Source organism: Armigeres subalbatus, chromosome 3, assembly GCF_024139115.2.
Source record: "Armigeres subalbatus isolate Guangzhou_Male chromosome 3, GZ_Asu_2, whole genome shotgun sequence".
In the NCBI taxonomy this organism is placed as follows: Eukaryota; Metazoa; Arthropoda; class Insecta; order Diptera; family Culicidae; genus Armigeres; species Armigeres subalbatus.
Window position 1 is genome coordinate 99,307,600 of NC_085141.1, and position 60,309 is coordinate 99,367,908.

Here is a 60,309-nt window from a genome sequence, read left to right on the forward strand (position 1 = left end):
CCGGCTTTCCATTCGTGGCGCACACTTCACAAGATTTTACCCAGTTCTCTGCATCTTTGGGCATTCCTGGCCACCAAACACGCTCTCTAAGGATGCACTTGAGCTTTGCTGACATCGGATGCCCTTTATGAGCAATTTCAAGGGTTTTCTGTTGTAGTGATTCGGGGATCACTACACACCCTTGTTTGACAAGAATTCCATCCTTGACGTAAAGCATATTGGCAATTATTTCGAACCGCCTTAGTTGTCTGGGCCAATCTCCAGATTCTAGTGCCTCTATCACCTGAGACAGTATGGAATCCCGAGAAGTCGCAAGCTTGATTTCTTCCTCCGTCAGAAACCCAGTTGTCACAGCTTCTAATTTGGCAATTTCCCACGGGCTCTCTGTATCATCAAAAGCTTCGTCTTCTCCGACGTAAAGACGGGAAGATGGGTCAGCGATGTTGAATTTTCCTTGCACATATTCTACTGTGTAATTGTATGGGCTGAGCCTCAGTGCCCAACCATCAGCTCTTGTAAGAGCTCGTTTCGAAGTTTCTCTAGAGCGGTTAAGAATGAAGGCAACCCCTTTCGAATCAGTTCGTAGAGTGAATTGGCGCCCTAGTAAATAGTAGGAAAAATATTCCACTCCCCAAACTGCACTCAACGCCTCCCGTTGATTTTGTGCGTATCGTTTTTCTGTGGGTGTTAACGCTTTAGAGGCAAAACTAATCACGCGTGGCGTTCTGCGGGTATTTTCTTGGACGAGGACAGCCCCTAGGGCGTTTGGGGATGCGTCTGTATAGAGTATGGTTTTATCCGTTTCAGAGAAGTAACCTAAGGCTATGGTGCAATTAGCAATCTGTTGTTTGGTGGCCTCAAAAGCAATTGATTGGCGTGGGCCCCAGCTCCAAGTGTTCTTTGTTGCAACTTCCCATAATGGACTTGTTAGTTCTGCGAAATGGCCAATGTATGGGGACACGTATGAAGCAAGACCCAAAAAGCTTCGAAGCTCCGAAGAGGTTGTAGGTTGGCGGAATTTTTGGATATGCCTAACTTTTGCTTCGTCAATGTGGAAACCTTCTTCGTCAAGTTCATGGCCCAAAAATCTTACCCGGACCTTATCAAATTCACACTTTCCAGTGTTTAAAGTTAGATTGTTCGCTCGCAGAACCTGAAGGACTTTGGCCACTATTCTCCGTAGGTCTTCTATATTCATGGCAAAAATCAGGATATCGTCTATGTAGACGATAACATTGTCTATGTCTTTAAGAATGCGTTTCATCTCCCTTTGAAAAATTTCTGGAGCGCAATTGACTCCAAACATGAGTCTAGTGAAGCGATACATGCCATTTTCAGTCAGAAATGTAGTTAAGTCTCTAGATTCTTTGGCCAATTCCAAATGGTGGAATGCACTTTTAAGATCTAGTTTTGTGAAGTATCTAGCTCCATGTAGCTTAACCTTCATCTCGTGAATCAGTGGAAGCTGGAAGAATTCCCGCTTTATAGCTTTATTGGGGGCGCGCATATTAACGACAAGTCGAAAATCATCCTTTCCTTTAGGAACGGCCGACATGCCACTTATCCACTCTGGTGCGGAAGTAACCTTCTCTATGATTCCTATTTTCTCCATCTCTAATAACCTTAGCTTTGCAGCTTCCTTGTATGCGGCGGGAATATTATAATATGCGCTTCTCTCTGGTGGGACGGTTGGGTCAATGCTAAACTTAACTTTTACACCCGGCATCTTCGGGAAGATTTGAAAATCTTGAGAAATTTCGGAATTATTTATCGAAACTCCGACCTTTAAAATACCCAAGTCACTTGAAGTTATTCTTCCAAGCAACGATCGTCGACCCTGTGGGACTACTAAGAATTCCGCGAGAGCTGGTGGTTTTTTAGTGTCCATTACTTCTAGGTTTGCGTTGAACGCGCATGTAATCTCCAAAGCTTTTTCCGATGCATATGCTCGCAAAATTGATGTTTTTGGTAGTGGAACTTCATTAATCTTCACCAAACCTTGCCTGGAATCCCTTAACAACTGGTCCCAATCCTTTCCTCCGATAACATTTGCATCAGCCCCCGAATCAACGAGGAATTCTATTGGAGTAGATGAATCCAGTCTGCATTTTATGAGCACGTCCTTTAGGGATAGAGCGTTCACGTGCTGTGAATAATTATATGAGAATGTTACTTGGAATAATTTCCAAATAATAATCAAATAAGACAAGACAGTTCTCGTAACAATATTCTTGTTTAGTCAATACAATCTATAGTATGTATTGTAATCACCAAAGTGGCAGCCTAGAGTGTAGAACGTAGCACAGTCATAATATCTGGAGCAAATCGTTTTGATATTTCAGTACATAAATTCTTGGATTTAACACCAAAACACGTGCGCTTTTGTTTTGTAACATGTAACGAAAATCATAGTTCGCGGAAAGAAGACCAGACCAACAAACGCCAGCTCATAAAATATTACAATATTCAAGAGATGGTGTGTCCTACCAAATGACAGGGATATAATACATCTTCTTCTTCTTCTTCTTCTTCTTATTGGCATTGCATCTCCACACTGGGACAGAGCCGCCTCGCAGCTTAGTGTTCATTAAGCACTTCCACAGTTATTAGCTGCGAGGTTTCTAAGCCAACTTACCATTTTTGCATTCGTATATCATGAGGCTAACACGATGATACTTTTATGCCCAGGGAAGTCGAGACAATTTCCAATCCGAAAATTTCCTAGACCGGCAACGGGAGTCGAACCCAGCCACCCTCAGCATGGTCTTGCTTTGTAGCCGCGCGTCTTACCGCACAGCTAAGGAGGGATATAATACATATTTGTTTAAAAAATGTCGATTTAAATTACTTTATATCATGAACGCATGGGTATGCAAACAACTATATTTTGTGTTGTCGGTTGGACCCGTAATAAAAAAAACGAACAAGAGCAAGCTAGGTGGATGAAATATTTACTTTCCTTTGCAAAATACCACTTCGGGAAGTGATCTTAAATGGGTAGCTATTTTAAAAACACAACGAACCCGTTTAAATGATACTGTATTATTCAATCTAATAGATTTTTGTAACTGGCGAATAAAAGTGCTAATGATTATCTAGGATTATTGGCATTTTCTTTTTGCCTTGCGTAGCGCGGGTTAGTGTTGGACATTTTCCTTCGAACTATTGCATCATGACATCATATGAGGGATTTTTTTGTTACTCGTATTCAAATGGTGAGTGAAGTTTTATGAGGGCAATGCCTACAGTTTTTTTTCCCGTGCAATCGTCTTTAGATCAAGTTTTCTACAGTTTTGATTAACTTGATTGATTTATAACTTTTAGGAAGTGGATCTTGCAGCGCATACACCGTGATTGATCCCAAGTGATAATAAGCTGGGCATCAAAACATAGTCTTGTATTTGACTTTAGCAGGATTGAAGAATGTAAGTAAATCAAAACTGCAATTTAATTAGGTATTTCAATAAAGTTTTAATTGTAAGACATTAATTTTTTTCAGTATATTTTTGAAACAGTGGAAGATTTAACCAAATAGCGAAAGTTTAAAATCAGGGAAATGGACTTCATTTTGTAAGGATATGTTAAATGAAATTATAAAGTTTTTTTTTTTTTTAATATACATCATACCTGGGTATTACCGATTTCGGGTTTCGGAATATGATGCTCGTCCATCACGTTGGCCTCCTTCATTCGGCACGTTGCAACAAAGTGTCCGCGAACACCGCAACGGTGACAGTTCTGGTTCTTTGCTGGGCATTCCTCTCCTCTATGTGCTGGGCGATCACACCTAGAACACCTCCCACGCTTGCCTAGTCTGCTCCGGGGGTAAGCATGGTTTCGGTTGCGCGATGAATTCCGTGATGTCTGACTGTTGTTATTGAAATCTCTACGACTGTTGAATCCGTGTTGTGGCAGATTCGGCCGCTGGCGATCGCGTTGAATATGAGCTGTTGTTGTAGCTACGGCTTGCACGTTTCCTTCTGGGTTTCCAGTTGGACTTACTTCTGCTTCGAACGCTTCACTTCTAGTCGCTGATTGTACTACGAATGCCACCTCATGTCCAAAGGTGCGCGCAGCCTTTGCGAGCTCACGATTCTTCATACCTTTAAGTAGCTGAGAGCGGACGAAGCGGCATTGATCGGAGTGGCTGTAACGGCAGAGTTGAACTTTTGCCATGAGGCGAGCGTAGAAAGCCATCGTTGACTCTTCGCTCTCCTGCTTCATTTGGGAGAACGCCTCGTGCTCGGCGGCTGTATCCGTCATGCTATGGAAGTACCCGGTGATATTTGATACCATTTTCCGATAGCAATCAGGTTCATCGAGGCTTGGTCGAAGTCCTGCGGCTCGCACTATGGTTTGTAGGTTGTCTCCTAATGCCAAATACAATAGTTGAGCCTGACGGATGGATTCTGTGATGTTATTCAAAGAAAGTGCGATTTCGAACTTTTCGATGAACTTATTGAATGCTTCCCACATGCCTGACGCGGTGACATCCTTAGGAAAAAACGGAATTCCATCTAGACGAATTGCTTGGCCTTCGCAAATCGTTGTAGGACCGCCCAATCGACCCCAAGAATCGGCCGCTTGTTGCGTTGTGCTAGCACTATTGGTTGTATTTGTTGCACTCTCGGTTTTATCCCACGGTTTTTCGAGGATGACTTGAGCCAAGTCTACAATTGCCTTCTGCAGTGTGGCAAACATTTCTGGTGTGACGACTGAGGGCGTTTCAATCGCTGCTGTTGATAGTGGTAAGGGGTCGTTCGCTGATAGCTCTCCGTCGTCCTGAACGGTGTCGTCTTTTGGATCTTCTTCCTCATCGCTTGATAGTTCGATGATGTCCACGATGTTCTCGTTTTGAAGATTAGCCTTTTCTGGTAATATGCGGACGTATTTTCCCGCATCGTTGTCCATTATTCCTGATAGAATATTAACACATATTCTATTACTATTACTACTAGACAAGACTCAAGACTTGTGTTTTTATTAGATTAGCATGATATAATTGTCTTTTAGAAAACAAAAAATAGTATTATATAAGGGTCTAGTTTCAATAGACATTTTTTTTCCTAAACGGATAATTGCTTTACAAGCGAAAATAGATACGAAGAGGATTCGGTTTATTCTTTAGCACTAGCGTCCCACTAGCCCAGGTTTAGCATTCGTCCCGACATACTAAACGAAGAAAATCCATTCAACACTGTTTTTTTTTTTGGTCGTTCCAGTACCTTGACACGTCATTTCGTTTCGTCCCGAAACACATCCAACCGTACCTCTTGTCATGAACTTTCACTACACGAAACGAAAAATGGCCGTCCCAGCCAAAAAAATAGGTCCATCGAATATTTCCGAACAGCAAAAGACAAAATGGCCGTCCCAACACATTTTGCGAGAATTGTTCCGTTTTTTCCTTTTTCAAAAAAGTAAAATGGCCGTCCCAGCTCATTTTGCGGTAACGATTTTTTTGAGCAAGAAAAAGAAAATGGCCGTCCCAGCACATTCTGTTTCCCTCATGCGCAATTTGGTCGAAAAAAGAAAAATCAGAGAGAGACCTAGCGTTCGTCCCGAAGCGCTGCAAGCATGGCCGTTTTTGCAGATTTCTGTCTAGAGTTCACTTAAAAAAAAATGCTTACCTTTCGCTGAAATCGTTTTATTGGTGCTTGAAGTGTCCACTCACGCGATCACATTTAACTTTCTTTATTTCCCGCAGAGAGCGGTATCCCCATGTTCTTCGTAGCCTTTTCAAGGGGACGAGAAGAACGCTGGCAGGATCGCCAATTGTGTGGTTTCGAATTTCACCGAGGGGAATCGCTCGAAGCAGGATCTCTTAAATGCACTACCTGTCCCAGCAAGAGGTTGATTACGAATGACCATAAAGCGCGAGCTTGGGTCGTACCGGAGCTAACGGCTCGACATAGTGTGTGTGAGAGATGGTGAAATGTATGTGCTTATTACTCAGTAAAGAAGCGGCAGTTTACATGGATTCTGCAGTACATTAGGGTGTATCCCACAGCCTCCTTTCAAGAGGCTCGGAAGCCTCCTTTCAAGAGGCTCGGAAGCCTCCTTTCAAGAGGCTCGGAAGCCTCCTTTCAAGAGGCTCGGAAGCCTCCTTTCAAGAGGCTCGGAAGCCTCCTTTCAAGAGGCTCGGAAGCCTCCTTTCAAGAGGCCTCAGAAGCCTCCTTTCAAGAGGCTCAGGAAGCCTCCTTTCAAGAGGCTCAGGAAGCCTCCTTTCAAGAGGCTCAGAAGCCTCCTTTCAAGAGGCTCAGAAGCCTCCTTTCAAGAGGCTCAGAAGCCTCCTTTCAAGAGGCTCAGAAGCCTCCTTTCAAGAGGCTCAGAGCCTCCTTTCAAGAGACTCAGAGCCTTCTTCAAGATGCTCAGAAGCCTCCTTTCAAGAGGCTCAGAGTCTCCTTTCAGGAGGCTCAGAAGCCTCCTTTCAAGAAGCCCCTTTCAAGAGGCTCAGAGCCTCCTTTCAAGAGGCTCAGAAGCCTCCTTTCAAGAGGCTCAAGCCTCCTTTCAAGAGGCTCAGGCCTCCTTTCAAGAGGCTCGGAAGCCTCCTTTCAAGAGGCTCGGAAGCCTCCTTTCAAGAGGCTCGGAAGCCTCCTTCAAGAGGCTCGAAAGCCTCCTTTCAAGAGGCTCGGAAGCCTCTAATCAAGAGGCTCGAAAGCCTCCATTCAAGAGGCTTGGAAGCCTCCATTCAAGAGGCTCGAAAGCCTCCTTTCAAGAGGATCGGAAACCTCCTTTCAAGAGGCTCGGAAACCTCCTTTCAAGAGGCTCGGAAGCCTCCTTTCCAGAGGCTCGGAAGCCTCCTTTCAAGAGGCTCGGAAGCCTCCATTCAAGAGGCTCGGAAGCCTCCTTTCAAGAGGCTCGGAAGCCTCATTTCAAAAGGCTCCGAAGCCTCCTTTCAAGAGGCTCGGAAGCCTCCTTTCGAGGGTCTCGGAAGCCTTCTTTCAAGAGCAATGTTTTGGGTAGTTTGTGGTGTAACCACATTGGATCGGATATCCTCGAACACCCCTTGCGTCTCAGGGCGCTCCACATATTCTCGTAATTGAGACGGTCGAAAGGTTTTTCGTAGTCAATGAATACCAAGTAAGGGGACTCTTGGAATTCGATGACCTGCTCCAGAATGATACGGAGCGTGACAATATGGTCTACACAGGATCTTCCGGGACGGAATCCGGCCTGCTGCCACTGCCAAGCATCGATCTTCTTTTGAATCCGGGCTAGGATAACTTTGCTTAGAACTTTGAGAGCGGTACACAGCAACATAATGCCTCGCCAGTTATCGCATACAGTCAGGTCACCCTTTTTGGACACCTTCACTAAGATACCTTGCATCCAGTCGACCGAGAATGTTGCGGTGCCCCAGATATTGCGAAATAAACGATGCAGTAGTTGAGCGGATGTCGTGGGGTCAGCCCATGCATGGTCAGACCCATGCATGGAAAAAGTAAAGAACCCCGGGTGTGCGGGTTGAGTACTCGCCGAAAACCGGTCGTCGTCGTCGTCGACGGTGTCATCGTCGTCGGCCACACACTTGTCTTTAAGATCGGATTGAATACGGCCGGCCGTCATCGTCGTCGGGGGGCGAACAGAACCGCCTCGCGCGACTTCGACTTCGATTCGACACCGTTCGGATTCGGTTACTCTTCATTCGATTTCATGCTTTGGATGGCTGTTGGAATCTGTAGCAGTGATAGAGGTTCGGTATTGACGCGTGTATATAGCCTTTACGTATACTTTGTAGAAAAGGCAAAAAAAAACATTAAATATGAAAACATGAAATAATATAAACCAGTGTTAAAATTGAGCTTTCTTATGAATGACTTTCAAAGATGGCGCTTTTATTCATGGAAAATTCTTTATTTCCCTTCTTTCCATTTTTGAGCACCCAAAAATAAATCTTACAATTATTGTATAATATCTTGTTCTGTACAGATATTGTCCTTCAAACAATGCAAAATTGTGATATTTCAATACAATGGTTATAATAAAATCTTCCAAAATTTTATATGCCAAAAAAAAAATTATGTGTTTATAAATTATTTCATTGGCAACTTTTAGATTTTCCATGGATTTTTTTTTATTTCTCATGAAGAAGTTTTTTGTTGACATACAAATTCGCACTCCCAAAGAGCAGGGGACCAATAAAGGAATTATTCTGCACAGATTTTAACTGATTTCCGTCAAGTAGCATTGAGTACGATCCTCCCCTCAAGTATAGAATGAGTTTTCTTTTCGCCCATGCATGGAAAAAGTAAAGAACCCCGGGTGTGCGGGTTGAGTACTCGCCGAAAACCGGTCGTCGTCGTCGTCGTCGACGGTGTCATCGTCGTCGGCCACACACTTGTCTTTAAGATCGGATTGAATCCGGCCGGCCGTCGTCGTCGTCGGGGGGCGAACAGAACCGCCTCGCGCGACTTCGACTTCGATTCGACACCGTTCGGATTCGGTTACTCTCCACCCAGAGAGAAAGAAGGAGTGCGATAGCGACCAGGCTGACATGATGTCGAGCTGGCTTGATGCGTTCCCCACTGGCCGGTCGCTATGGTACCTACAGCAAGCAGATGATGAAAAGCTTTCGATTGCCCCCCCATGGGGGAACAAACTAATGCCGCCCCGCACAGAGAGGTAGAACTTCGGCGCGGGGACTCACGAATGGAACGCGAAAGCGATTGTTGCGATCGCATCATCATCGTTGTATTATCATTCGGACGGAACTGGCTTGTAGGTAGAAGGGAATTCATTTCGATTCTGAATCTCAGTGCCTCCACCTCATATGTATGGCGCGTGAAGCATGGAGCCTTCGTCGTGCGAAAAATAAAAACCCAGCAAAAAAGGTTGTACTCAAATGTCTTAATTTATGCGTGACCCAAACCTCTCGTTTGCCCCTCTCAGAAGGAAATTCGACCGACTCATAAACTCTTAGCTCTCCCATAATCATTATCAGTTCCGACAAACTTTGCTGAACCGGCTGCAAGTCAGACAAAAGAAGTTCGAAATTCCTTCCGCTTGGGCTGCTCTTGTCGCAAAACACTTGAGGGAGAGCTTGCTGCGGAACCCGAGGTGACTGAGGCACGGAATTTCACTGATTGTGTATCCTCCGGACATCGCCCCTTCATACCCGCCCAGTTCATCACCGTCCGCTCATTTGCATCCGGGAAATTTAATTTTCCATAATTTATCGTACAATTTTCGCACTTGTGAAAGTGAGGAAGCTGCGAAAGCGGAAGAATGTTCGCCATCCTTTTTAAAATGCACGGCCCTTTGTAGCACTATTTTCTTCTGACAGTTACGGCTTCACCTCCACGTGCGTCAAAGGAGTTGTAGAGGATGCAGGGTAGGAGGCAAGTCAAGCTCCGATTCAAGGCATGGCATTAAATTTCCTTTTCCTTAACTAACCAGGCAGTAGCTCGGCTCTATGGAGCAGCGTTTGCCGTCAGCACGCTGAGTGCTTGGGCGGAAAACTTTCTCTTTCAGATTGGCTCTGGAGGCAAACTGAAAAATCGTTGGTCTAATTAAATTCCTGAACTTGGGAAAATGGTGCAGCTGGTAGTGGCATAATTTTCTGCCTTCGGAAAAGGAATACTGTTACGGACGTGGATTCTGAGAACGGTATTTTTCAGTACTTTGTATATATGCTAAAGATTATGTTGATAAATTTTGACAATTTTTTTTATTGAAAAACAAAAGATAAAATGTGTGAATTACAATCAATCATTAATTCACTAATTATTTGAAATTACTATCAAAATATTTTAAAAATACACAAACATAAGTGTTGCTTTGTTTCATACGTTTACATGCATCCTCCCATATGGTCTAGTGGCTAGGATATCTGGCTTTCACCCAGAAGGCCCGGGTTCGATTCCCGGTATGGGAAATTTTTTGTTTCAGAATAAATCGATTCAAAAAAGATTTTTGATTGGTCTATTTGGGTTAATCGAACTTGGCAGTAGGTACTTTGCACATAGACGTAAAGACAATCTGTTTCGAAGTGTTATTACCCAAATCTGGCTTCCCCACGCAACTGTTGGGAGAAATAAACTAGGCTAGTCAGTTTCCTCCGTGCACTTTTGATAAAAACTGCATATACATATTACATATTCACCAAAAAACAAGGATTTGATTATTATAATTATAATTTCCACTACTACTACTGCGAAAAAAGGATTGCTTGTAAATGTCTTACCATTTTCGAATATAAACTTTTAAACGAATTAAGTGCGAATGCTTTGCAAAATTAATAAATTCCAATAATTTGATTGTTCCAATTAGAACGCCTTACTTGCTTACAGCAAAACGCACACACTGTTTAGCATTTTTTTCCTTCAGGCAACGATTTACTGCCGAATTACAAAACCAAATAAAGCAATAAATATGCATTATGTAATTTGGCCACCCCTCGAACATCATCATCGCCATTATTCGCAGAATTGCAATTCGCCATATGGCCAACCGAATCTCGCTTCATCGTTCTCATCCCATCGTTTGAACGTCATCTGAACGAAAAAAAAATAACACCACGAACCACTCAAAGGTGATAAATACGTGCGCCATTTGTTAGTTGGCACATTTTCCCCGTGGATGATGGCCCCGAAAAAAAAAACCCACAACAATTGAAACCTCAAAACAGTGGAACCAACCGACAGCCAACGCGGAAGAAAAATTGGCAATGATAAAAAAAAAGATTTTGAAAAATAGCAAATTGCTAGATCTAGATGTGATCTCGTTATTGCTCGAGGGGAAATAGGCGCCTTCCTGCCTTGCGTGCGATTACACCACCAGCTGGGTGTCTCTTCCCGATTGCGTGCGAATGTTTGATATAGTTTTCCCAGGAGAAATAATAAATGAATTGCGAGGGAACAATATTTCAAACATCTACTACGATTTTTTGAAATTTTAGGGTTTTAAAATGAATACCTTGAAAAAATAGATAAAAATGTTATTTACAAGCTTTATAGATAGATTGCGAGAAAAGAAATTCAAAAGAAACCGTTAAGGCAAAGTGCTAGAGTTATAGAAAAAAATGTTTTGAATTTGGTTAAAATTGGATTGGATTGGATTTGAATTGGATTTGGATTGGATTTGGATTGGATTTGGATTGGATTTGGATTGGATTTGGATTGGATTTGGATTGGATTTGGATTTGGATTGGATTTGGATTGGTTTGGTTTTAATTGGTTTGGATTGGTTTGGATTGGTTTGGATTGGTTTGGATTGGTTTGGATTGGTTGGATTGGATTTGGATTGGTTTGGATTGGTTTGGTTGGTTTGGATTGGTTTGGATTGGTTTGGATTGGTTTGGTTGGTTGGATTGGATTTGGATTGGTTTGGATTGGTTTGGATTGGTTTGGATTGGTTTGGTTGGTTTGGATTGGTTTGGTTGGTTGGATTGGTTTGGATTGGTTTGGATTGGTTTGGATTGGTTTGGTTGGTTTGGATTGGTTTGGATTGGTTTGGATTGGTTTGGATTGGTTTGGTTGGTTTGGTTTGGATTGGTTTGGATTGGTTTGGATTGGTTTGGTTGGTTTGGATTGGTTTGGATTGGTTTGGATTGGTTTGGATTGGTTTGGATTGGTTTGGATTGGTTTGGTTGGTTTGGTTTGGATTGGTTTGGATTGGTTTGGTTTTGATTGGTTTGGATTGGTTTGGATTGGTTTGGATTGGTTTGGATTGGTTTGGATTGGTTTGGATTGGTTTGGATTGGTTTGGTTTGGTTTGGTTTGGTTTGGTTTGGTTTGGATTGGTTTGGATTGGTTTGGATTGGTTTGGTTGGTTTGGATTGGTTTGGATTGGTTTGGATTGGTTTGGATTGGTTTGGATTGGTTTGGATTGGTTTGGATTGGTTTGGTTGGTTTGGATTGGTTTGGATTGGTTTGGATTGGTTTGGATTGGTTTGGATTGGTTTGGTTGGTTTGGATTGGTTTGGATTGGTTTGGATTGGTTTGGATTGGTTTGGATTGGTTTGGTTGGTTTGGATTGGTTTGGTTGGTTTGGTTGGTTTGGATTGGTTTGGATTGGTTTGGATTGGTTTGGATTGGTTTGGTTGGTTTGGATTGGTTTGGATTGGTTTGGTTGGTTTGGATTGGTTTGGTTGGTTTGGTTGGTTTGGATTGGTTTGGTTGGTTTGGATTGGTTTGGATTGGTTTGGTTGGTTTGGATTGGTTTGGTTGGTTTGGATTGGTTTGGATTGGTTTGGATTGGTTTGGATTGGTTTGGATTGGTTTGGATTGGTTTGGATTGGTTTGGTTTGGTTTGGTTTGGATTGGTTTGGATTGGTTTGGATTGGTTTGGTTTAAATTGGTTTGGATTGGTTTGGATTGGTTGGTTTGGATTGGACTTGGATTGGTTTGGATTGGTTTGGATTGGTTTGGATTGGTTTGGTTTAAGTTGGTTTGGATTGGTTTGGATTGGTTTGGTTGGTTTGGATTGGTTTGGATTGGTTTGGATTGGTTTGGATTGGTTTGGATTGGTTTGGTTGGTTTGGTTGGTTTGGATTGGTTTGGTTGGTTTGGATTGGTTTGGATTGGTTTGGTTTGGTTTGGTTTGGTTGGTTTGGATTGGTTTGGATTGGTTTGGATTGGTTTGGATTGGTTTGGTTGGTTTGGATTGGTTTGGATTGGTTTGGTTGGTTTGGATTGGTTTGGATTGGTTTGGATTGGTTTGGTTGGTTTGGATTGGTTTGGATTGGTTTGGATTGGTTTGGATTGGTTTGGATTGGTTTGGTTGGTTGGTTTGGTTGGTTTGGATTGGTTTGGATTGGTTTGGTTGGTTTGGATTGGTTTGGATTGGTTTGGATTGGTTTGGATTGGTTTGGATTGGTTTGGATTGGTTTGGATTGGTTTGGATTGGTTTGGATTGGTTTGGATTGGTTTGGATTGGTTTGGATTGGTTTGGATTGGTTTGGATTGGTTTGGTTGGTTTGGATTGGTTTGGATTGGTTTGGATTGGTTTGGATTGGTTTGGATTGGTTTGGATTGGTTTGGATTGGTTTGGATTGGTTTGGTTGGTTTGGTTGGTTTGGATTGGTTTGGATTGGTTTGGATTGGTTTGGTTGGTTTGGATTGGTTTGGATTGGTTTGGATTGGTTTGGATTGGTTTGGATTGGTTTGGATTGGTTTGGATTGGTTTGGATTGGTTTGGATTGGTTTGGATTGGTTTGGTTGGTTTGGATTGGTTTGGATTGGTTTGGTTGGTTTGGATTGGTTTGGATTGGTTTGGATTGGTTTGGTTGGTTTGGATTGGTTTGGATTGGTTTGGATTGGTTTGGATTGGTTTGGATTGGTTTGGATTGGTTTGGATTGGTTTGGATTGGTTTGGTTGGTTTGGATTGGTTTGGATTGGTTTGGTTGGTTTGGTTGGTTTGGATTGGTTTGGATTGGTTTGGATTGGTTTGGATTGGTTTGGTTGGTTTGGATTGGTTTGGATTGGTTTGGATTGGTTTGGATTGGTTTGGATTGGTTTGGATTGGTTTGGATTGGTTTGGATTGGTTTGGATTGGTTTGGATTGGTTTGGATTGGTTTGGTTGGTTTGGATTGGTTTGGATTGGTTTGGATTGGTTTGGTTGGTTTGGATTGGTTTGGATTGGTTTGGATTGGTTTGGATTGGTTTGGTTGGTTTGGTTGGTTTGGATTGGTTTGGATTGGTTTGGATTGGTTTGGATTGGTTTGGATTGGTTTGGATTGGTTTGGATTGGTTTGGATTGGTTTGGATTGGTTTGGTTGGTTTGGATTGGTTTGGATTGGTTTGGTTGGTTTGGATTGGTTTGGTTGGTTTGGATTGGTTTGGATTGGTTTGGATTGGTTTGGATTGGTTTGGATTGGTTTGGATTGGTTTGGATTGGTTTGGATTGGTTTGGATTGGTTTGGTTGGATTGGTTTGGATTGGTTTGGATTGGTTTGGATTGGTTTGGATTGGTTTGGATTGGTTTGGTTGGTTTGGATTGGTTTGGATTGGTTTGGTTGGTTTGGATTGGTTTGGATTGGTTTGGTTGGTTTGGATTGGTTTGGATTGGTTTGGATTGGTTTGGATTGGTTTGGATTGGTTTGGATTGGTTTGGATTGGTTTGGATTGGTTTGGATTGGTTTGGATTGGTTTGGATTGGTTTGGATTGGTTTGGATTGGTTTGGATTGGTTTGGATTGGTTTGGTTGGTTTGGATTGGTTTGGATTGGTTTGGATTGGTTTGGATTGGTTTGGTTTGGTTTGGTTTGGATTGGTTTGGATTGGTTTGGATTGGTTTGGTTTAAATTGGTTTGGATTGGTTTGGATTGGTTTGGATTGGTTTGGATTGGTTTGGATTGAAATTGGTTTGGATTGGTTTGGATTGGTTTGGATTGGTTTGGATTGGTTTGGATTGGTTTGGATTGGTTTGGATTGGTTTGGATTGGTTTGGTTTAAATTGGTTTGGATTGGTTTGGATTGGTTTGGATTGGTTTGGATTGGTTTGGATTGGTTTGGATTGGTTTGGATTGGTTTGGATTGGTTTGGATTGGTTTGGATTGGTTTGGATTGGTTTGGATTGGTTTGGATTGGTTTGGTTTGGTTGGTTTGGATTGGTTTGGATTGGTTTGGATTGGTTTGGATTGGTTTGGATTGGTTTGGTTTGGATTGGTTTGGATTGGTTTGGTTTTAATTGGTTTGGATTGGTTTGGATTGGATTGGATTTGGATTGGATTTGGATTGGATTTGGATTGGATTTGGATTGGATTTGGATTGGATTTGGATTGGATTTGGATTGGATTTGGATTGTACTTGGATTGGAATTGGATTGGACTTGGAGTGGATTTGGATTGAGTTTGGATTGGTTTCGATTGGTTTTGGACTTGATTTGGATTTGTTTCGACTGCTTTGGATTTGGATTGGATTTGGATTGGATTTGAATTGGATTTGGATTGGATTTGGATTGGATTTGGATTGGATTTGGATTTGGATTGGATTTTAATAATATTTTTTTATTAATTCAATAATATCATTTAGAAACTGAAATGGGAAAGACAAAGAGAATCCCTTCACAACATTTCCTTTATTCACTATTGGCCTTCCTATTCCATCTCAGGCTGAACAAACTCAGGCTGAACAAATAACACTCCTGCAAATGTTATTGCAATTTATGTGTATATTATGTTTATCTCACGGTTGATGCTGCTGCTGTTTTTATCACACATCTTGTTCTATTTCGAACAAACATAACCGCCACCATTATTCCATCGTACCAACGTTGCGAGCAGGCATTGGTGTGGGTGGTGAGGAGGAACTAATTGATTACCATAATAAAACCATTTTGAGTGAATTGTTATTTTCACGGTAAATATCTTTGCCAATTCGTTCGCGCCCACACCCCCTTTCCCTCGCACAAACGTGGGATGTGAATTTCCACATTCATTGCGAACATGTATGATAATTTTCATCCCGTGTGCTTCGGTCGTCGAGGTGCGCTCGGTCCGAAAGTGGGGATACGGCGCTTCTTTTACAATTTCGGAACAGCCGAAAAGTGGATTACGGTATTTAGCATACGTCCCACGGGGACCATGCTTTTGACAGCTTTTCGCTTCATTGGCCGGGTTGGTATTGCCGTAACGAGATGTTCGTCCGTTTTGGTGCTTCGTGTTATTGCCAAAGCGATTGCCAGTGAGCGCATTTTGAAACGTAGCAGGAGGTAAATCGTATCGATCTTGCAGATATGTGAAACCAACAATTGTATCCGGAAATGAAGCCATTTGTGTTTGCTTTCTGCGCGGATTGCATATCATTTTGAGGAATTTATTGAAATACTTCAGTTCGAGAGGTTAATGCATCAATAAACATTGATGAAAGTGGATTGACGGCTGCAAATAAGGATTCCTGGAAGCTCGTAATTTAAAAAAATCTTTTAGGCAAATCAGTTATTTTTCGGAAAACGGGCAAATATTTTTGAATGTTTTCAATAGATACATTTACTTGCTCAATCTATTCAATCAATTTTCGCACCTACAGTTTTATTTCAACATTTCACAAAATATTACAAAAATTAGATATATGTACTACGTTGATCCATTTACTACCCAGATCGCCATCAGGAAAAACGAAAATCATGAAAGTGTTCAAAAGCGTCAAACAACACGCAGAATTCAATACGGAAAAGAACAAATTCGACAGCATGAATGAGCGATGAAGACAAATAACTGTTCTACGAGCTGCTACTGTATGCATCACTGCACAGCCAGACCACGCTACCGACTGGCACTGAAGGTGCAATTTTCGGTTCAAACGCATCGCCCGATGCATTTCAATTAGACGAATTTTGTTTACTCCAAACCAAACGCTTTGCATGCAGCTCTGCCAGGCCGCTGCTGTCAGCTCACATGGCTTAGAAACAAAAACCGTACACAGAATCTTGCAGTTTGCGTAATTCAGCCAAAATCGATAAGCACGGGGGTGAGGTCGAACTGCATCGACGGACTACTACTGCCGTCATGTAGGAAGCTGCCGGCTTCAATGCACTTTTTTCGGTGGACCGCCTTAGGCCAGTGCTACCGACGATGACGTTTTGCAGCAAATCACCGATCCGTGTAGCTTGTTTGCAATCCCGCGGCCAACACAAAGGGTCTGCGGCGCAAGCATAGAATGCATAGGAGGTGCTAAATAAATAATTAGGTTCGTTCGACCAGAAATTATTGTAATCAAAGTTGTGGCGCGGAAGCGTGTTTTTGGGTTGAATTGAAATTGATTAAAGTAAATTACTGAAAAGCTCCTGATGTTCATGGGACGGCTTCCTACATGTTATTGATCAGGTGCCGATGTTCGGTGATTCCTGATAGAGCATCACAGCCGTTGCAATCTATTTAGTCTAGACCCCGTCAGTGTACCACTCCGACAGTAGAAGCATAAGCTCTAGAATGCTAGTGGCGCTGTAGTCATTAATTGTATTTTCCTGAAATAAGGATCAATAGGCGAAACTTGGCCTTTTATTATGCGTCATGTTGTAGGGAATGTTTTGTTTAATCACCTATGTAAGTTTGACACTTGTGGTACCAGTACTTTGGCTACTAGGTCGCGGCGAACTAGATGTTGGTCACGCAAAATAAAGAGACATTAGAAATCTTATACTTTTGGATCAACTACTCCGACAGAGTGACGATATAAGATCCCCCGAAACCGAGGCCAAGGTTGCTAAAGTTGGTTCGGCGATTCCGTTGAAGAAGGCGTCCCTTTCACTGATGCCTTAACGACTTGCAACTGGCATTTTCTTGCCGCGAACTACTCGATCTAGTCTCCGGCAGTAAATAAATTCTAACGGATTTTTTAAATTCCAATGCATCGCAGGATGTGTTACTTACTTACTTATGGATCCTGTACACCTCCGGTGGTGCAAAGGGCCGACTTGAAAGATCTCCATCCTGAGCGATGCCCGGCTATCGCTTTAACCTGTTGCCAGGTTAGATTTCGGTCGACTTCTTTTATTTCTTTATTGAGGCTTCTCCGCCATGAGCCTCTGGGTCTGCCTCTGCTGCGATGTCCCGCTGGGTTCCAGTCTAATGCTTGCTTACAGATTTCGTTTCCGCCCCTACGTAGAGTGTGGCCGACCCAGCCCCACTTCCGATCCCGAATTTCTGTTGTTATCGGCCTCTGGTGACAACGACGATGGAGCTCGTTGTTTGAGATCCAGTTGTGAGGCCACCAGGCCCGAATTATATACCGCAGGCATCTGTTAATGAACACCTGCAGCCGTTGAGCGTTCTCCACTGATACACACCATGTTTCGCTAGCGTATAACAGCACAGATTTCACGTTAGAGTTGAAAATTCGTATTTTGGTGCGTTCACTTATCCCCATTGTGCAGCACTCTACACGAAAAGGCCTCGTACTGTGCTTCGATGAGGCCGATGATTTTCTCAGGAACCCCCTTGCGTCTCAGGGCGCCCCACATATTCTCGTGATTGAGACGATCGAAAGCTTTTTCGTAGTCAATGAATACCAAGTAAAGGGACTCTTGGAATTCGTTGACCTGCTCCAAAATGATGCGGAGCGTGACAATATGGTCCACACAGGATCTTCCGGCACGGAATCCGGCTTGCTGCCGCCGGAGAGTCGCATCGATCTTCTCCTGAATCCGGGCTAGGATAATTTTGCACAGAACTTTGAGAACGGTACACAGCAACATAATGCCTCGCCAGTTATCGCATACAGTCAGGTCACCCTTTTTGGGCACCTTCACTAAGATACCTTGCATCCAGTCGACCGGGAAAGTTGCGGTGTCCCAGATATTACGAAATAAACGTTGCAGTAGTTGAGCGGATGTCATGGGGTCAGCTTTGAGCATCTCGGCTGATATGCGGTCGACCCCTGGGGCTTTATTCGATTTCATGCTTTGGATGGCTGTTTGAATCTCTAGCAGTGATGGAGCTTCGGTATTGACACGTGTTATACGTCGGATCCTAGGCAGATCATGCCGAGGTGGTGATGGCCTGGTTGGCACTTGAAAAGTTGTTCGAAGTGCTCGAACCAGCGTTTCAGCTGGTCAGTTGGGTCGGTCAATAACTGATCATTCGCGTCTTTCACAGGCATCGTTGCATTCATCTTCGCCCCGCTTAAGCGTCGTGAGATATCGTAGAGGAGTCGAATGTCCCCGGTTGCTGCGGCTCTCTCCTTCGTCGGCCAGAGAGTCTGCCCACGCTCGCTTGTCCCGTCGACATGAGCGTTTTACTTCCTTCTCAAGAGCCGTGTATCGTTGACGGGCTAAGACTTTGGCTCCTCTGGTTTTCGATCGCTCTATCGCGGCTTTGGCTTCTCTTCGCTCCTCTATCTTCCTCCAGGTCTCATCGGTGATCCATTGTTTTCTCTGGGTGCGTAGTTCGCCCAGATTGTTCTCGCTGGTGGCGATGAAGGCATTCTTGATGGCGGTCCATTGGTCTTCCACGCTGCCACCTTCCGGAATATCTGCAGCACGCGTCTCCAGTTCTTCAACGAAGGACCGTTTCACCGTGGCATCTTCCAGTCGGCGTGTGTTGAATCGTCGTCCAACTCTTTCCTCCTGCCGACGAATCCGCGCAATGCGCAGGCGTATTTCGCCGATGAGGAGGTGATGATCAGACGCGATATCGGCACTACGTTTATTCCGTACATCAAGAAGGCTCCGTTTCCATTTTCGGCTGATGCAGATGTGGTCGATTTGATTTTCTGTAAAGCCGTCACGGGAGACCCACGTGACCTTGTGAACCGGTCGATGAGGGAAGAGCGATCCCCCGATCACCATGTCGTTATTACCACAAAATTCTGCCAACAGCTCTCCGTTTTCGCTCATTTCTCCGAGACCATGGCGTCCCATAATGCGCTCATGGTTCGAGTTGTCGGATCCGATCTTCGCATTGAAGTCGCCCAAACAGATCTTGATATCACCCTTCGGAATTCAATCTACGACGGCATTGAGTTGACTGTAGAAGTTCTCTTTGTCTTGCAGATCGGCAGCATCGGTTGGCGCATAACATAACATTGGATTATAGTAAGGTTTCGGACCCGTGTTCTAAATCTGGCAACGATTATCCTTTCACTTATAGGTTCCCACTTCATAAGCGCAGAGTGTGCCTGAGCGCTTAGTAGGAAGCCAACTCCGCGATGCCGGGGAGCGTGTTCACCTCGTAAACCAGAGTATAGCAGAACTTGTCCCGACGTTCTCCAAAGTTTGGCCAACGGACTTCACTCAGTCCCAGGATCTCAAGCTTCATGCGGCGTGCCTCATTGGCAAGTTGTGCCAATTTACCCTGCTGGGCTAGGGTTAAAACGTTCCATGTTCCTATTCGTGTCCGTTGTTTCGCGCTAAGAGTCGTCGCCGTAAAATCAGTCCGTATTCTTTCATTATCGGATTCTCGAACAAATTGATGTTTCGGGAACAGTAGGTTGTTGGCCCAAGGTTCCCTATCCACCGGGATGGGGCTGCCATCTTAGGTATAGCTTCCGGGGAATAGCATTTCATACTCAGCCGCTGGATGCCAGAAAAGACGCTGTTGGAGCCGCACCTCCTTGGTGGACAGACGCTCGATCAGTCGGGTCAAATTTGTTTAAAGTCCCACCCAACACCAGGACTAGGCTAGTGCGCTTTGAGCGGCACACGGTCGCTTTGATAGGGCCTGCTTGGGGACACATGCAGCTTTTTATAGAAGTTCAACAGAGCCCACTGTCGAACCCCACCACATCCTAGGCAGACCCCACAGTACGCACCCTCTCACTCTAGCTGATGTCAGAAGGACAACAGTGCCCAGGCTGCACTACCAGCTAAGTACGCAACCCTTAGCTGGCGGTCAATTGTCATCGGAAGACCCGTGGAAGCGTGAGTATTGGAACTTGTGAGGACCAGAGCTATGTTAGGCGCCCCTTCCCGGATGTCAACTCACCATTTCGCAGCCCAGGATGTGTGGAATCACAAAAATGACAATGAATTATTGCCGATTTCACCAATTTGAAGAGTTATGTATACACTGAGAAAAATTTTATAGTAGAAACTACCATTTCAGGGGTAATATTGAGAACAGTACCGACGTTTTTCAACCGAAGTGCCAATCGTCTTAAAATAACTAAAATATGGTCTATCTTACTATAAAAATAGTATATTCAACCGCTTACATGGTTATTCTTACTGAAAACATGGTAAAATTGTATAGTAAAATCAACTATTTTGTTTGAGTCTATGCTAAATAACAATTTTTATGGTGAAATTGAAAATAATATCAATCAGATTTACTACATTTATGGTAAAATTAAGCGATTTGTCCCTTCAGTTGAAAAACGTCGGTACTGTTTTTAATTTTACCACAAAATTGTAGTTTCTACTACAAAGTTTTTTTCAGTGTAGACTGTGATTTGCCCGCTTCTTTTTCTCACACTCACGCTCATTTCGGGTTGATTGATTTTTGTTACTGAAATTTACCCAATTATAACCCATTACTCGTTAGTCACATGTAAGCGTGTACACTAAATCGATTCCCGCCATGATTTGACGTCTATTTGTTTTCAGATTGTGCACTCACACACAAATATTATACACGGAAAATCAAACTTTTTTGAGTGTATTGAGTGTGAGTAAAAGATGACTGTGAGAAAAAAAATCTGGCAAAACTTTTATAAAGTGCAAAAAGCGCAATATTGGCAGTGGCTGATTTTCTACCAGCCGCTTCCACATCCAAGCGCTATCGTATATGTGCAAAAAGTCAGCATGATTCAACCGCCAGAAATTTGTATGGCGAAAGACATCTAACGCGGGTTTTCTCAAAATTTGGAACTTTTTATGAAAAACTATTTGGTACCGGTTATTAAGGATGGTGCGGTGTCCGCTACTAAGCCTACCAAATATTTTTTCCATTAGATGCCTTTCGTCATACTGATTTCAGAAAGTTAACTCCTAGTGTGCCGCTGTAAGCACGCTCAAAGCAGGCGATTCATTGCGGGTGACTTATTTTTTCGAATGGAATGCTCTTGAAAACGCGATTATATTTAGTTTGGATTCCGAGGCTATATAAGGCTATTCCAGGGTCATATAAGACATTAACAGAAAAATGGATGTATAAAACTGCACGGTGGATAAAAGTGAGCACTGTCTTCAGCACAATTGCTTGAAATTAACTCCTCTATCAGGGAAAACTATCAAGCATGGGCGATCAAGGCCTTACAAGAACCCAGAACATCATGAGCATGGTGAAGTTAGAAAAAAAAAGAAAATATTAGGTATTACCCGGGTAGAGGTGAATAACAAACAAATAACATAATAATAACAAATTTTGCTATGATATCAGATTTAGTTATTCTTATGTTATTCATAAATAACATAAAATAACATTCCAACAACAAGTTTTGTTATAATAGTAAAATAAGTTATTTATATGTTATTGTAAGAAGGAGCAGAACAACAAATGAAGAACACATTTTGCTATCATAGCAAAGTTTGTTATTCATTTATGATTTGCATTTTCAACATACCAATAATAACTGATTTTGATATTTTCTTTTCTTCAAATATTTTGCTATTGGTTTGTTATTATAATAGCAAACTGAGTTATTTATGAGTTATTTGCTAGAGCAATGTCTGTTATTATTTTTGCTATTTTAGCAACTATATCAAACAAACTAATAGCAGATTTTGCTATTCAGTTATTCATATATTAATAGTAAAATTTGATATTATTTTGCTGTTTTCTTCCACCCGGGTATGGTTGCGGGTTGTACTATTTTAAAATAGAATGTTTATTAAAACTAGGTAATCCAAACTATCCTTCAGCTAAAGACTTGAATTCTACAGCTGCAAAGAAGCTTTTTTATCGTTACTCAAAATTTATTTGAGTATTCAACCGAGTTCAATCAATCTTATAGAAGGTGAGAAAAACATTGTGAAATAGTTCTGGGATATTCTGGGTTATCCAAACTATACTTGAGTTCGGGGCTTGACATCTACAACTGAAATAAAATAGTTTTTCACTACTCAAAGCTTCAATATGCATTAAATTACATCTCTTACACCTTCTGCTAACGGATATCGTAGAATGGTTTTGAGATATTCTCGGAAATCCAAACTATCCTTGAGTTGAGATTTACAGCTGCAAGAAAATCTTCTTTCAGTACTCAAGGCTTCAATATGCATTCAATTATATCCATTGTACCTCATGGGAGGTCAACAGATATCGTAAGATAGTTTTAGGATATTCTGGGTTATTCAAACTGTCCTTGAGTTCTGGACTTAAAATCTATAGCTGCAAGAATGTCTTTTTTTGGTGCTTAGAGCTTCGATATGCATTTAATGATATCCATTGTACCTCCTGGGAAGTCAACAAATATCGTAAGATTGTTTTGGAATATTTTGTGTCATTCAAACTACACTCAACCCTCTTTTTACGTCACTTCTTGGAGGACGTAAACCGAATGTGACGTAAAAAGAATATTTGCTAAAATTTCTAGTATTTCCCTTAATTTATTGATCGTTGGATACTTTTAAATACATTAACTTGCGTCTTACATGGGGTATTGTAAGATCTCTCCAAATCCAGGCATATGAGAAGTCATAAGATCTTCAAATTGTCCTGGAGTTTGAGTCAAATGGTCTACCGAATCAATCAAAGCCTTCATGATGTCCCATGCCGCGGTATTAACTCAATTATGTCCTCCGAGGATTTGTCTTTCACTTGTTTCTCAAAACAAGACATATGAGGGGTTGTGAGATCCCCAAATTATCATGGAATTTGAATCAAATGGTCTACCGAATCTACTGAGGCTTGCATGATGTCCTCATCTGCGGTATGATCCCAATCATGCCCTCCGAGTATTTGTCTTTCACTTGCGTCTCAAGTCCAGGTATATGAGATGTTGTAAGATCTCCAAATTGTCCTGGATTTTGAATCAAATGGCCTATCGAATCAACCAATGCCTCCATGATGTCCCAAGCCGTGGTATCAACTAAATCATGTACTCCGAGGATTTGTCTTTCACTTGCGTCTCAAAACAAGACAGATGAGGTGTTGTAAGATCTCCACATTGTCCTGGAGTTTGAATCAAATGATCTATCGAATCTACTGTTGCTTGCATAATGTCCTCAGCCGCGGTACCATCAAAATCATGCCCTTCGAGTATTTGTCTTTCACTTGCGTCTTAAGTCCAGGTATGTAAGATGTTTTAAGGTCTCCAAATTGTCCTGAAGTTTTTATCAAATGGTCTACCGAATCAACTAAGGCTTCCACGATGTCTCCAGCCGCGGTGTGAACCTAATTTTATCTTCTGAGTAATTCCTACATGGTTTAATTCAACCAGAGGAAATATCATAACTGCCAGAGGCAATTGAAATGTATTAATAACTAAAAGCGTAACATAGCAGATAAGGATAATAGTGTTAAGAAAACACGGAACACCTAGTCTAAGAGATGAATGCATGTACATATTAGATAATTAGCAAATAAAATTAGTTAAAAAAAAATCTTCTGAGTATTAGTCTTTTACTTGCGTCTCAAATACAGGCATATGAGATGTTGTAAAATCTTCAAATTGTTGAATCAAATGGTCTATCGAATCAACGAAAGCCTTCATGATGTCCCAAGCCGTGGTATCAACTCAATTATGTACTCCGAGGATTTGTCTTTCACTTGCGTTTCAAAACAAGACATATGAAATGTTGGAATATCTCCAAATTGTCCTGGAGTTTGAATCAAATGGTCTAATGAATCAACCAAGGAGTCCATGGTGCCCATATCCGCGGTATCAACCCAATTATGTCCTCCGATTATTTGTCTTTCACTTACGTCTCAAATTCAGGCATATAAGATGTTTTAATATCTCCATACCTTCCTGGAGTCTGAAGCAAATGGTCTATCGAATCAACCAAGACCTTCATGATGTCTCAAGCCGTGGTATCAACTCAATTATGTACTTCGTGGATTTGTCTTTCACTTGCGTTTCATAACAAGACATATGAGTATTGTAAGATCTCCAAATTGTCCTGGAGTTTGAATCAAATGGTCTAATGAATCACCCGAGGCTTCCATGGTGCCCACAGCCGCGGTACATTTATGTCATATGAGGCATATGAGATGGCCTACGATCTCCAAATTGTCCTGGAGTCTGAATGAAATGATCTACCGAACCAAACAAGGGTTTCACGATGTCCCCAGCCGCGGTGTCAACCCAATTTTGTTTTCTGAGTATCTGTCTTTCACTTGCGTCTCAAATTTTGGCATGTAAGATGTTGTAAGATCTCCAAATTGTCCTGGAGTTTGAATCAAAAGGTCTACCAAATCAAACAAGGCTTTCATGATGTCTAGTTGTCTTTCACTTCTCTCAAATCAAGGCATATGAGGTGTTGTAAGATCTCCAAATTGTCCTGGAGTTTGGATAGCTTGTGAATTACGTCTCAAATTCTGGCATGTGAGATGTTGTAAGATATTCCAATTGTTCTAGGCTTCCATTATGTCTCCAGCCACGATATAAACGCCATTATGTCCACTAAGTGAATTTAGATTACTTATCAAATGACCAATGGCTTGCATGATGTCCTTAGCAACAGTATTATCCCAATTATGTTCTCCTAGTGTTCATAGTTTACTTGCGATCCTCCAAATTGCCCTAGAGTTATAACCAAATAGTTCACCAAATCAACCTCGCCTGGAACTATATCTCCAATGAAGGTGTGTTCCCAATTTTGTTTTATCTTTATTAGCGAGGCTTTCAGCCCTAGGCTGGCTGACCTCCGTTCCCAATTATGTCATCCGAGCACATGCACATATTTTATTCATGAAGATGACATGCTCCAGGCCCTCCTAGTCCTCAGTCTTCTAGTCCGCGTTCTCAGAGCCCATGCACATGTTTTGTACTTGAAGATGCGATGTTCTGCGTCCTACAAATTGTCCTGCAGTGTGAATCAAGCAGTCTACAAAATCTCGAAGGACATAATTGGGTTGATACCGCGGCTGGGGACATCATGGAAGCCTTGGTTGGTTCGGTAGACTATTTGATTCAAACTCCAGGACAATTTGGAGATCTTACAACATCTCATATGTCTGGATTTGAGACGCAAGTGAAAGAAAAATACTCGGAGGACATAATTGGGTTGATACGCGGCTGGGGACATCATGAAAGCCTTGGTTGATTCGGCAGACCATTTGATGCAAACTCCAGGACAATTTGGAGATCTTAGAACAATTCATATGTTTACATTTGAGACGCGAGTGAACGAAAATTCTCGGAGAACATAATTGGGTTGTTACCGCGGCTGGGCACATCATGAAAGCTTTGGTTGATTCGGCAGACCATTTGATTCAAACTCCAGGACGATTTGGAGATCTTAGAACAACTCATATGCCTACATTTGAGGCGCAAGTGAAAGACAAATACTTGGAGGACATATTTGGGATGAAACCGCGGGAAAGGAACGGCTGCTTAAGGCATATTGCTATCGGTGTGTTGGATAGCAGCCCTTCGGTTACGCGGGTTGACCCCAAAACCTATACTCCAGGGAATTCTTGGATGACCTGGAACGGAATTTGGTTCAATATATCAAATAGCACATGAACCATTTTTAAAAAGAAATAACAGCTCTTTCGTTACGCTTGTAGACCTTAGGTATTTGGTTACGCGTGTAGACTCCAGAAACTTTTTGGATGACCTGGAATGGAACAATTGTTGAAGGCAAATGATGAATATACAAAGCATCTACTTTGTTTTTTGAGTTTCTAAGCGAGCCTTTTTATAGACTTACTTCTGTATGTCAATAATGTTTCAAATTCTTTTACGTCACGTGCCGTAAAAAGGAGGCCGTAAAACGAAGTGACGTATAAAAAACTGCCGTAAAAAGAGGGTTGAGTGTATCATTGATAGCGAGACTTAAAATCTACAGCTGCGAAAGTAGTTCTTTTTTGTAATTGTAATTGTTATTTTTATTGGAAACGATAACCGGTTAGTTTACATTTATTATCGGGTCAAGGAAGCTTTTTCCTCACTCAAAGATTTAACCATGTATTTAACCATGTACATACATTACAGTTCCTGGAAGGTCAATCTACACCTTTGAATAGTTTTGACATATTCTACATCATCTAAAATTTTCTAAATCATTACATCTCCTGGAAGTTACTGCCATTGTACATATCAGTTGATCATTTTGATATACTGTAGGCACTGGGATAGTTAAACTGAGGCACAATGGGGCACGTGACCCACCAAATCAAAGATTCCCTGAAATTTAAGTATATGAGTCAAAATTTTTATGTGAAAAAAAAAACTGATTTTCCACCAATTTTTATAAATTTTGAGGAGGAAAACTTCCCAAGAAATTCTTTTATTTTTTTGGAAAGAATCTTTGGAATTTCTTTAGAAATTTGGAGAAAATAAAAAATTCCAACGTAAATTGCAGTAAGAATTCTTTCTGAAATACAACTTTTTGCAATTACTTCAAAAATTCATTTGCATATCTTCGGAAATCTTACAAGTTTTTCTTTTTGGCAATTTATTCGAGAATTCATTCTGAAGTTTCTCCAGAAATTTCTTTGAAAATTTCTTCTGAAAATTCCTTGGAAATTCTTTCCACTCCAGGAATAATTTGGAAAACTACGCCATTAAATCCTTTTCACATTCTATTTGGGAACGGACTTTGTAACTTTCTCCAAAAATTCATAAAAGGAATTCTCCGAAAAGAATTTTGGAAGGTTTTCCTGAAACAATTTTCTTGAAGGGAGGTGGGAAATCTCAAAGGAATTTCTGAAGGATTTTTTGTAGGAATTCCAAACAAATTTCTAATGGAATTTACAAAGAGATTCCTAAAAGGAATTTTTAAGGATTTTTTGAAGAAATTCTTAAAAGAGTTTGTGAAGGAATTCTCGAAGGAATCCATAAAGGGATTTTCGCGGAAATATCAAAAGGTATTTCCGTAAATAAATTGGAAAAATAAATTGAAGTTCCTAAAATTAATTGGAGGATTTCTTTGGAAATTCCTCATACTATTCCTTTGAATATTCAAAGAAGGAATTATACGAAAATTTCCTAAACTCATTCGGAAATCCCTTTACGAACTCTTTTAGGAATTTCTCAATACTTTTTTTTTGCAAAATACTTCCGAAGTTCTTTTATAAGTACATAAATTGTATCAGGAATACCTTCGGAAATTCTTCCAAAATTTCTTGACAAATACCTTTGGAATTTCTGCGGAATATATTTTAAGAATTCTGCCAGTACTTTCTCAAGTAATCCTTTCGAAAACTCTAGGAAGAGATTTTTGAAATTCCTTCTAAAATTCTTAAAGGAATTCCTTCAGTCATCTTTCCGGATCTTTTGAAGCATCTCTACCAGAAATTCCTTTAGACCTTCGGAGATTTCTTTAGAAATTCACACGGAATTTCCGTTGAGCATTCTTTCGGGAGTCTCATCAGAAAATCCCGTAGAAAATCCTTGAGGAATCCTTCGTAAATTTCATTTGGAAATTCTTTTGGGAATTCCCTCGAGATTTTAGAAATTATTTTCAGGAATTCCTTTCCACTTTCCGTTAAAAACTCCATCGAAAATTCCTTCAACAATTCTTCCAGTAATTCTTCCAGAAATACATTTGAAAATTCCTCCAGGATTTTTTTCTAAAATTTCTCCAGAAAATCTTCTAGAAATTCTTTCAGAAACTATTTACAAAACTCAGCCCCCTGAAAGAACTCGTCCGGAATATTATTGAAGAATGTAAAATTCCTTTGAAAATTTCAGAAGGAATTATTCCCCCTGAAAGAATTCGTCCGGAAAATTATTGAAGAATGATAATTAAGGAGTTTCCTTAATTATCATTCTTTAATCATTTTCCGGACGACATCTTTTAGGGGGAATAATTCCTTCTTAAATTTTCAAAGGAATTTTACATTGCTGAGTTTTGTAGAGAATTTCTAGAAGATTTTCTGGAGAAATTTTAAACAAAATTTCTGAAGGAATTTTCAAATGTATTTCTGGAAGAATTACTGGAAGAAATGTTGAAGGAATTTCCTAAATAATTGTTAAAGGAATCCACGAAAGAATTTACGATGGATTTTTTATATAAATTTCGTGATTTCTACAGGAATTCATTCGGAAATTACTTGAGAAACTCCTGCATGAATTCCTTCAGTGAATTCTTCCGGGAAATTCTTCGATAGCTCGGCCAGTAGTAAAACACACCTGTTTAGTATCTCCCATTAAGACTTCATGCCAAATATAAACACTCAATAATATCGCAATTGAAGTCTATCCATTATATTTATTCGGATATTCTCAAGAATGCTTTTAGAATTTAGGGGAACTGTTCCATTTTCCATCTCACTGAACATATATTCATCTCATCGCAAAACAGAGAAATAAAGCACCAATCTTGTCGCTTCTTTTTGCTAACATCCGTGCTCACTGTTGAAAAAAAATTACAAAATTAAATAACAAATGGAAATAGGAGCTATGAGATGAAGTGTCGAACCGTTCCCCTACTTCTTCGGAAATTTCTTCATTATTCTTTCATGTTTTATTCATGAATTTATCCAAAAGTTCGTACGAAAAATCCTGCAGACATTTTTTCGCAAAAAAAAGGCCCCCAGGAATTAATTCGGTTGGTTATTCAGAAAATCTTTCAGGCATACCTTCAAAAACTCGGAAATTCCTTCAGTAAAATTCGTCATGATTTTTTTTCAAAAACGCTCCGCAAATAAATATAGTGATACCTTCAAAAATCCCTAAGGAATTCTTTCGAAAATTTCTTCAAAATTTGTCCTAAAATTCTTTTAGAAACTCCTCCGGACTTTCCTTCAGGTATTTCTTTACCATTATTTTCAAAACATTCCCTCGGCTCCCGCAACTCCGCTGGAGAATTTCCCTTCAAGAATTTGTGAACGGAAATTTCCGAAATTTGTTGTACATTCCTCCAAGAATTCCTTCGAAATTTCCTCCAGGGATTCTTTCGACAAATTCTCAGGAAATTACTTCCGAGATGGATCCAGAAATTTATTTGAAAATGCATCAAGCGGTTCCTTCAACATTTTTTTAACGGAATATTTAAGAATTTCTTCGGAAATTCTTTTCGAAATTCATTCGGAGAATTCTTTTGAAATTTGGTCTTACAGAAAATTCTTCGGAAATACCTACGGAAATTGTATCAGTGGAACCTTCCGAAAGGAGCAGAATTCCTTCGGAAATTTCTTTATGATTTCTTTTGAAAATTGCTTTTGAAATTATTTAGAATACCTGATACTTTAAGAGCTCTTTCAGAAATTTCATTTTTTCAGCTTGTATAAAACAGAGTCTATTATATAGAGTTGCGCAAAGAGGATCTTCTTACACTTATTCTGAAAGATCTTCTTGTTATTGTGTTTGCAACTTTCATTTTTGTTCAACCCTTAAAGTGACTGTTCACTGCTAAAGCTTTTTAATTCGATAACCAAGTCACCCACAGAGTACAAACACATGAGTTTCTTGTTGCTATTTTATTGGGGGGTGTATTGTAGTTTTTTGAAGCTGTTTCCAGGACAAATCTAATACATTTCAATTCATGCGTTTTAATTTGCCATAATATTAACGCATTTGCCCAAAAGTACACGCGGCGCTCCCCAAAGGAAACGACGCACCGCGCTTTTTGCAGCCCGTATACTCGATTCTTATGGGGAGATAACATTGCGGCGTTTCCTAGGGTGCGGTTGTTCCTTTCGAATGGGAAACGCCGCGTGGAATCTTGTGCAAATGCGCTTTTGGAAACATTACAACAGCCGCGCGGTGTATCGTATTGACAGCACCCTACAATAATCATTAGGCGATAACAATACTTCCGCCTTACCAACAAGCATTTGTTTACTTTGCTCGATAGGTAGACGGTTTGACAGTTCAATAGGTAGATTTGGCTTCACTCTTTGCGTAACTCTATATATAATAGACTCTGGTATAAAACAATAAAATTACTTCGGAGAAAAGTTAGCGAAGGTCTGTTAGGTTGCCATTGGTGTTTTTATACTACTGCATAATGTTGACTTGAAAAAAGTTGTGAGCAGAACACGCAACAATCGGAGACACTCCATTATCCTATACAAAACATCAAGGATTTTATAACTAACGCATTTAAAATATGACGGGATAGCCTCCCCTAGATGAAAAAATAGGCCTGTGGTTAAACGCCCGAATGGTGGTGTAAAATGACTCAATTATATGTGAAATAATGGTGGACGCATGGTTGTTTGTTCTGCCTTATGGATTGAACAAGAATCTTACGGGTGGAGGTAAAAGAATCGCAAATCGCTAAATTTAAGTGAAAATAAAGGGATTCTGGTCATTTTTTTTCCATTGCAGCTCAATTAAATCAATCATATATTCAATTAAAATGGCAATATTCGTTAAAAAATGTCCTGCAAAAGATTATATGAGTTATCATTTTGATCCGTGGTGCGGTTATGCTTTTAATATTATCCTAGCAACTGTAATTATTAAACGTTGCAATTAAAAAGTCTAATCGACGAGGATGGGATTCGAACCCACGCGTGCAGAGCACATTGGATTAGCAGTCCAACGCCTTAACCTCTCGGCCACCTCGTCGCTGTTGATGGTATTCATATTTCCTTAGATTTGTAGTAGGGTTACTGTTCCGGTTCTTCGTTTCATAGCTCCTATGTTCATTGAACTGTTCATCCTATCAAATACAGAGGAATTTAACGCAAATGAGCATATTTCTCATTTTTGTAATTTTTTCAGCAGTAAGCGCGCATGTTTCCAAAACTATCCGACGAAACTGGTGATTTATTACTTCATTTCGCGAAAGAATGGATATGTTAATATTCACTTTCTCCATCCCATGGCTACTTTCACTCTATCAGAAATAAATCAATATAAAAAACTTTGTATTTGTTTCTTACGAGCAGTAAGCACGCATGTTACCAAAAAAGCGACGAAATTTTTGTTTTATTTCTATCATGCCGGTTGAGATAAATTGTTTCAATGAGATGGTAAATGGAACAATTTTCGTTATTGAATGAAACGTATGTAACAAAGAAACGATGGAATATATGCGATTATTTGCTTTTGAGTTTTGACTTAGATGCAACATGTACAAAATATTGCAAATTAATTAAACGCTGCCTACTTTTGAACACGCGAGTAGGGTCAGTATATTTCATTAAATCTATCTATATAAATAAAAATTAGTTTAGGTTCCCTTCCTGACGATTTAACTCACGAACGGCTTAACCGATTTGCAAAATTTTCCCCCTAATCGATTCGTCTTAGGATCTGTGAGGTTTGTACTTACAAAAAATTGGTTCATTTCACGGAGGAAGGCAAAAAATCAGTAGAATACAGTTTTGAGTCAGCTGTTGAGGAAAACAAAAAAACGCACGGAAATTGATCTAGAGTGCGGTGCTGCAAATAGTTCAGAATTTGACATTTGCATCACAAACACCCAGGCAAAGCTAGGTATTTTTCGCTAGTAGATAATAATTTTGACTTTGTTCTTTTGGCTCCCAATTATGTATGTTCATAATCTTATGTTCATTTCCATTTTCATCTATTTTGATAAATCCTGTATTAACATAGAACGTGCTACAATTCGTTTTTCTGACCATTAAATCTGCGCTTCAAGCTAACTCGTATTTTCTGAGGGTTTTGAGCATTAATACGATTAAGAGTCGCATCAGGAATACTTTTTCAATTTGAATGTTTTTGATATGTAATAGGAAGGTCCCATATGCATTGGTTTGTTATATCGTTCACAGTTATCTCGTGCTCAAAATATGTTTCATTCATTTTTGCCTTTCTCGTACACCAAGGTGTAACGAAAAGGATATATATTCACTTCCAAGACGATTTTGTGATAGAAGGTCCGAAGACCCAGTGTTATATACCAAACCAATCGACTCAGCTCGAATAACTGATATGATGTCTGTCTGTGTGTATGTGTGTGCGTGTGCGCAATTTCGGTTCGGTCTAGGGTGTTTTCGGGTTGGAAAACTTTCTCGACACCCTGTGCATAGTGTATCCAATGTACTTGTCACGCAAGATACATATTCATCCATTGGCGGCCGTAGAGAGCCTTCAATTAATAACTGTGGAAATGCTAATAGAAGATTAAGCTGAAAAGCAGGCCAAATTCCAGTTGGAATATTGAGCCATTGAAGAAGAAGATGGACCAACTCCATGTTAAATAAATTTGAAAATTTGTTGAAACTGATGACATAATTTATTGCAAAAATGTAGCAATTTTATTTATTACTTTATTACCGTTATAGTACTCAGTTAGTTCTTTTCCATAGCAACTAAAAATTATCTATCTAGCTTTTGTTTAAATTCAAAAAGCAAAATTTGATCTTACAACATACCTTCGGTTGCCTAATTACTGCTGCACTAAACCTTACTCAATTGAGAACACTGAAGTATACAGAAGTCCTCGATAGTATAGTGGTCAGTATCCCCGCCTGTCACGCGGGAGACCGGGGTTCAATTCCCCGTCGGGGAGGTCGGTTATTATTTTACAAAAGTAATATGCCTTGATAGGAGAAATGCGTAAAACGAGATGCATTTTTATTGCTTGTACAGGGGAGTTTTCCAATTTTACCTACATGTAAGATAATTCATTAAAAAATCGTTTTGTTGTTTTCTATACGACGAAAATACATGGAGCTAGGAAGGTAGAAGGAAACAGTTACACCTTAGGTGCATTATATTCACGAATTTAAGCACGTGCTGCTTGGAAATAGACAATCAAGAAACAAATGTTTGCATCGGCCGGGAATCGAACCCGGGCCGCCCGCGTGGCAGGCGAGCATTCTACCACTGAACCACCGATGCGCAGTAATTCTTGTAATATCTTTGCTGAGCTTGTTAGCTAGTAGTAAACGATGTCAAGATAATACCATGCTATATAACAATTTTGTGTTACTAAATATGAAGTTTAAAATAATTTGAGGAGAATAGAATAAAAAAACAGGCAAACCCTATCATTTTATCCTATTGGATGTATTTGACCAGTATACCCCTATCCTATCCATCCCCAAACACATTTAAGCGGATCTGCTTTTCTATTGGCTTTGGATGTACTGAAAATTCAAGTCAATCAACGTCGATAAAATTACCCATACCAGGAATCGAACCCGTACCTTCCGAGCCAGATATTCTAGCCACTAAAAAGACATAGAATGAAAGGCATATCTCAAAATCTAAAAAAAAATCCGTTACAGAGCATAGAATTGTGCAATATATGCTTCATTTTTGTGTTAATTATCGCTTTAAACTCGGTGGGTTAAAGAAATATGATTAATTTATCGACTAGTCATTTTTCTTTGCATATATCTATTAAAATATTTTAGAAATTTTAAAACAAAGCACAACATCCTATCGTGACTGCTTTGATCCTTTGATCAAAGCACCCACGATACTTCCATTTGGTCGCCTGGGATAGAAAAAGGCGCTTTGCTCTCTGTCTTAGGGGCCGTACACATATTCCGTAAGCACTTATGGGGGGAGGGGGGGTCGGTCAATATCTAACGCTCCACATGAATAAAAATTCTTTTGTATGAAAAAAAATCTTACAGGGGGGAGAGGGCGTCGAAAATCCCAGAAAAAATGCTTACTTAATAAGTGTACGACCCCTTATGACGATCACGACCTTTTTCCGTACTGATCATAATATCATATCAAAACCGCTATGACGTTTCGTTTTTGCTTTTTTTTCGGGCTCGATAAATTTTGGCGCATAAAATTTCCCTTTGCTCAATAAAGAAAGTAACGGTATCCTTACTCCTTTTGTTCACGAATTTTGTTCCGTTTATTGTTAAAGGGGTAGGATTTGAAGGAATTTCTACAGGAAAATAGGGTAAAATCAAGGATTCCGAAAATCGCTCTCAATTGACAAAGAGCAACGAAAAAAGAAAGACATAAACAGGCGAGATGGATCACATTGGTTCCAGGTCAATTTGACAACACAAAAAAAAAGACATAAACAATAAACATCTTTCGAATACAACAAGCCATGAAAACAAAATGTATACCAGATACATTACGAAAAAACATAATCTGAGAAGTAGCCACCACCGAAAAGCTATGAAAAACGCTCCGCTCTCACTCAAATGTAGTGTTGGTAGAATCATGCTCAAATCTCGCTCACCGAACCTTATGTCAAAATTGCATGACTCGCTTGCGATTCTGCATGGAGAGCATCGCCCATTAGTTTTTCACGCAGAATATCACTCCAAAAAGTGTCAATACCCAATCGAAGCGTATTTTATGTTTACGCATGGATTTGTTATCCATTGTTATCCACGCAATGATGCAAATCGCAAGTCGAATCATGGACGATTCTTTGGGCCATGAGTCGGGTGAGGATTGCCTCGCGCTTGATTTGAATCGTGGATGAGATTTGAGAATTTGAGTTTTTACCAACACTGCTCAAATGTCGTTGTAGACTGAGATTCTTTCGCGCAGCTGTCTTATAAAACAAGTTGAAATGCATCTCCATCGGGTGTTCCCCGCAATAGAAGCTTTTCCAAAATCTTTATTATAAAGTAGGGAGAAACCTCCTATTCCCGATTTCCGTTTTAACCACATGGCTTGATATATAATCTTTCATTGGAACAATTTATCAACCATGTACGCTTTGTTAGATTACTATGCAAAAACTATAATAAAAAACAAAATTGGCTCCAGAGAGGATCGAACTCACGACCTTCGCGTTATTAGCACGACGCTCTAACCAACTGAGCTATGGAGCCTACTACGTGATTCGCTGAATAAAAACAAAGGTAAATGAAAAAACTCGAAAAAGGCGTAATTATGACGTTCTAGGTTCATCTTAGAAAGTTAGGAATAGTATCACAGAGTAATGAGCTTTGTTAAACTACTGACGTGCAAAAATCATTTGAAATCGAAATCAATATTGAAGAAGTAAGATTTTTTTTGGCCCGGCAAAAGACTATTACGCACAAGCACATCGCCCTTTACCGTGAAGTGACTAAATAATTTAAGTGTCAGCGCGGGAGAAACATTTGAGTACATTTGAAATTTACATTACATTTACATTTACAAAATACTACATTATTTTATTGCTTGGAAATTCAAAGCCTTTTCTCAATACAGCACTTATTAGCCTTATTCAATAAGGCGAAACAACTCAAAGCTCTGTAACCTGCACACGTCCGACGGCCTCGCGATAGCTACAAAACAGCTGATAAAGTCGCCGCACGAAATGGAAACACAATTCTATCTACCATGTAAAACACATCACACACACAACACACCAACAGAACATTCGTCGCAGAAACCCATGTGAGAGCCACATCTCATATCTCCCCAACCGTAAGGGCAGTTGAAGAACTACGAGCCAATAATACTGCATCTCTGGGAGGCAGTCTATCACTGGCTACCAAGTGAGCCATAAACTAGTCTCAGAAACCCTGCTTCGCACAGCATCCAACGAAACACTCCCTTGAGATTATCTCCCGGCTCTGAATATCAGAAACCGATGATAAGCGACGACAAAGCTCACACTGCAAGAGACAAAAATAAAGCCCGATCTCCAATCAGTTTTCGGTTAACTGCCAAGCAGGCAATACGCGCATCGAAAATTTGTATCGCCGTGTTGATCGCCTGATCGATAGTGTATCACTTTGAAGTGCATATAATTGATTTCGTTTGCGGAGGCTTTAAACTCTTGGTGTGCAGTGCAGTGGGTGATTTTAGAGGCTTAGGGCAAGGTAACAGCTGGCCTGAAATTTTGAAGAATGGTGGTTAATTTTTATTTGCCCAACAGCCCTATATAGCCGACAAAATGTGCCTGCTCCAAGCAGTGAAAAGTATGGAGTAGGGCGGTGATTTGCAGTGAGATCGGTAAGAGTGGAGTTTCAAAGCAATTCCGATACGAAACGACTCTGTGATCGAAGTGGCAATAAGGTGTTTCTTAATATATCCTCCAACAGGCCTTTCGTTCACTGCATAAATTATGTGGTGTGTCCTGTGAGCTGCATTCCAGAGCGATGGTGGACTGGAGTGGCTGGCACGGATAGCTGGCATGAGCCGGCAAGCATTCGCGTTCTGTCCGGGCAGACATCAAGGTTTGCGGTCGCCGAGGGATACACGGTTACACTGACACACACACAAATTAAACTTTAGGTTAAGGATTTAGCGTAAGTATACTAATATACATCTTGAAAATGCATGTGAAATTTATGTTTTTATTTTGTGCAATGATTCCGAGTAGTGCTTTTTTTATGGGTCCACTATATTGTTTGAACCAATTGTTGGCGGTTCTGGGTACGTGGGCAATGGGGACCAGTGCCATCTTCGCCTCTTTTCACTTTTGTCTCCGTCTCATGCGGCCCCCCCTCAAGGGGGAGGTGACAGCTCATTCAACTTACTCGGGCTTTTGGCGTAAAAAAGCAGTCTTATTATTTTTTAGTACTGCGAACTGTTTTAACTTGCTACGACTTCAAGACAATTTGAAGCGACTTAACGTAGTATTGATTTAACCGATTGGGCATCGACACAATCAAATAGAAGCGCCCTATATGATTGCGATCCACTATTCAAACATTAATATAAGCAAATTAAGCTATTTCTTATCTAAAATATAATGTTGTGCCTTTTCGTATACTAAGAACACGGAAAGGCTATAGGATCACTACAAAACCGAACTTTTGATAGAAGGCTCGCAGACCCATTTTGTTATATACCAATCAATCAGCTCGAAGAATTGAGGTGATGTCTGTATGTATGTGTATTGGTCATCCAAGAATTCCTTCGAGTTTCTATGAAAAGCCCGTCAGGAGTTCCTCCAAAAATTAATGTCGAAATTCCTTCAGAAGATCCTTTGAAAAATCCTTCAGGATTTTCTCTGGAATTTACTCTAGAAATTCCTCCGAAAATTACTCCAATAACGCCTTCAAAGATTCCTCCGGAAATCCCTTCAGGAGTTTATCCAAAAAATCTCACAAAATCTACAAAATCTCATAATCTCACAGAAATTCGTCTAGAAATTCGTGAGTTCTTTTGCAAATCTTTCCGGAAATACCTTCAAGAGCTACTCCAAAAAACCTCCAAGAGTTTCTCCGGAAATTCCTCCATAAATTCGTCAAAAATCTAACAGCAATTACTCCAGAAATACCGTCGGAAATTTCTAAGGAAGTTTCTTTTAAAAATTACTCCAAAAATCCCTGAACGAGTTTCTTCGGTAACTGCTCCGGAACACCCTACAGGAGTTCCTCCTGAAATTCATCCAAGAATTCCTTCGAAAATGTCTCCGGATAAACCTGCTAAAGTTCCTTAGGATATTCTTCTCAAAACTCCTGTGCAAATTCGTTCAGGAATTTCTTCAGATAATCACCAAGGAGTCCCAAAAACACCTTCAAAAATTCCTTCACATATTTCTCTAAAATTTTTAAAGGTTCTAAATTCTAAAATTTCTAAAGGCTTCAAGAGTTCTTCTGAAAATTACTCCAGAAGATCCTCCGGAAACTTCTTAGGGGAGCATCAACAGAAATTCCTTCAAGAAATCCTTCGAATATTCATCTAAGAATTCTTTCAGAATTTTTCCAATAGTTCTTACGAAAAGTCCGAAAGGAGTTGCTCCAACAATTGCTCTCGAAATTCCTTCAGAAGATCCTCCGAAAAATCCTTTAGGATTTTCTCTGGAAATGGCTCCAGGAATTCCTCCGGAAATTTCTCCGATATCTCCTTCGAAGATTCTTTCGGGAATCTCTTCAAGAGTTTATCCAAAACGTCTTACAAGATTTCCTCCAGAAATTCTCACAAGAGTTCCTTTGGAAATCGATACGGAAGTACCTCCAAGAGTTACTCCGAAAAATCGTTCAGAACTTGTTATAAGACGAAGTTTCACTAAAAGCTCAAAATAATGTTTTTACCCTCCAGGGGTTTCTTCGGCAATTCTTCCACGAGTTTCCCTGAAAATTGTACCAGGAGCTCCTCCGGGAATTTCTCCAGTAGTTCCTCCGAAAAAATTTTGAGGCTATTTTGGAAAAAAAAACTCCTGGACGATTTTCCGAAAAAAAAACTTCTGGATAAAGTCCTGAAGGCATTTCTTCAGAAGTTTTGGGACAAATTTCCGGAGGTACTTCTGGAGGTTTCACTTGAGGAATTTTCGAAGGAACTCCTGGAACTTCCAGAAATTCCTTGAAGAGATTCTCCAGATTTTTTTCCAGTAGTTTCTACGGAATTTTCCTTAAGAGTTCCTTGAGAAATTCATCCATGAATTCTTTAGGAATTTCGCTCAAGGGTTCCTTCGAAAGGTCCACCAGGAGTTCCCCCAGATGTTCCTCTCGAAATTCCTTCCGGAGATACTACGAAAATGCCTTAGAAAATACTTCGGAAATTTCTCCAGAAATTCTTCCGTAAATTACTCCAAAAATACCTCCAGGGGTACCCCAAAAAATCACCCAAGAAGTTCTCCAGAAATTCCTCAAAGAGTTCATCCGAGAATTCTTTCAGTGATCATTCGGAAAAACCTCCAGGAAATCTCTCGAATTTTTTTTAAAGCTGTTCTGAATGAAAATTCCGGTGGGACACTTGGAGAACTTTCCGAAAGAACTCGAATTTTCGAAAGAACTACCTGTATTTCCGCAAGAATTTTGGGAGGAATTTCTGGAGGAACTCCTGGAGGTTTTTTCGAAGGAACTTGTTGAATTTTCAAAGAAAACACTGGAAGCTTTACTGAAGGATTCCTTTCAAAAAGTTCGTTGGTATTTCTGGAGAAACTCCTGGAGAACTTTTTGATGGTTTTCCTGGAGTAAATCATGACGAAAATTTCGGAGGAATTTCTGTAGCTACTCCTGTAGGAATTTCTGAAGACACTTTTGAAGAAAATCCTGGAGGAACTTACGGAAGTATTTTTAAGCAGTTTTTGTAGTAATATTTGGAAGAACTACTGGAGCGAATTCCAAAAGAACTGCAGTGGACTTTCCGTAGGAACTCTTGAGGAATTTCCGAAATTCCTGGATAATTATGTTGGAACTATTTCCAGCCTTTCCAGAGAACCTCTGGCTCTGCCCCTCTGCTCTTGGAATTGCCGGGCAAATTGTTTCCAAAGGAGTTTGTGGCGGAATTTTCAGAGGTGTTCCTGGAGGAATTTTCGGAGAAATTTCTAGAAGATCTCATGGCGGACTTTCCGTAGGAACCCTTAGGGAGATTTCAGGAAGAATTCCTGAATAAATATCCGAAGGAGTTGGGGGAATTTCCGAAGGAACTCCTGAAAGAAGTACCGCAGAAGCCTTTGAAGTAATTTTCGGAGCAGTTTTCAAAGAATTTCCGGAAGAAACTATTTTGGAGGAAATTGAAGAAATTTAAAGAAAAAACTCCTGGATAAGTTCCTGTAAGAATTTACGAAAGTAATTTAGAATAAAAATTTGGAATAATTTACGGAGAAATTTCGGGGGGTGCTCCGAGAGGAGCTCCTGACAGACTTTTCGGTGAAATCTTTGGATGAATTTAGGAAGGATTTTCGGAGGAATTTCCGTAGGAGTTCCTTGAGGAATTCTCGAAAAAAAAACTCCTGTAGGAATTTCGAGAGAAATATCACTCCTGGTTGGCTACTGGTCACACTCACAGATACTCATGAAGGAATTTCTTAGGGATTACGTGGATGAATTTGGAACTCTTAAAATTTGCGGAAGAACTTTTGGTGGAAATTACGGAGAAACTCCTAGAGCTGTTTCTGAATGCCGAAGAAGGTACGTAGCTGGAAGGTCTACAAAAACCCAGATTAATCCACCTAGCGGCGATGATGCCTTTCTCGTGCGGTAAAAAAATAGTATTTTGGGCATTACTTCTGAGCCCACCGTTCGGGCCAATTTTCAATAGGAAATAATGAGACAAGATTCTGCGTCGAATGCAACCTGTTGCGAGGAAATCGGTTCAGGGTAAGTGCATTAAAAGTGAGCTAGACTTTTTTACGCGCTTTTTTATGAGAAAAAGTATTTTGGCCATAACTTCCAAGCCCATAGTCCGATCCGGCCAATTTTCAATAGGAAACAATGGGGCAGTATACTGCGTCGAATGCAACCTGTTGCGAGTAAGGTGAGGGTAAGTGCGAAAAAGTGAGCTAAACTTTTGCTCTTTTGGTGCGCACACACACACACACACACACACACACATACACATACACACAGACATCACCTCAATTCGTCGAGCTGAGTTGATTGGTATATAACACTATGGGTCTCCGGGCCTCCTATGAAAAGTTCATTTTTGGAGCGAACATATAGCCTTTACGTATACTTAGTATACGAGAAAGACAAAAATGTTATTACGTTTTGAAAATTGATTGTTTAAACCATATGCAAGAAATCAATGTTTCTGCCAGCACTACCGGACAACCTATGGTTATCGAAAAGCAAAACCCATCTTCCTTCTTGTCGGATTTTTTTCTTTGTGAAATAATTCCGGATAGCTCCCATTAGCTCTAAAGCCCTATAAGATCAATTATTTTGAAATAACACTCAGTTAAATTATTGGTCTACGTAGTACGGCAGTGCTGGCAGAATAAACGATTTTTTGTATATGGTTTGAACACTCAATGTTCGAAGCGTTATAACTTTTTTCGTGGACGTTCCAGCAACGTGCCTTCTTCAGCAAAGTTTTTCGGCATCCTTTGGGTTATACTTTAACGCAATGTGCCACTTGGTTGACGACGAACTGAAACCTCTAGTAGTAGAATTGCAAAAATATACGTTTTCCCATACTAGTTTCCATACAAAGTTCAAACACGATGCGTAAAGCGAGGAAGCAACCAATCGCTCCCAAATTCAGGACCCAGAATGGCTTCGAAAAACCATTGATTTGAAAAAATGACCATGACGCCCCACTCTAGCATCTAATCCGAAGTGATATTACAATTTTTTTTTGCTGTGAATGCATGATTTGCAGTCATGTTCAGATTTTTTACAGCGAAAATAGTTTCAACGAAATAAACTTGAATTCATCTAGTGCCCATCCATATAAATAAAAATGGAATTACAAAAATATTCAGTCTTGGGATGGGTTTACTTTTGCTCTCCTAATCGATAGCATCGATCATTAGAAAAATGTTTTTGAATGGAACGCAATTTACAATTATTGCACGCCGCAGTGCAAACTGAAAATAGACTCCGTCCGATTGGCACGGCGGCACGTAAAAGGAATATTGGAATATGATGTTTACGATGATAGATGAAATCAAATGCAATCAATCATGATTGTAAAAGTAGGTCTCTCATTTCAACGACACACAACGAGGGCCCGATCAGGCCAACTACGACATGATGCTCATCGATGGAGAGAGGCATGATAGTCGTCGAAAACATCTCGAATGAATACAAATGAACGTCAATTTTTCTGTCGCACCGAACTGTCATCGCACGTTCCGGTGTCTGGTATGGCCCTGCAGTATGCGAATAATCTGAAATAACCTTTGAGGAGAAAGGACCACAACGTCCACTATCCGGCCGGCAGTTGGATATTTCGGCTGATCAAAGCAATCGTCAGTTGTTCCGTTCTGGACTGGACGGAGGAGCGCGGTGTCGACACGGAATGGCACTCACTCATACCCCAGCGCATGGAAAAAATACCTGTACAGTATGAGTTGATTTTTCTCCACAAAACTGAATGCGAAGCACGTTTCATGGTGCGAAAAATGACACTTTGCCGCAAAAACATATGTTCGTGTGTACATACATACATTGTATTGATTCATCTCTAATGAAAAAAGTGATATTTTACTGTTAACAGGAGACAAAGAAGACGAAGAAGTAAAAAATTACAGAAAGACAATAAATACAAAGAAGACAACAAAGAGAAAGAAGAAAAAGACGACAAAGAAGAGAATAAAGACAAAAAAGACGAAGAAGACAACGAAGACAGAGAAGATAACAAAGTTATGAAAGATAAAATACATAAAAGACCCCATTTATTACTGACGAAGCATGATAACATGTGATAAAAAGGAGAACAGTAAAACTGAGAACCACTTCACACTCGTATAAAATAGCATTAATAGTGAACGCAAAGGTAAACAAAAAATGCAATGCACGAATGAGTTGCGAATATTGTCCCAGACCACGAAGTATACAATCAGCATGGAGCAAAAACAGCCAACGCAAAGCTAAATAAAAATGCATTCCAATGTACACAACCCTCTTTCCTGAAGTGATGAGTCCGGCACACGAAATCGTAAATGTGATTGTAAACATTCGGTCACACTTGATTATCGCACTTTCCCACCGCGCCGCCCCGCCCGGTTCAGTCAGAACAACGTCAGACCGACCAGCAGAGCCAGTAGCGCATCCATGTGATGACGCCGCACGATGAGACTGCGACTGTTCCCTGACAGAACCCGAACTCGACCAGGAGAGGATGAGCGCCAAGAACAACGCCGTGATTTCCAAACACAGTCAGCAGCCAGCGACGGATACGACTGGCATGACACGACGACGGTGGTACAACCGCGTGGAAGGACGAGTGGGCTACGATTGAAACACGGTAGGAAGGTCGGAAACGACGGTGACGATTTCACGCTGCTGAAAATGAAAAAGCGCGAATGCGGGAAGCGAGAAATTGAGCTCGGAACAAATGAAGATTGTTTTTTTATCATTGAATTTAGATAAAACGGGTGATAAATGGATTTTCAGATGGCGTGGTACGTTGCGACAAAAACAAACATACACTTCGGTACACGGTGTCCCGCAGAACACAGAATCATCTGAGCTCGATGAGATGCGTTTAGCAGGGGAGGTTCATCAATTTGTTATTTATTTCAATTTTAATCTCATCTAGCACCAGAAAAAGGAAACTCGCTGCCAAAAGACCTCTAGAGAGGAAATATTGTCAAAAGATTGAAGACAAAAATCTTCATGAACTCACTTATCATCAATCTTTATGGTACTAAAAATAGGGCGATTGGGGTTTTGTTTATTCAATAATTGATTGAAAAATATTTTACAGTATGTAAGAATTGTTCACGAACATAATCGAGTTAGAAGGCATCGATTAATTTGAAAAAAAAAAAATGCCAAAATAGTTTAAAACTAGCGGCTAAGCACCGGACCCTAAACCGATCGTCACACTCACCAAAGCGCTCGTGAAGTGTTTTGCTACTAGCCAGACTTTGGCTTATGTGGGACAGTAAGCCACGATGAACGTGACTACTCCGACGTAGGTGGTGACTTCCACTCCAACGGCTTCGGAGCGGAATCCTCCGGGGGTAGAGGACGCCCATCTTACTGTCGGCGGCATCCAAGAGAAGGGAGCGGGGGCCATTCGCTGGAGGATGGAGCCGGCGGTGGTGGAGCTTGAATCGACGCAGCTGCTGCTGCCAGTCGCTTGTGTGGTTGTAATGGTAAAGGACGGTCGGGATGGCCAGATAGTTCACATCGTTGAGCGCAGGAACACGGTACTTCTTCGGCAGGGTCCAGGTGAAAGCCTTCTTCCGGATTTCCAGGAACTCCGCTCGCTTTGGGCAGCCTTTAGTGGTGGCCCGATGTTTCTCGCCACAGTTGGTGCACTTGGGATCGGCCACCTCCATCATTTCGCACTGGTCGATAGCATGCGGTTCGCCACAGCTGTTGCAGCGCGGCTTCATTCGGCATTTCCAGGTGCCTTGGCCAGGGATTGAACTTATCATTATCATTATCGTTTAGTATTCAGCCAATAACTCATTCCAGAGGCAAAATCGCTTTGCAAGCAACGCGTCAGTTGTCGTTCCTTGGTACACGTGCGACCACCAAATGTATGACGGAGAGGTTCGTTTGGCCTAGTATACGCAAAGATACCATTACTCGGTGGTCACAGAAATTCCCCGTTCCGAACATGACCACGCCAACGATTGCTCAAATTCTTGTGCCGGATGGAGCTCGTTCTGGTGTTCCTACTCACCGACCAGCAGGTGTTAATCGAATCGTCGCTATTTTGTAAGCATACTCGTATGGTTGGGGTTACACACCTTCGCACAACTGCATACCATCTACAATCAAAGGGAACCCTGAAATTGTCTATCCTTTGTCACGACCCCGTTCCATAGAGCGAACACCTTGATATTGTTTGGTTCGTGAACTACCTATAAGGAGGACATCCTACCATCACCAGCTGAAATGGTATATGAAACAACTCTCAGCCGTATCGTCCGAGTTTTTCACCGAATCTGCGGCTGACCGAAAAAAAAACATGGCACGGTAATCAAAACATCTTCGTTCATCAGGACCTGCAATGCAAACATGCGGTATCGTTTTCGTGCGCTACGGTTCTATGCGGCCATCGTTATCGATTCCATATGAAGGACCATTCAAGGTAGTAAAAAGTAACGAAAAGTTCTTAAAAGTGAACATGAAGGATTGGGTGGATATTTCGGTTGACCAATTTAAAATTGGAAGACCAGGAATCGCCGACTACTACTGACCCCGCTATTACAAACGTCGCTACGATTCCACCGACTAGGGTCATTCGTTCTGACCGACGATATGTAATTCAATTCCCATATCATTAGATATACACCTAATCGAGGAATGAAGTACTGTACCATCCATTAATCATCATATGGATACATCAAAAGTCGGTGCGACACTCAGCATCATCCTGGTAAACAACGCTTCTGTAGCACAGTCGCATTTTTTTCCGTCCACTGCTCAAACGCACGAACATTTTGTCCAATTTCGATTGCGAACATTAAATTTGTGTACAAATTCATATGCGCGACCATTGAATTAGCCTCTCTCATGCACCCCGCCTTTTGTATGTACATCTTTGCGCTCGCTTTGAGATGCGCGACACTGGTACTGGTGTCCGCTTTTCAAATGCACGACTTTGATGCTCGCTTCTAACTTGCGCGACCTACGTGTCCGCTCCTTGAGTGCGCGACCTTTTGTCCGCCACTGATATGCGCGACCTTGCGTCCGCAGCTCAAATGCGCAACCTTCCGTCAGTGGTGGAAAATACTCGCTTCACGAGTAAGAAAAGAGTGTAATTGGGTCTACCAAAAATGCCACACTCGCGCTAACCTACTGCTAGCATTTTTATGGTGCTTGCTTTGTTCGCGAGTACGGGCAGAGCAAAGACAAAAAGCATGGCAGTATTTTGTTCGGGAGTAAAAATCACGGTCGCGAGTGATTGTGGTTACTCCGAATACAATGGATAAATTTGACTTGACATAAACACAATAACAATAAACAATTATGTTCTTGCTCGAACATCCATGAGAAACATGTTCCGAGGTGGTTTTATGACATTTTGCCAATTAACCCGAATGACTCGCGCCCGAGCAGGAGCGACGACCTCGATGACAGAAGTTGGTATGATTTAGCCGTGCATAAGAGGTAAAATACCAAAAAATAATACCAAAAACTTATATGCAGAATACTTGAGGCATACCATGCTTAGGTATTTCAATACCAAACGAATAATAATTGGTTATGCATTTGGTATTGAAATTCAATTTAATAACTGAGTTTGTTATGGCTTAAGTATTGTGCATATTAGTTTTTGGTATTATTCCTTTGATATTTTACCTCTTATTCATAACAGAGTATGGTATCAAAAACAAAATTAAGTATTATTGAGCCACTTTCTCCTGCTCGGGCGTAGCTTCACGAACATTTTTCGGGGTTCGTTTTTTTTTGTTTTCTCTGCGAGTAGTAGGTAGGCAAGAAAAAGTCAAAACAAATGTTCGCGAGTATTTTTCATTGCCTACTTCTCGTTTTGTGAGTAAGGTTCACAGATTTCAACCACTGCCTTCCGTTCGCTACATGGATGCGCGATACTGTTATTTATCCGTTTTGTCGAGAGCCCGGTTTTTTACCCGCTTCTAGTGCGCGACCATCGATGTCCGCTTTTCGGTGCGCGATCGTGCTGATCCGCATTTTCGTAGAATTTTTAAAGTTTATTTTGCATAGGTGATTCCTTTATGTTAAATTTAGGTTCTTTCTTTATGTGCCGCGAAAATAGCAGCTCCGGGTAGCATCGCCCTTTAGAGAATCTGCAATAGGCAGAAAAGGAGATGCAGATGCCACGTGTCTTATACCTGTCCGCTGGTACGAAGTCGAAAGATGGACTTGCCACCAGAGCGAGCCTGCTACGATGGCACTCGAGGAGAGTGCCGAACACGCAGTAGTGAGTAGCTAATATGGGGCAGTGCATAGTCATTATTTGACGTTTGAGTGGTGCCGAAATTCATTCAAAATTAATTCGATGTATGAAAAGCTGTTCATTTTTAGTTAACAGCGCACCGCTCAAACGTCAAAGTGTTCAGTCGGCGCACTGCCCCATTAAGCTCGTTATACACTAGAACAGCGGTTCTCAACCTTTTTCTTGAGAGGTACCCCTTCAAACTTTCGCATTAATTGAAGTACCCCCTCATGAAGTAGGCTTCCCAGCCATTTGAAAGTACAAATAAAATCCTCTTGCATGGAGCTTCTGAATCTCTTGAAAGAAGGCCTTTGTACCTCTTGATAATAGGTTTCTGAGCATCTTGTAGAGAGACTTTCGATCCTCTCGAAAGGAGGCTTTCGAGCCACTTAAAATGCTAAAATAAGGCCTCATTAGCATCTTGAAAAGACGCTTCTGAACCGCTTGAACGTAGAATTCCGAGCTTTTTGAAGGGAGGCTTCCAAACCTCATGAAAGTGGGCTTCCGAGCTTCTTGAAAGAAGGCTTCCAATCTTCTTGAAAGGAGGCTTCCAACCATTTTGAAAAGAGGCTTCCAAGCCTCTTGAAAAGAGACTTTCAAGCCTCTTGAAAAGAGACTTTCAAGCCTCTTGAAAGGCGGTTTCCAAGCCTCTTGAAAGGAGGCTTTCAACCTTCTTGAAAGGAGGCTTCCGAGCCTCTTGAAAGGAGGCTTCCAAGCCTCTTGAAAGGAGGCTTCCGAGCCTCTTGAAAGGAGGATTCCAAGCCTCTCGAAAGGAGGCTTCCAAACTACTTGAAAGGAGGCTTCCTAGCTTCTTGAAAGGAGGCTTCCAAGCTTCTTGAAAGGAGGCTTCCAAGCCTCTTGAAAGGAGGCTTCCAAGCCTCTTGAAAGGAGCTTTCCGAGCCTTTTGAAAAGAACCTTCCGAGCCTTTTGAAAGGAGAGGGCTTCCAGGCTTCCGAACCTTTTAAAAGGAGGCCTTCGAGCTTCTTGGAAGACGGCTTCCGAGAAGCGTAGAAGAATGCTTCTAATATTCTTGCAACGAAGCAACCGAGCTTTTCTTAAAAGCCTTCATGCCTCTCAAACGGAGGCTTCCGAACCATTAGATTTCAGTTCAAAAGCATATTCCTAACATATTATTCAACATTTTGTTTAGATCAGGTAGATTGCATTGAAGATTTTCCAAACTTGCTCATTTGACGTTTTATCCGTTTGATTTTTTATTCTGCAGTCCTTCATACGCTGTGCTGGTTGAGGAGTTTAGGATTCAATTGGCTTTGATTTACCGTTCGTCATGTATATTATGTACAAGACAAAGTTTTGAAATAAAAATACAGATTTATCAAAACTTAAACAATAAGTTTCAATTGGAATTTAATACGACCGCCATTACGCATTTTTGTCCGTGGTACCCCCTAGGGCCAGCGAAGGTACCCCCAGGGGTACATGTACCCCAGGTTGAGAACCGCTGCACTAGAATGAAAGAGTTCTTTCACACCTGTAGGAATTAGGGGCACTTTTAGGCTCCCGAACGGAATTCTTTTGGACATTCGAAAGGAATACATTTGGACTACCGATTGGAGTCTTCGAGAATTCTGAACGGAGTCCTTTTCTACTTCTGAACAGGGGATTCCAAATAGAATCCTTTTATGCTTCTAAACGATTACAAAATTACAAGATTACAATACAGAATTTATTTGGACTTCCGAACCGAATTTTTTAGGGCTTGCGGTTGAAAGGATTCTTTTGAGCTTTCGAACGGCATCTTTTTGGGCTTTCCAAACGAATACTGTTGGACTACCGAGTGGAGCCATCTGTGAATCGATTTTTATTCTGCTGTACAGGGGATACCAAACGTATATTCTTTTTGAGATTTCAAACGGAAACTTTCTAAGATTTGGATTTGGATTTGGTTCGGAAACGCAAAAGGATTCGGTTTGATAGCCTTAATGGAGTTATAGCCTATTCAGATAACGCCATTTATTATAATAATTATCTTTTTTTTTCAAGTTCGTTTATTTGGTAGGCTCAGGCGTGTATAAAACTTTACGGAGCCATGGTTCTTCGTGATATATACAATCAATATCATTTTATTATACAGTTAATAAGAAAGGGGTAGATGCCAGCGTTCCGTTCGATAAACGGAAATTCATTTAGAAGTCAAAGCTTACTTCTAACGTTGAATGTGCAGCGCACTGCAGCTGTCGTTGAGTGTCATATCATTTTGAAGTTTTGCGGTCTGATTAATGTAAAACTGTTGCAACTATCGTATTGCAGTTAAAAAGCATTGCAGTTGAATGACTTTCAGTCTAGTGTATAGAAATTCATTCGAATATATTTTTTTAAGAGCGATATAAGCAATGGTATCGAATCTCAAAAAATATTTTCTGAATAACCTAAATAACCTTTTCTAAATTACCTAACAAAAGTATATACGGTGATTTAGAATTAATTAGATCGTATCATAAGTCTATTCTTTTTGAAGCTTCCGCCTTCAGGGATATGGTCCACGGTTTTTGTTTTAATTGATTTCCAACCAGATGAGACTAAATAGATTTTGGCTCAGAAAATCCATAATTTTGTTCCATTTCAGATACTTAGAGACCAGATCCGGTGGAAAATTTTCCGGAAATATAAGGCTACCTTGAACACGATATTTTTAGAGCATTTTTTAGTACTGTCGGATCTGTTGCCATTGATATCCAATATCAACACTCTAAAGGTCGCCTTCCAGCTGAAGAAATTTTTTCGCAAGATTTTGGTCTGCAAGAAATTTAAATGGAGAAGGACGTTTTGGACGTTCCGTATCGAAATCCAGTCAATCAGCAGGAAATACATGAAAGCAAAATCTGCGGACAAGATTCCCAGGGTATAAGGCTTGGGTAAAACAAATTATGGAAATAATTTTGCCATTATAAGCACATTTTAATCTTGACTTCATGATCCATATGATTGCTTTACAAAACATTTGCTTTAGTCAAAATTATAAATTTAATAAAATCTAATAATTTCTTTGAAAATATTCACTAAGAAATAGATAATTATCTATTCTATTTTTTTCTTTATTTCGCGGGACATTATCTAGAAATAAGTGTAATGCGGGACGTTTCGCGGGACGCTTTTCTGCGCGGGACAAATAGTGAGAATGCGGGACTGTCCCGCGAAACGCGGGACGTCTGGTCACATTAACCATGGTACGAACCAAAGTTATGTAATTATTAAGTTTTTTCAATGAAACTAAGCATAAATATGTGCACCCACGACGTTTTTAGAAAGATAATGAACTAAGCTTCCATACAAATTAGAAATCGCAGTTCTAACATGTCCCTTTAATGAAATAAATCAACTTTATTTTGACGGCTCATCTGAAACCCGCCATTTGGCTCAAACCATGATTGGATACACTATCTGAAAAGTTCATTAGTTACTAGCAGACCCGACGAACTTCGTTTCGCTTAAAATTGATTTATTCTCTGATTAGTTCTTGGGTTACGCAGAAATTTCTGTTTCATTTGTACGGGAGTCCTTCTTTAAAGAAGTGGAAGGGGTTTCGAACCACCACAGAAACATATTTTCCTTTCCAAAACCTCCACATGCCAGATTTGGTTCCATTTGCTTGATTAATTCTCGAGTTATGAAAAAATGAGTTTTATTTGTATGGGAGCCCCCCTTTTAAAGTTCAGACAGACAGGAATTCATATATATATATATATATATATATATATATATATATATATATATATATATATATATATATATATATATATATATATATATATATATATATATATATCAGAGCTTGTCAGAGCTATGAGCTTTGATGTGTCCGAAGTTTACTGAGTTATATATATATATATATATATATATATATATATTAGGGAGGCTCAAAAAACACTTTTTCAAATTTTTTGATGGGCCGCCCTTTTATTCGGTTCTATTTGATGCCCTGATGCTCTGGACAAAATTTCAGCCAAATCGGTCAACGTTTGGGCGGTGCTAACCTCGTTCGAAGTTTATATGGAAAAATGTATGCAGTAACATCCCAAAACAGTGATTTGCAGTTGGATGGCACAATTTACGATCAAGAACCATAATACTCATTCAGTTCTTGTAAAATAAAATACAGAATGGTATGCTGAAAACCGCGAGAAGATTAGAGTTTATTAGGCAAAGATATTAGCATTTTACTGGAGTGTTTTAGGGGTGAATTTATTTCTTTTCAAAGGTAAAAGAAACGAAATTTGCTCAAACCCCACTTCACAGAAATGCTAATAACTTAGCCGGGCAAACTCTAATCTTCTCGCGGTTTTCAGCATACCATTCTGTATTAAATTCTCCATGAATGAATATCATAGTTCTTCGTCGTAAGTTGTGCCGTCCAACTGCAATTCACTGTTTTTGGATGTTTCTGCATACATTTTTGCATATAAACTTCCAACAAATTTAGCACCGCCCAAACGTTGACCGATTTGGCTGAAATTTTGTCCAGAGCATCAGGGCATCAAATAGAACCGAATAAGAGGGCGGCCCATCCAAAAAATTGAAAAAAGTTTTTCCCATACTAATTTGAGACACTCTAATATATATATATTTATATATAATGGGTGAAAATAGGTCATTGCACGAATCTTTGCTATCTCTTTTCCACTTGATAAAAATTAGAAAACAACAGGACCACTACCTGTCAAAATTGACAAGTGCTGGTGCAATGGAGTATTTCTTCTTTCAGCTACACTCTAATGTGCCACAATTCTTTTCTTTTTTAATTTACTTTCTTTATATTTTTATTAGTTTTGTATAATGCTTTTTCTATATATTATTTGTATCTTTGTACCTTTCTTGTTTGTACCTCTACCATTTCGTATAATCACAACTTCAAAAGACGATAATGCCAAATAACTAAAATTTAAGAAAAACATGCTAAGCTCCCAGTAACTATCTAGGTACAGTCTTTTCAAGTGTTCTAAAAAAGATTTCGACCAAAACATGTCTCATATTGCTCATTTGTGAAAGTGGATACATATACGATTTAGTGTGTGTTGCAAAAAAAAACAATGAGCTTGAAGAATTGGGAAATAGTTGGAGGTTGTTATGTAATGTTGAAATCTTCGAACATCTTAAAGCACCAAAATTATTGATGTCAGAAGTGGGATTCGAACCCACGCCTTCAGAGAAGACTACGACCTGAACGTAGCGCCTTAGACCGCTCGGCCATCCTGACTAGTTAAAGTCAAAAACAAGCCAATTGAAATTGAAAGCCAGATTCCCTGTTTCCGAATACACGTTCCCTAAAAATACAACACACTGTTGGCATAGGTGGCAAACGTTAAATGGTCTAAAAGTGTGCTAAGCCAGAACGGGAGGCAAATGTTTAAAAACGCAAGCATTTATAAATTACAGAGTATGCGCTCAAGTTTACCCTTAAAATAAACTGTTTTCTTTCGTGACCATCGTCCATTAGGACTCGAGCTCACCGTAACGGTTCTGCTCTTCTCCACTGTGCTGCGTTTTCGTAGGACTTGTAGGTTCCGGTCCGATTCAACTAGCGTCGTGACAAATGTACTCCCCTTCCTGGTGGGACTCGAAATTAACACCATTCAGAACAATTTACGGAAGCGTGTTTTCGTTTTAATCCAGGGAAACCGAAAACCGGGCGGTGCATCAGCATCGATATGCATGCTTGGTGGGCATTTATATGCATTCCGATTCCCTGTTCCGTAATTGGTAGTTACCGCTTACTGGCGTGTCTTGTCAGAGCTATGAGCTTTGATGTGTCCGAAGTTTAGTGAGTTTTCGAATTCAAATTATGTTTATAAAAATATTCTATTTTCATAGTCTATTTTCTAACAAGTTTTTCGATCTGTCAAAAAGATTAGGAGTCAGAGCTGAATGGTTGCATATAAAAACAAAGGTAGACCAAACTTTGTTGATATTTATGTAGCATCTGAAAGAAAATGTGTTTGAAGTGATTGATTCACATTCAGGTATTCGTAACTCGTGAGATTATCATCAAGTAATCGCAATAGAATTATAAACGCGAACATTTCACTAGATAACTCAACACTCCAAGAGTTTATACACTGAAAAATTAAATCTTACAATTTGTGTAAAACATCTTGGCATATGCAATTTTACAAGACTCTGATACAAAAGAAATTTTCCTTATTTTCATATGCCATATATTTATTTTAATTTAGCTAGATTTCAATGCAGAACTTTATTAAAATCTGCCATTGGCTGGTTTGGTGTATGTTTAAATTCAAGTTACAGGGGATGGACAAAATAATTAGGATAGGCAAATTTTGAGTAAAATTGGATGTGTTGTAACTACCTTAGTTATCATCCGATTTTGACAATTCAGGCATGCCTGAACTAGAAAATTAATGCAGTTTGACGGTATGTCCATGGAACCGACTATGGCCAGCGGATCCCGGAGATATTCCGGGTTTTTCGGAGGTAGGTTCAAAATCGTAAATTTGTGGTGGATATTAGGAGAAGTTGTGGTTGGAAATTGAATAATATTAGTAACCACAAATGAAGTAGGGCTCTTGCTGATTGGAACCATATATTGAGATTTGGAATCGGACCAGAATCAAGTGAGATATGGCCATTTCTTTATAATCGGTTCCGATCGATACTTATCAAAGGGGTCAGGCCACAACTTCATTTGAATCTCGCTTTATGATAAATCGTCCACTATGATTGTATTCCAGAAGGCTTCTAATGTGTCAAGAATGAAAAACCAATTGAATATACGGATCCTGGAGTCGCTGGGATGTCCCCGGGGAACCTGTGAATGGGGACATTTAAGTTTTAGCACCAAAATCAGTCATTCGACGGCTTTTTTTTCATGGTTCTCGATCAAGAAGCGAAGTATGAATATAAAATGGTCCATTGACGGCTCTGACCGCATCCAGGATCTATGGATTGGCCCCGGGGAACCTGTGGAAGGGGACATTTTAGTTTTAGTACCAAAACCAGTCATTCGACGGCTCTTTTTTCTTGGTTCTCGATCAAGAAGCGAAGTATGAATATAAAATGGTCCATTGACGGCTCTGACCACTCTCAGGATCTACGGATTGACCCCGGGGAACCTGTGGAAGGGACATTTTAGTTTTACCACCAGAACCAGTCGTTCGACGGCTCTTTTTTCATGGTTTTCGATCAGGAAGCGAAGTATGAATATAAAATGGTCCATTGACGGCTCTGACCGCTTCCAGGACTTACGGAATGCCTTCGGGGTACTGTGGAAGGGGACATTTTAGTTTTAGCGCCAAAACCAATCATTGGACGGCTCTTTTTTCATGGGTTTCAATCAGAATGTGAAGTATGAACAAGAAATAGACCATTGACGGCTCTGACCGCTTTCTGGACCTACGGATAGCTCACGGGGAACCTGTGGAAGGGAACATTTTAGTTTTAGCATCAAAACCAGTCATTCGACGGCTCTTTTTTAAGGTTTTCGATCAGGAAGCGAAGTATGGATATAAAATGGACCATTGCATTGACGGCTCTGACTGCTCTCAGGAACTACTGATTGCCCCAGGGTTATCTGTGAAAATAAACGGTTTTCGATCAGGAAACGAGGTATAAATATGAAATGCCAGGATCATTTTAAAAATATTACCCGAATAATTTTTTGTCAGTTTTATTACTGCCTACTTCATACTTCGCTTCCTGATCCAAAGCCATGAAAAAAAAGCCGTTGTATGACTAGTTTTGGTGCTAAAACTAAAATGTTCTCTTCCACGTGTTCCCTGGGTCAATCTGTAGGTCCAGAAAGTGGTCAGAGCCTTAATGGTCACTTTTATGTTCATTTCTCGATTCCTAATCGAAACCACTAAGAAAGAGCCGTCGAATGACTGGTTATGATGCTTAAATGTCCCCTTCCACAGATTCACCAGGGGCAATCCGTGGGTCCTGGAAGCGGTCAGAGCCGTCAATGGACCATTTTATATTCATACTTCGCTTCCTGATCGAAAATAGAATGACTGGTTTTAGTGCTAAAACTAAAATGTCCTAATTCACAGGTTCCTCGAGGGCAATCAGTAGGTCCTGGAAGCGGTCAGAGCCGTCAATGGTCATTTTTAATTCATATTTCGCTTCCTGATAGAAATCCATGAAAGAAGAGCCTTCGAATGACTGTAATTGATGCTAAAACTAAAATGTCCCTTTTCACAGGTTCCCCGGGGCCAATCAGTAGGTCCTGTAAGAGGTCAGAGGCGACAATGGACCATTTTATATTCATACTTTGCTTTGCTTTCGATCAGGAACGAAAACCATGAAAAAGAGCCGTTGAATGACTGGTTTTGGTGCTAAAAATAAAATGTCCTCTTCCACAGGTTCCTCGGAGTCAACCAGTAGGTCCTGGAAGCGGTCAAAGCCGTCAATGGGCCATTTTATATTCATACTTCGCTTCCTGATCGAAAACCATGAAAAAAGAGCCGTCGAATGACTGGTTTTAGTGCTGAAACTAAAATGTCCCCTTCCACAGGTTCCCCGGGGCCAATCCGTAGATCCTGGAAGTGGTCAAAGCCGTCAATGGACCATTTTAATTCATACTTCGCTTCCCGATCGAAAACCCTGAAAAAAGAGCCGTCGAATGACTGATTTTGGTGCTAAAACTAAAATGTCCCCTTCCACAGGTTCCCCGGGGCCAATCCGTAGGTCTTGAAAGCGATCAGAGCCGGTAATGGATTATTTTATATTCATGCTCTGCTTCTTCATCGAGAACCATGAAAAAAGAGCCGTCGAATGACTGGTTTTGGTGCTAAAACTAAAATGTCCCCTTCCACAGGTTCCCCGGGGCCAATCCGTAGGTCCTGGAAGCGGTCAGAACCGTCAATGGACCATTTTATATTCATACTTCGTTTCTTGATCGAGAGCCATAAAAAAGAGCCGTCGAATGACTGGTTTTGGTGGTAAAACTAAAATGTCCCCTTCCACAGGTTCCCAGGGGCCAATCCGTAGATCCTGGAAGTGGTCAGAGCCGTCAATGGACCATTTCATATTCATACTTCGCTTCCTGATCGAAAACCATGGAAAAGAGCCGTCGAATGACTGGTTTTGGTGCTAAAACTAAAATGTCCCTTTCCACAGGTTCCCCGGGGCCAATTCGTAGATCCTGGAAGTGGTCAGAGCCGGCAATGGACCATTTTATATTCATACTTCGCTTCCTGATCGAAAACCATGAAAAAAGAGCCGTCGAATGACTGATTTTGGTGCTAAAACTTAAATGTCCCCATTCACAGGTTCCCCGGGGCCAATCCGTAGGTCCTGGAAGCGGTCAGAACCGTCAATGGACCATTTTATATTCATACTTCGCTTCTTGATCGAGAGCCATAAAAAAAGAGCCGTCGAATGACTGGTTTTGGTGCTAAAACTAAAATGTCCCCTTCCACAGGTTCCCAGGGGCCAATCCGTAGATCCTGGAAGTGGTCAGAGCCGTCAATGGACCATTTTATATTCATACTTCGCTTCCTGATCGAAAACCATGGAAAAAGAGCCGTCGAATGACTGGTTTTGGTGCTAAAACTAAAATGTCCCTTTCCACAGGTTCCCCGGGGCCAATTCGTAGATCCTGGAAGTGGTCAGAGCCGGCAATGGACCATTTTATATTCATACTTCGCTTCCTGATCGAAAACCATGAAAAAAGAGCCGTCGAATGACTGACTTTGGTGCTAAAACTTAAATGTCCCCATTCACAGGTTCCCCGGGGACATCCCAGCGACTCCAGGATCCGTATATTCAATTGGTTTTTCATTCTTGACACATTAGAAGCCTTCTGGAATACAATCATAGTGGACGATTTATCATAAAGCGAGATTCAAATGAAGTTGTGGCCAGACCCCTTTGATAAGTATCGATCGGAACCGATTATAAAGAAATGGCCATCTTCTTCTTCTTCTTATTGGCATTACATCCCCACACTGGGACAGAGCCGCCTCGCAGCTTAGTGTTCGCTAAGCACTTCCACAGTTATTAACTGCGAGGTTTCTAAGCCAGGTTACCATTTTTGCATTCGTATATCATGAGGCTAGCACGATGATACTTTTATGCCCAGGGAAGTCGAGACAATTTCCAATCCGAAAATTGCCTAGACCGGCACCGGGAATCGAACCCAGCCACCCTCAGCATGGTCTTGCTTTGTAGCCGCGCGTCTTACCGCACGGCTATGGAGGGCCCCTAAAAAATGGCCATATCTCACTTGATTCTGGTCCGATTCCAAATCTCAATATATGGTTCCAATCAGCAAGAGCCCTACTTCATTTGTGGTTACTAATATTATTCAATTTTCAACCACAACTTCTCCTAATATCCACCACAAATTTACGATTCTGAACCTACCTCCGAAAAACCCGGAATATCTCCGGGACCCGGTGGCCATAGTCGGTTCCATGGACATACCGTCAAACTGCATTAATTTTCTAGTTCAGGCATGCCTGAATTGTCAAAATCGGATGATAACTAAGGTAGTTGCAGCACATCCAATTTTACCCAAAATTTGCCTATCCTAATTATTTTGTCCATCCCCTGTATGTTCCAAGTAGGATCTTTTTGTTAGTCAGAAAACAATTTTCACTGTATGTTACTTATGTAAATAATCGAACTACAAAGGTTAACAATACAAACGGAATTTCCATCGAATAACGAATCTGTTAAGTAATCATTTTCAATTCAAATTGTAAAGAATGCTTCGAGTGCTGAAACCAATCAAACTGTCACCGATGCCATCTTCAAATCGACTGTAAATTGCTTTTCTCACCCATCATCAGAGCGCAAATCTATGCTTCAAACCCCCTCTAACTCTTTTTGGGGAATTGGCACAGCAAAATTGGATGTGGAAGCACACAAGCCACGCCCACTTATTTTCCGGCCCTCGGTTGCACCGCAGGCAGACCAGCACATGCAACATTATTGGCATCATGCGGCAGCTATCCGCACTCATTATTATGCCATTGCGTGTTAGTTGAAGCCTGTCGGTCGGTCGTTGCTGAATGGTTGGATGGATAGTTGCCGCAGGCAGCAAGCGAAATTATGGGTTCGATGGCCACGGGCTGTCTGCCACTTGTGATTGTCACTAGCGAAAAATAGGAATAATCCACCTGCGGAGAAGCGGATCTTTTCTTCACTTTCAAACGGATGAGGAAATTCTTTGGTAACATCGTGAAAGAAATTTAGAAGGAACCTCTAGAGGGATTTCCGAAGAAATCTCAGAAGTAATTTCCGAAAAAATCTCGGAAGTCTCAAGACGTAAGCGTTCCTTAAGTAGTTTTTAAGGTTTTCCTATAGGAATTTTTGAAGGAATATCTTGATGCCTTCCCAAAAGAGTTTCAGGATTAATCTTCGAAGTAAATTCGAAAGAAATTCTGAGAACTTTCCCAACTTGAATCCCTCTGGAAGGAATTTCGAAGGAATTCTTGGAGGAATGTACAACGAATTTCGGAAATTTCTTGAGGAATTCGATCACAAATTCCTGAAGGGAATTCCGGCAGAATTTCCGGAGCCGAGGGAATGGAATATCTGGAAGAATTTCAGAAAGTATTGCTAAAGAAAATTTTGGAGGAGTATCTGAAAGAATTCTTGGACAACTTTTTGAAGAAATTTTCGAAAGAATTCCTTATGTCTCTATATTCCAACTGGAACTTGGCCTGCTTTTCAACTTAGTATTCTATTAACATTTCCTTAGTTACTACTTAAAGCTTTTCTATGCCCACCACTGCATGAGTATATATCTTGTTTGGCAAGTACAATGGATACACTATGGCCAGGATATCTAGTAAGTTTCCAACCCGAAAACATCCTAGACCGGATCGAGAATCGATCTTGCCATCTACTAGAGACCCCATTTCTGACGGTATTACTAGATTTATTTGCGGAACATTTTTGAAAAAAGTCTTTGAGGAATTTCGCAATGAATTACTGGAGGAATTTCCAAATTTTTAAAGGTATGCCTGAAAGATTTTCTGAATGACTGACCAAAATTATTCCTATTTTATACAAAAAAAATCTAGAGGATTTTCCGAAAGAACTTTTGGATAAATTCATGAAATAATAAATAATAAATAATAAATAATAAATAATAAATAATAAATAATAAATAATAAATAATAAATAATAAATAATAAATAATAAATAATAAATAATAAATAATAAATAATAAATAATAAATAATAAATAATAAATAATAAATAATAAATAAATAATAAATAATAAATAATAAATAATAAATAATAAATAATAAATAATAAATAATAAATAATAAATAATAAATAATAAATAATAAATAATAAATAATAAATAATAAATAATAAATAATAAATAATAAATAATAAATAATAAATAATAAATAATAAATAATAAATAATAAATAATAAATAATAAATAATAAATAATAAATAATAAATAATAAATAATAAATAATAAATAATAAATAATAAATAATAAATAATAAATAATAAATAATAAATAATAAATAATAAATAATAAATAATAAATAATAAATAATAAATAATAAATAATAAATAATAAATAATAAATAATAAATAATAAATAATAAATAATAAATAATAAATAATAAATAATAAATAATAAATAATAAATAATAAATATAAAATAATAAATAATAAATAATAAATAATAAATAATAAATAATAAATAATAAATAATAAATAATAAATAATAAATAATAAATAATAAATAATAAATAATAAATAATAAATAATAAATAATAAATAATAAATAATAAATAATAAATAATAAATAATAAATAATAAATAATAAATAATAAATAATAAATAATAAATAATAAATAATAAATAATAAATAATAAATAATAAATAATAAATAATAAATAATAAATAATAAATAATAAATAATAAATAATAAATAATAAATAATAAATAATAAATAATGAATAATAAATAATAAATAATAAATAATAAATAAAAAATAATAAATAATAAATAATAAATAATAAATAATAAATAATAAATAATAAATAATAAATAATAAATAATAAATAATAAATAATAAATAATAAATAAAAAATAATAAATAATAAATAATAAATAATGAATAATAAATAATAAATAATAAATAATAAATAAAAAATAATAAATATTAAATAATAAATAATAAAAATAATAAATAATAAAAATAATAAATAATTAATAATAAATAATTAATAATAAATAATAAATAATAAATAATAAATAATAAATAATAAATAATAAATAATAAATAATAAATAATAAATAATAAATAATAAATAATAAATAATAAATAATAAATAATAAATAATAAATAATAAATAATAAATAATAAATAATAAATAATAAATAATAAATAATAAATAATAAATAATAAATAATAAATAATAAATAATAAATAATAAATAATAAATAATAAATAATAAATAATAAATAATAAATAATAAATAATAAATAATAAATAATAAATAATAAATAATAAATAATAAATAATAAATAATAAATAATAAATAATAAATAATAAATAATAAATAATAAATAATAAATAATAAATAATAAATAATGAATAATAAATAATAAATAATAAATAATAAATAAAAAATAATAAATAATAAATAATAAATAATAAATAATAAATAATAAATAATAAATAATAAATAATGAATAATAAATAATAAATAATAAATAATAAATAATAAATAATAAATAATAAATAATAAATAATAAATAATAAATAATAAATAATAAATAATAAATAATAAATAAT

The 60,309-nt window shown here is 39.5% G+C and overlaps 1 long non-coding RNA gene and 6 other non-coding genes across 7 annotated transcripts; 3 read left to right on the forward strand and 4 right to left on the reverse strand.

Moving 5' to 3' along the window:
- Window positions 1–9,805: 9,805 nt before the first annotated feature.
- Window positions 9,806–9,877, forward strand: Trnae-uuc (transfer RNA glutamic acid (anticodon UUC)). The gene has a single exon. It is a non-coding gene; the product is annotated as a tRNA-Glu (tRNA).
- Window positions 9,878–30,929: 21,052 nt separating this feature from the next.
- Trnas-gcu (transfer RNA serine (anticodon GCU)) lies at window positions 30,930–31,011 on the reverse strand. Its single transcript has one exon. It is a non-coding gene; the product is annotated as a tRNA-Ser (tRNA).
- Window positions 31,012–32,851: 1,840 nt separating this feature from the next.
- Trnad-guc (transfer RNA aspartic acid (anticodon GUC)) lies at window positions 32,852–32,923 on the forward strand. The gene has a single exon. It is a non-coding gene; the product is annotated as a tRNA-Asp (tRNA).
- A 261-nt stretch (window positions 32,924–33,184) lies between these two features.
- On the reverse strand, window positions 33,185–33,255 carry Trnag-gcc (transfer RNA glycine (anticodon GCC)). The gene has a single exon. It is a non-coding gene; the product is annotated as a tRNA-Gly (tRNA).
- A 1,845-nt stretch (window positions 33,256–35,100) lies between these two features.
- Window positions 35,101–35,174, reverse strand: Trnai-aau (transfer RNA isoleucine (anticodon AAU)). The gene has a single exon. It is a non-coding gene; the product is annotated as a tRNA-Ile (tRNA).
- A 574-nt stretch (window positions 35,175–35,748) lies between these two features.
- LOC134227507 (uncharacterized) lies at window positions 35,749–36,593 on the forward strand. The gene is made up of 3 exons (XR_009983687.1): window positions 35,749–36,155; window positions 36,212–36,288; window positions 36,378–36,593. It is a non-coding gene; the product is annotated as an uncharacterized LOC134227507 (long non-coding RNA).
- A 15,096-nt stretch (window positions 36,594–51,689) lies between these two features.
- Window positions 51,690–51,772, reverse strand: Trnal-cag (transfer RNA leucine (anticodon CAG)). Its single transcript has one exon. It is a non-coding gene; the product is annotated as a tRNA-Leu (tRNA).
- Window positions 51,773–60,309: the final 8,537 nt, after the last annotated feature.